This window comes from Tachypleus tridentatus, chromosome 9, assembly GCF_004210375.1.
Source record: "Tachypleus tridentatus isolate NWPU-2018 chromosome 9, ASM421037v1, whole genome shotgun sequence".
NCBI lineage: Eukaryota > Metazoa > Arthropoda > Merostomata > Xiphosura > Limulidae > Tachypleus > Tachypleus tridentatus.
Window position 1 is genome coordinate 62,563,144 of NC_134833.1, and position 72,089 is coordinate 62,635,232.

The 72,089-nt window shown below is 32.0% G+C and overlaps 1 protein-coding gene and 2 long non-coding RNA genes across 7 annotated transcripts; 1 reads left to right on the forward strand and 2 right to left on the reverse strand.

The window, feature by feature from the left end:
* Window positions 1–21,714: 21,714 nt before the first annotated feature.
* Window positions 21,715–47,356, reverse strand: LOC143225309 (uncharacterized). Of its 5 annotated transcripts, none has more exons than XR_013013786.1 (3): window positions 29,291–29,646; window positions 25,632–25,723; window positions 21,715–23,315 (listed from the first exon to the last, which is right to left on the reverse strand). It is a non-coding gene; the product is annotated as an uncharacterized LOC143225309 (long non-coding RNA). The 5 variants fall into 5 exon arrangements; XR_013013787.1 differs by lacking the exon at window positions 29,291–29,646 and adding an exon at window positions 28,363–28,586; XR_013013788.1 differs by lacking the exon at window positions 29,291–29,646 and adding an exon at window positions 28,024–28,324.
* LOC143225308 (uncharacterized) lies at window positions 31,018–35,693 on the forward strand. The gene is made up of 3 exons (XR_013013783.1): window positions 31,018–31,420; window positions 32,401–32,492; window positions 34,809–35,693. It is a non-coding gene; the product is annotated as an uncharacterized LOC143225308 (long non-coding RNA).
* A 7,423-nt stretch (window positions 47,357–54,779) lies between the features above and the next one.
* Window positions 54,780–58,099, reverse strand: LOC143227109 (uncharacterized). Its single transcript, XM_076458624.1, has 5 exons — window positions 57,958–58,099; window positions 57,417–57,496; window positions 56,227–56,331; window positions 55,567–55,660; window positions 54,780–54,933 (listed from the first exon to the last, which is right to left on the reverse strand). Exons 1-4 carry the CDS (start codon window positions 58,046–58,048, stop codon window positions 55,571–55,573), a joined length of 366 nt encoding a protein of 121 aa, XP_076314739.1. The 5' UTR covers window positions 58,049–58,099; the 3' UTR covers window positions 54,780–54,933; window positions 55,567–55,570.
* Between the last annotated feature and the right edge of the window lie 13,990 nt (window positions 58,100–72,089).

Below are 72,089 nucleotides of genomic sequence, written 5' to 3' on the forward strand. Positions count from 1 at the left end.
GAAGGATTCGGAACGAGAATTTCAAGTGGTCGGCCCAAGAAAATTACGCCGGCGTTGAGCAGGAGGATTCTACGGGTAGTCCGGCAAAACACAAGCCGATCGTCGAATCAGATTAAGAATCTTAAAAACGCAGAATGCACCTCAAGAACAATAAGGCGAAAGAAAGGCTTTAAAAAACCGTAAACGTCTTCAAAGGCCACGCCTCCTTGCACACCACGAAACAGCTCGGCTAAACCTTCCTGAGAAGCACCAAACAAAGGACGTAAAAAATTGGAAAAAGTTTTTGTTCTCTGATGAGAAAAACTTTAACCTGGATGGTTCAGATGGCTTCTAACGTTACTGGCACGATAAAGATATCCCACCGGAGATGCTTTCTACATGACACAGTGGAGGAAGTTCCATCATAATCTGGGGTGCTTTCTCATTTCATGGAACAATGGAGCTTCAGGTTAAACAGAGGCGTCAAACGGCAGCTGGGTACATTGGTACGTTGGAGAGAGCATCCTTATTGACCAAAGGCATTCGCTTGTAAAGAAATGACAGGATCTTTCAGCAGAACTAAGCTGCAATCCACAATCGGACACTGATTCATTAAGTTAAACGTTTGGTCTCGGAAGCATTGCGTTCATGTCTTTGGCTTTACTATTTACACTTGGCAGCGAGCACAAAGATGTGTACTCCAATGGCACAGCAATTTAGCTGCGGATGTACAAATCTATAAATTGGGTTTCAATACTATTAGTGGGAAGAACATAGAGAGCCAATTATGTAGCTTAATGTTTAACTTCAAAAAAGACAGCATAAAGGCATAATTGCGATTGTGAAACTTTATTATAAGTTTTCTTTGTAGTGTATTAATTTCAAAATAAATTAACTGTACACGTAAATTTAACAGTCTTATTTTACTCCCAATTTTTCTACAATCATCTTACTGTTTATCCCGCATATTCAGAATAAACATTATTTTGGCTCCTGATTCTCAAATGGATGGACTACACTGTTTAACTAATTAGTAAATACCTTGTGTACCGATATCTACCTATACGATGAAATATCATCACTGTAAAATGTCTTTAACTAAGTGATTACACAACCAAACTGTAGGTTATTACACACAAACCACAAGTAGTTTGGTAAGATATTTATAAACTGCAATGATTTTAAGTTGAATTATGCTATTATTACTAACATAATGCCTGTATGACTTATTGTTAACACTGGTTAAAAATAATAAAAAAGTTACCAAGAAATCGATTAAAACGTGAGATGTGAAACATTTATGAAATATAATAGAAATGTGTGTAGTATATAGTTTTCTATCAAATATACTATTGCTTTCTAAGTAAGCTATTGCATATATTCTTGATAAACAGTAAATGCTCTACACACGTGCTTCATCATCAAATGTTTTCTATAATGCTTTACATCTCCTGCAATATTTTAATGATTGTGTTCTCTTCTATAGCTTCTGTAATAAGCTTGGTGTGTTAGGTGAATAACCCACGTATCTATCTAGGCTAGAAGTTATTTAATCCATATATAAATCCATAACTTTTTAACAAATACGTACGCTTTATGAGCTAGTGTTCCTGTTGTTGTTTTAAAATAATAACTGGTAAGAAATTTTTCGATTTCATAGCTCGGTGGGCTTATTCTGCCAGATATGAAAGGGATACGTTCGAGTACTTCGTGCAAAGAAACAGTAGTATTTAAATTCGCTACAATTTTAACCTTAGAATGCTATCATCCTTCATTTTATCGATGTCATTCTGAATTTTTAGCCTTTTATGTAAATTATTTTTGAACATGCATTATTGTTGGAAATAAAATACAAAAAGATAATATACGAGAGGTGATTCAGTGGTCCAAAGGAAAATAATTTATGATGTTATTAAAATAAAACTAGTAGTAGAATGGAATGACATTTCTCCAATCCTTTACTTTTTTCGGCAACATTTTAACTTTTCTGTTACGATACATAATTTTAGGTTAATATTCAGACTAAGTTTTGTGTTCTGTTCCAGATCTTTTGTATAAACTTTGATATATAGAACACGTACCTACCAAAAGTAGAAGTGCTTTAATCCTCGTTTTAATCCAGAACTTTTCAACTAACACACGTTCCATGATACAATGTACCACTTGTTGCTTTAACATAATAACAGCTTACAGATATTTCTATTTCATAGTTCGATTTGTTTATTTTGCTAGGTATAGAATAGAGGTGATCGATTACCTTCGGTATAGAGACGCTACTCCTCAAATTAGATAAAATTCTAAAGACAAAAATGCAGTCACATTCTTTGTGCTTACACTATTCCCTTTACCAATGTTATTTTGAATTCGAAGACTTTACTCAAATTAATACTAAATACGCATTTTTCGTTTGAAATAAATACAAAACGACGAAATGGTAAATCGACGAAACCAAATAATTTATGAGGTTAAAAGAGATCTTCTTCTTCGAACTTTTCTTACGTAACAAAATGTCCAATACAGATGAGTTAAATCACCTGATAAAATAAATAAATATTGATTTTTGTAAACTGGCTTATTGAATGTAAGTATAAGAAACTAGGCATATATTCCAAGAAAAAATACACAGTTTATTGACAATTACTGTATTATAACTCAGTCACAAAAATGAAAGTTTAAAAAAAAGTTTAGATTATGATCTTTACAATGATCGGATCAACATACAACATTAACAGAGTTCACTGTGTATGACATGGATATTATATTTATTGGTTTTGCTTTTGTTTCTCTGAATTTTCAGATTGATAACGAACATGTTAATTTAAACTGTTTTTATTTCAGTATACTCATTTCTTAGATGATTTTATGTTTCTAGTTGGCGAGATCACTTTGAATGATGGAACATAACATTGTCATAAAGAAGTTAACAAACAAAATCACTCAAAACTTGTAATGGTTTCAAAACGAAACACAAAATTCGAGTATTTTTGAACATTAATAGTGATTATGCTTCCTATATTAAATATGTTAAGCTCATATTATCCCAATCCATGAACTCTGATACTGGAATTAATACAAAGTTACTTTGAGTATAAAAAAAATCAGACTTATTTGCCTCATTTATCCAGTAAGAATGCTTCATTTATTTATAGCTAAGGGCATTGCGTTCAAGTCATGTATGTTCATGGAAACTGTCACCTAATCTGTGTACAAATTACTCAGTATAGAGTTGTTTACATCTAGAACAGCGAATATAATAAATAATGTAATCTGATATACAGGTGAATTGGTCTTCTGTGTGAAAAGATAAAGCTGGAGTGAGTCGATAAATTGGTGATATAATCCCATGTTGGGCAAATAGTTCATCCACAGTGGCGCGTTCCAATAGTTTGTGTGTGTAAAGACGATACACTCTATAATTTGAATTGCAATAAACAGTTTTTCAAAGTTCTCTTATATTTAAAAGAAATTACAGTTGGAGTGGTAAAAAGGTTGTGAGACGTGGTGTATTTCTAGTTGGTGAGGTAAAGATGCGTTGGACAATTCTACAAAGTCTAGTTAAAGAATGATATGTAAAGGCTAAAGGAACTCAGTTACAATGTTTTTTTTTTCTTTAAAGTGGAGGCAGCTTGTGATAAAGTGAATGTAGTAAGTTTAACCTTTTCAGTAGTGTTGTCAGAATAGTTGTGATGTTTAAAATAACAAGTCATGTCATTTGCTTTACATCTGAAGACTGTGTTGTTGGAGCACAGACGTCTCAGAGGTAGGAACTGTTTTTTATGAATTGTCTTTTCTTATCATACGGATGGAAAAAATTAAAATGTAAATAAGAATGGCTGACAGTAGGATTTTAATGTACGCTGATAATAAATTTAGCTGTGGAAATGCCTACAGTGTTGTCTAAAAGGTTTGCTTTTCGACTAGAGATTTGAGTTTATACAGAACCACTTGCGATATTCATGTACTGATAATTATTATTCACATGTAAAATAGCCTAAAACTTCGAGATTTCACAAAACCTACCAGTAGAAAATACTACAGTTTACATTCTTGGGTGACTTGCTTTCTCCATGTAAAATATTATTTAGATCGAAACCCAATGACTTCCTTGACCTCACACATATAGCCATATACAGAGTAGGCATCAAAACATTACTATATAGACTAGCTATCGTCTTCTCATATTTCACTAGTTCTAAATTATTTGCCTGTCAATTGACCTCTAAATTACCTTGAATAATTCATCTTTTATATGTTATTCTAAAAGTAATATATATAACAAAAAATAATAAATTTAACTTTTAAAGTCAGTGTCAACGAATGTAGCAATTCATAATAAAACGTCCTGAATTCAAAGAGATGTAGGTAAAATAAAAAACAAGTGAAAACAGACATTATATAATTCCACATTTTTTGTAATAATTTTAGTTAATTCAAACAGTACTTTAAGCACACGAACACCTACATTCCACCTCTGACAGATAAACACTATAAACTTTGTGATGGTAATATATATGAGCTATTGTTATGTAAAAGAAACCAATGGTACATTTACTCATTCAACGTGTTTGATTTAAAGCACTGATAAAAGGCTTGATAACTGAAGTTCAATGGAATTAAATACTTCTACCTTAGGTTTAAACATTTAGCAAACTTTATACATAAGTTCTAGAACACAATACAAAACTGAGCTTTAATCATATTTGCAAGAACGGCTCGTTTGGGTTGAGAAAATATTTTACGTAGAAGAGCAAACGAGATTCCCACTGTCCCTATCTACTATCCAGCGAAACCACAGCCAAGAGAACGGGCTTGAAGAAATCAGCGGGGAAAGAAGCATGCAAGATAGCCTTAGAACTCTATATCCGAGACCCTAACCCAACTACAGACATTCCCAGCAACTAATTAGCAACCCTCCTAGAATTCACCACGCTAAAGACAAACTTCATGTTCAACAACCACAACTATATACAAACAAATGCCCTAAGCATGGGCAACCCAGTATCACCAGTTCTACCCAATATTTTTATGACACAAGTTGATACACAAGCAATTAACACAGCATTACATCCACCACTGTACTAGTACAGATATGTAGGTGACACGGTTGCGGGATTCAAATCTACAGAACACATACTTATTTTTTCAATCACATTAACTCTATACATCTCAATATAAACTTCACATGTGAACAGGAAGAAAGCAATCAAATATCATTTCTTAACCTCAAAATTACAAGAACCGACACACAATTCAAAACAGAAATCCACCGAAAAATCACCCATACTGTACTATACAATCCTCAGTACATGAAACAAATAAAAAACTCAACATACTAAGAAACCAAATAAACATAGCCATAAAACTATTCTCACCAGATAAAATTAACGATGAATTAGACAAAATAAACAACATCAACAAGTTTCCTCCACAAACCGTAGAAAACATTATACACACGTACCTAGACAGAAAGCAAAATCAGCGCCAAAATTAAATATATCTCACGAATCAAAATATCATGAAACCATATACTGCTGCATACCATATATTCCCGACATCAGCAGACAAATAACCAACATTTGGCAAAAACTAGTAACAAAATATGACATTCCAGTTAATACCAAATTTATTCAAAAACCACACACAAAACTGTGATCTATACTATGTAAAAACTAAACTGACAAACACCACACCAACATTATTTATAAAATACAATGCGATAACTGCCACGATATCTATATTGGAGAAACAAGTAGAAAAATGGAAACCAGATTTAAAGAACATAAAAAGTCATCTTCACACGTTTTCGAACACTGCACGTCAAATAAACACATCATAACCATAGAAAAAACTCAAAAACTAAATAAAGAAACAAACATAAATAAACGCAAAATTAAAGAAGCCTTACTTATACAACAACTTAAACCCCAAATAAACCAATATAAAGGACCCCTTTATACCTATATTAAATATAATAAAATAAAATTATATAATCAAACATTTAACACCGCCCTCTACATTCCGACACTCAGTTACACAACCCCTTCCAAACATGTGTTCAGTTTCCGGTCAGTTACTTCTTTCTTTCTTTGTGAACCTCACGATGACCGAAGAAGATCGAAACGTTGTTCGCTCTTCTACGTAAAATATTTTCTCAACCCAAACAAGACGTTTTTGCATATATATTTCTCTACAAGTGGGTCTTCTCGACAACACTGAACTTGAATCAACTTAAAATAATGTACAGTGCCAGAAAAAGCGAAACGCTGTTAGAAATATAAAGTATTATCTATCATGTTATTATAACTAACAAGAACATTTGTTTCTTTCAAACGATATCACCAACAGCATATCTAGAAAAAATCATACACTAGATGCAATCCTTCATGACAACTTTTTTGTTACATTTTAATAATGTTTCACTTCACAAACTTTCATAGATACTTCTGGTGACTCAGCTGTAAGTCTAGATTTTTATATATCTAAAAATCAAAGTTCTACTCTTGTGGTGTGCAGAACAACCTATTCAACATCGTATAAACTTTCATTGATTTTCTTATAGTCTGCTATTGTTTTGAAAGTATTAGCATGGAAACTGACACAAAAGTATGTTAAAATCAAACTCAAATAAAGGTTGTTAACGTTATACTTTAACATTTTTAACTATTGTACATTTCACCGTGTAAGTAAACCCCAACATATTGGTTATTTGTGATACGGGTAGCTGAGATTGAAAGAATATTCTTCCAAGAAAGATTACATATAAAAATGTGGTAATTATAAAATCTAATAACAAAAATAAAGTTTGTATTTGAAATACACCTACCGTTACCATGTGAGGTTAGCTGTAAATCTACAGATTTACAAATAGTTAGATACCTTGTGATAAAAATAGTGTAAATAGATAACAATATGGCTTTATACTAAAAAACAAATAAACAGAGAAATGAAATTGATTCTATATAATAAAGGTAAAAAAATCTGGAAATTAGGTATTAATCAGACTAAATCCAGAAAACGAAAGTTACAAAAGAATTTATTAAAACGAAAATTTATTTACTGATACTGTATATCCTAAAATAAAACAAACTGTTTTTTTTAATATTCTAGTATTATATTATGTATTAAGTTTCTAAGGTTCATAAAAATGTTTGCCCAGTTAGGTCATGTTCTCCTTTGATGCATATAATAATGAATTAGTGGCTTTTCGGTTCAATATTTTAGAACCACTGATTAGAAATTATTATGCTATCTTAACATGTAAAAAATAATTTTAAGAGTAAAATGTATAGGGTATATTTTAAAAAGTGGGAATTTCACAAACCCGTGAATTTTACAACTAAGGAATCTCAGTTTTTCTATTTCCGATAATAATATATATATGACGAAGTTAATGTGTTGCTACTGGATCTAGATTATCCTCTTATTCTCGTCCCACGCTAATTTGTTCCCGATTTACCATGAAAGTGTCTTGAATAATGCCCTCAAGAATAGAATGCCTTACAAGAATAATCTACAACAGTTTTTCGATTAGAAATGGCGACGTTACAGGCCACCTTCAGGTTCGCCTGAAATATTTTTTAACTTATTAAAAAACAAGTGAAACAAAATCATAAACTGAATAGCTGTTGGAAAAATAAAGTAAGCCGAAATTGATAAAACCTAACAAGAAGAACATACAACAATTATGCAAAAATTGAATAGAGTAAAATTAAATACATATTAATAAAATTCATTGATTACGTTTTGCTTAAATGATTTGGAAAATAACAATCAGTAAATCAATCGACACCTACAGGCGCTATAAATTCATGGTAGAACAGATTGTATCAGAAATACGTTTTTTTGACGTTCTTAAACATTCTCAGAGTAAACGTTTTTCTCACGAGTATTAAATAAGTCTGCTCCGTAAAGGGAGATTCGTGCAAGAGGTAACAAAATAAAAAAAAAATGTTTAAGACAAACAAATAAACAGACTGGAAATCTAATGTAAAGTGTAGAAACAATATTTGAAACACCAAGAGAGAAGAGACTGTGACTACTTGGGAAGACTACAGACAGGCGGCGGATCATTGAATTAATTAATGGTTATTATTCCTTGTAATGACTTTCTGTTAATTGACTAAAGTCTTGATCCAGTAAAGCTCTCCTTGTTCTGTATAAATAGACGGTCGGAATCAAGCAGGGAAAAAAGAGACAGTTGCATGTCATGGTTTGTCACGATATATCTTTACTTTTCCACTCAGACCATTGATCGTTATTTATTCGAGTGATCAGGGAGGAGCAGGTACACTCTCAAATTTTATTTCCCTTCTACCTTGCTGATTTGGTTCGTGGGTGTCGCGTATAAAGTTCACATTCATTCTACGATACATTTGATCCAGTAGCTGGGAAGATCAGATATTACAAAATTCAGCCACTGCAAGCACATTACAAAAGGCCACTCCATCAAAATACGACGTAGATTTTTCGTGTCCTATTGTATAAACTTTTTTCTCTATCGTTCGTTGTATTTCAGTGTTCTTAGTAATATATTTTAAACAATTTTGAAGACGTAATAGATTAATCTATTTTGACGTCTTTATGACAACATGGGAACGTCTATGTAATTGTGTAATAAAAGTATGTTTGTGAATCTAGGAGAACTGTGTGCTTTAGTGAGAACTAAATTTTGCACTGTCTGTAATGTTTGCATGTGTGATTTGTTTACGTTCAACCATATTGAACTTAAAGTACGTTTTATAGTTTAATTACGTTTTCTGTCTGCATCAACATATCTCTATCATACCTTCTGTCTTGCAAGAAATGTCTGTATTTCTTTCTGACGTTGTTTTTAATTATCTTTTTAACCAAAAGCAAGAATAATTTCTGCGCTTCATAAATTTTCCGATTTGGAGAAATCGATGAGTTTAGACAGAATATGTTGCTCCGAGAAGTAATTAAAATTTATTATATATTACATATTATGAGATTTTGGCTATTCGAAACTTATCTTTGACATATTCTAAAACAGATATTTGAAAGGTATATGAATTATATTTAAAGAACCGACATCCTGTGAAAATATAGGCTTAACATTACATTCTTTAGTATAAATAAACTTATACAGATGTGACAAATTTATAATATTATATGCATACTTTGTATAACTTTTGCACTTTTCTCAGGAAAGGTAAGTAAAGTGTAGCAATAAAAACATACTAGGTTAGATAAGAAAATGTAAATAAAAACCTCAAACAAAAAATGAATTTTAGCTACTCACTAACGGTGTTGAATCTTAAGTTCAAATACTATTTTTACATACATGTAATATATAATATTATTGTATAATAAACGTGACTTAAGGATTGATACTAATGCGAGAAATCGTTATATTTTCACGAATACATATTAAAGATAGAAAAAAGGGAATACACAAAAAATATAAACTTAAACGCCTGAGTACTTTCGCACAAGTCCTTAAGCGTGTGTATGTTTTCTTACAGCCAAGCCACATCGGGCTATCTGCTAAACCGACCAAGGGAAATCGAACCCCTGAGTTAAGCGTTGTAAATCCGTAGACATACAGCTGTACTAATGGGAGGAAGTCCTTAAGGAGTTTCGCATGATCAGTTTAATTCAGTGAGGTTTCTCCAAGTGATGTTATGTTACCAATTGATCAGTAAATACTTCATGGATAGTCTTATTACAGTAAAACCTGTACAAGCAGGAAATATCAAAATTTTGCAGCATTATCTTAAGATTTGTCTCATAAAAGATCCTCTATAGTCTATATGATGGAATTTGCATAACGCAGATTGAAAACTAATTTTTACCTACCTCATCTATCAATAATACAATTAGAACCGAATTAATGTTGAAAAAAATGTTTTTGATTCAATATTGATTTCTTATTTAATTAATAATTTCTTTGAATATTAATAAATTCTTAATTAATAATTTGTTTAAATATTAATAAAATCTCGGACAATTTCTTACATTAAGTATTGGTTATACATATTGTGTTCTTTTAAAATTCTGCTGTCATTATTCTGGAGATCGCTTTTCGAAAGAAAGGTTCACTGTACTTTTAGTCGCATTTGCTGATGGAAAACTAGAGAAACCATAAGTAACAGGAAAAACGAAAATCCGTTTCAAAATTTAAGGAAGATCAAATTTCCTTTGGAATGGAAAGCGAATAATAAAGCGTGGATGACAAGTGCTATATTCAAGGAATTTTTGAACAAACTAAACAAAAGAATGGAACAAGAAAATTGAAATATTTTACTTTTCCGAGATAATGCAACTTGTCACCCACAAGTTCAACTTTCAAACGTTCTTTCTACCTCCATGCACAACATCAGTTCTACAGTCACCAGATAATAGAATTATACAGTGTACAAAATTGAAATACAGAAAAATGATGCTTCAGCATATTAATGCAAACATGAACGACTGTTAGAGAGCATCTGAGAAGACCGCGAAAACTGACGTGTTAGATGTAATTGAATTTTTAAATCATTCAATTAAATGCGTAATAAAGTGCTTTCCAAACCGTGGATTTATTCTTGATAATGGCAGAGATTGTGGAGAAGTTTAGTATGACGATTCTTGTGAAATCCAACCTCTGATTGAGAAGATTGATACAGATGATTCTGTGAATGCGGAAAGTTTTGTGAACGTTGACAAGATTGTTTTAACAAACTGTAGAAATTGATTTAAAATCTATAATAGAATCACAAGATGATGACAGTGTGAGTGATTCAGAAATGAACAAAATGGAAAAGATAGTAAGGAAATAGAAATTCGCAAGTCTCGAGTTATATTAACGCCATCAAAATTGTATGCAAAAATGAAGAGGAAAAATAAACTTTATGAAAAGACCATAGAATTGGCGTTCTCTTTTATCCGCATGAGAAAGCTTATTAAAAAAAATGAAACCGTTGAAACTGGGCACTTTCTTAACATAACTTTGATTAAGATTTTGTGTACTTATGTATCTTTTGAATGTCTACTTTTGTTATCATTCTAATAACTATAGCACAAACAGTATAATAACTTTATTCACAAAAGTCTTATTTCCATTGAGTTAAGCAAGAATAACGTTCCGCTACAAAAATTATACATAATTAAGGAGATGCTTGTTGACTGTATAAGCCGGACAACTTGCTGTCAGCCTGAAATTTTATTCGGTCTTGTGCGATTCCACCTTAAACAGATTTCACTGTATATTTTATTCTAATTAATATACATGTAGACAGCTAATCCAACTTTAAATATGTATAACGTGCTATTACAGAGTTATGTTTCCAAAAGTAATAAAATTGTAGACGAAGAAGCTTTGAGTCACGTAATATTTTACAAAATAAGCTCCTGTGTTTAGTATGATACACTTCGCTATTGGACGTTTTCAAACACGAATTGTCGAGTCCGAATAGAGGCAATGATTGGCAAATATACTCTTCAAAAAAAGAAACTCAAAAAGCAAAATATGAGACACATTGTTAAAAAGTTTATTCCGGGTAGTTCTGTATGACATGTGTGAAACTTTGCACATTCACTGCTGAACATCCAAAGTCTGCAAAGGCAAAGTCCACGCTCACTAGGTGAAGTTTAACATCATTCAACGTCAATAACGAGTATGCTTCCCGTGAGCATCAATAACTGCTTGGCATCTCCTGCCCATGGAAGCAATGAGATGACGAATCACATCCTGTGGAATGGCTGTCCACTCAGACTGCAAAGCTGCTGCAAGTTGAGGTAGAGTCTGCAGTTGAGGTTGTCGCAGTCGCAGACGTCGGTCCAACTCGTCCCAAAGATGTTCGATGGGGTTTAAATCTGGTGATCTGGAGGGTCAGGGAAGAACGTTGATGTTGTGGTGTCTCAAGAAGACGGTGGTGAGTCGGGCTGTGTGAGGACGGGCGTTGTCATGTTGAAAAATGTCGTTGACGTTCACCATAATGGGTTGCACATGGGGCCTAAGAATCTCGTCGACGGTTGCTACGATCTGATCGGAAATCCTACGTAGCCCTAAAATGGTTGAGACAGTAGACATCGCAGTGGTGGTCATATCCCGAAGGTCACGTAACCGGATGTCGCGATCTTGTGCGGGCGTGGTCACACGAGGTCTGCCAGATCGTGGAGGGTCACGAGTTGATCCATGTTGTTGGTGACGATTCCATAGCCTTGTGATGGTGCTTGGGTGGACATTCACAGCTCTGGCAACATCTTATCGAGATTCGCCTGCTTCCATTCGACCAATGGCGTTGTTGCGTTGTTGCGTTGTGCTTCAGTCAGTCTTAGCGTAACTGTATTGCGTGTATGTGGTTCAACACCGAGCTATGGAAACCGAGAACCCGTCACTTTTATAGGGATTTTGCACCTGTTTCACTTGCAGAACATGCAGATCTCTCCAACAAGTTTATTGGACACGCATGCGTTTTGGCGAAAAATCCAATGTTTTCCTCCGTTTTCAAAGTGCACAAATTTTATTGTCATTTTGGTCTGACAATCAGTGCCTTAACATGTGTAACATCACATACTCTGAGCTTGTAACGTTGTTACATATATTTATCTTTAAAATAACAAAAATATTCCTTTTGCGTTTCTTTTTTTGAAGCGTATATATTAGAAAAGTTATGACCTATAACATTATATTAGTTCAAATTATTGGCTGAAAGATGTTGGATGAACAATATAAAATTGGTTTTCTTACCTGAAATTTTCATTAAAACAGCAACATTTTCAACATAAAAGTTATATTTGTAACTCTTGTACTTGCAAGTCTCACGTTGACGAAAAACAATTTTATAGACATAAGTTAGCAACTTATGTGTTGTAAGTCTTTTTCAAATTTTATTGATAGATATAAAATATTAAATAATAGCATTAAATAAACATTATCTTTTCACATTCTGCTTTGATAAGAAAACAAATAGAGCAACAGAAGAATAAAGTAATTTCCATTAAAACAAAGCTTCATCTCATACACAATTATGTTTCTGTACTCAAGGAAATGATTAAAATTGTTTCATTAGAATCAATAATATTCTTTACTTTTAATGAGTTAAGAGTAATCTTAAAACTTTAACAGACATGTGGGCTATACCTGAGCTTCCTGAATGATTTTAACTTGACTGTATACTTTTATACAGAACAATGATCTATTATATAGAAATATATTTTGTGATCTGTCACACAAGAAAAAATACAGCAACTTCTGCTTATATTTTTACGAAAGTTAATTTCTACCATAACAAAATGTATTTTTTATATAAATAAAACATGTTTTTCCTTAATTCAGAGATGGATAAAGATACGCCTCACAAAGTGAATGATATAAGAGTGTGCCTCGAGAAACTTTTCAGAAACAGGCAGATGGATAGATGTTTTTAATATTATGATTAATTATTTTTTGTTAATTCATTATAACTTTGGAAAAAATGTGTATTTTTATCACTAATACGATATCTTTAACTTCTCTTCACTGAAAGCCCTCTGAATGTGCAAATTATATTTAAAATTTCATTTATTTTTTTGTACATTTCACGCACTAGAAAGTGCTTAGAACCAAGTGTTTTAAAATGGCAGTATCCAAGAACGACAGGAAAATGTTTTAACAACTCTTCCTTTTATGTACTTTAAAATCGTGTAGATTATTCATACAATGTTTAAAACCTGAATTTGTCATCAACAATTAAAACTACACGAAATTTAAACATAACTTAAAGAGAAAGCATGAGGTGATTTCATTTTAATTACACTTCCTATTTCTCTATTTATGATTTCCATTCTCTGTCTTTAGTTCAAGAATGTTACATACCTTAAGATTATAAGCAGTAAGTGTAAACAGAGATATACAAATATGTCTAAATAAACGTATCAAGCTGATTATAAACAAAAAAGAAAAAATATGTTTGAAAGTAGTTACAATACAATTTAGGGCAAATATACCTTATCTGATACACCAACTTAAGTGCACAATTAAATGTTATGAAACAAAGATTATAACATTAAAGTCGAAATAACTGAAAGCATATTTCATATCAAGCTATTTAGGTATAGTTTAAAAGTGTGAACTTGCAGAATTTATTTACTTAAAGTATGAAGATTACTTGACTGAAATGTGTACTGGAAAAAGATATGCTAATGTACAGTTGATGATGTACTACGATGCGATTTTGTTTAATCTTAGCTTATAGAGTTAATATCTAAAATACATTCACTTATATATCTGAAAATACTGTGTAATGAACTATTACAAAAAAGTTCTTTTGAAACTACCAAGATATTACACATTTGACAGATCAAATAAATTAGAGTTCAGCACTCAAGAGAAATGATAATTTATGTAGGTCATAAATTATGAGTATTATGAGTTTTAATTATGTGACATAGAATACCTGATCCAACAGATTTCCTTACATATAGATCTTTTATCTAAATTTATTTTGAAACTAGAAACAGGTATAACATACATGAGGAAGAGTCTCAAACTCTGCAAGTGCCCTTCCCCACAACCATGAGTAAGCATATATATTTTCGCTGATGTATACGTTACTTTTTAGAAGTTATAAAGAAATGAATGCACGAAGTAACTTAACAGTCTCCCAAGACAGTTTTATATGTGACATCCTAAAACACAATTATAACTAAGTTTCAAAGCTTTAAGCAAATACATTTCATGTTGTTTAAGCTTCCAATCTTCTAATATCTTACCTAATATTAAGTGTTATTTATCCGTACATACAGGAAGCCAAAAATGTCTGTTGAAACATTTAACAGTACTTCATGATAATCCAGTATTTACATTGTCTGAAATAATTAAAGACTGAGTGTGAATATGTAACGTAATAAAGTTGAAACATATCAATATATGAGGAAAACAAAAACTACTAGTGAAGTTGAACATCTTATGTGCTGAAAAGCTAAAACTGAAATAAACCAAAATAATGAAACACGAATATTTCTCAAAATATAAATTCATTTCATCCAACATAGAAAACTAACTTATAAATAATATAAGGTAACTACTGTAAGCTTTTCATCTTCATGACTACAACGCATAGATATATGAGCTTATGTTATCCAAAGCTAATAAAGTGTTTGTCTCTATTTTAAATTATTTGTTAGAATTTTCTTTTCTCTATCACTTTCGGCATTAAATAATATGGATGATATACTGGATGAAATGTTTGTTCTTTGTTAATTTAAATTAATATTTAATTGTTTTAATGCCATTGATACTTACAGCATAGATGGATCTCTCAACGACTGATAAAGACCAGCATCTACATATTATCTATAATATAATAATACGAATCTGTCGTGTTTACCTCCTTTTGGAAATATGTTTAACTGTTATACGGTACTATCTCCAAAATAAAACTAATAAATCAACAAAGCGTAGAATTTGATGTCATTAAGTAATTATGTTTTTTTAGTTTTTACCGAACACAGTACAATGTGATTTACATCTTCTACTTAATATGTTGTTTTTCTTCAGTTACTCGCCAAGAAAATAAAATAAAATTATTTTTGCTAAATTATAAATGGTACATAAATTCTGATACTAGATGTTTAAATGAACCCATCTTCACTTTTAAATAGTATGAAGTGAGAATAACAATTTTGAAACCACGTTTTCAAAGTAGGTGATAATTCGTACTAATAGTTTTCATTAATATGCCTCACAAGAATGATCCATGACCATAACGTACTATCAAACACAAGGAGCTATCTGTTTTCTTCCTCCTTGCGGCTAATGAAACGTGACTTTTTTACGATATTAAAGTAGTTCAAACTCATAGTTAAAATTGTTACAAATAAACACACTATTGAACTCTTTGTTGAAAGGCTGATGTTCTTGAAAATGCACACATCAAAGTTGTGAAGATAAAAAAAAGCCAAAGGTAAGCTTAAATTGCTTTAGAATTTCCTTTCTTTTTGCTACTGTTATTTGAGTTGACTTGTATGTATATATATATATATACACGTATCAAACCTAAATAAATAGGAGAAAAGATCAGTTAATGTCAGAAACAAGTATTTTTAACTTGGTTACAAATCAGAATAATAAATATTAAACTTCCAATGTACGTAATGAATTGATTGTGTTTGTTTGCTGAATTTCGCGAAAACCTACAAGATAGTTACAATACTATACATCCCTCATTTTGAAGTAATGAAAGAAAAGACCATCTAGAGAACACCATAAACGTTGATCTACTCTTTAACAAAATAAAGCAGGGTTGATCTTAATACTGAGGCACTCACACGGCTGAAAGGCGAATGTTCTAACGACGGAATTATAAGTAAAACCCGAAAACTGAGAATGAAATCAATTGTACAGAAACGATCACACACTCTATTTCAAAATATTCCGTTATATATCGTTTCGTTTGTTTGGAATTTCGCACAAAGCTACTCGAGGGCTATCTGTGCTAGCCGTCCCTAATTTAGCAGTGTAAGACTAGAGGGAAGGCAGCTAGTCATCACCACCCACCGCCAACTCTTGGGCTACTCTTTTACCAACGAATAGTTGGATTGACCGTCACATTATAACGCCCCCACGGCTAGGAGGGCGAGCATGTTTGGCGCGACGCGGGCACGAACCCGTGACCCTCGGATTACGAGTCGCGCGCCTTCGCGCTTGGCCATGCCGGGCCACACCGTTATATATCGAATGTAATACAATTTTACTTATAAACGTGTGAATCTTTAATATAGTGATTAGTAGAAAACTTTTTTACATATTCACATTTTATGCAATGGAAGAAATGTTTCTACTCAGAAGATAATGCAAAATTGCTGAAACATAAATGTACTTACATATAATACTCACTTTAAAAATATTGTTATATGCAGTTAAACGTACTTATGTCAAAACTGTAACAAGGGCAAAATTATAAATTTATGTTCAGATTCAAATTAAGGAAAAATACAAACGTCTTTGTTTGTTTTAGGAATTTCACGCAATGTTACTCGAGGCCTATCTTGCGTTAGCCGTTCCTAATTTAGCAGTGCATTACTAGAGGGAAGGCAGCTATTCATCACCACCCGCTTCCAACCCCTAGGCTACATTTTTATCAACGAATAGTGGAAGTAATCGTAACATTATAACGCTCCCACGGCTGAAAGAACGAGCATGTTTGATGCGACCGGGATTCGAGGCCGCGAACCTCAGCTTACAAGTTGAACGCCTTAACCCACCTAGCCATGCCAAGCCAAATACAACTTTCATGAATAAAGAATACAGTATTCACAAGTCGAACTGAAATTATTCAAAATTAAAACAGAGAAATCTACTATAATGTATGTACATTAATACCAATATTGTAATAAGACCATAAAAATAAGTATTATCAATGTATATTGAAGCAATTACAGTATTCTACTTTGAAGAGTAGATTATCTGTTACAGCCGTGCGCCGAATTTTTACTAGTGGAGATGGGATTATGGAGAAAACAAATGTTCTAATATTAACATTTACAACATCACGTCCTACTACTACAGCCAAGACAGGATATCTGAATTGTAAGGTGCGGCCTTATATTCCTAACCCTGTTAGATGTTTTCATTGTCAACAATTTGGTCATTCGAAAACATCTTGCCGTGGTTCCTTAACATGGGTCCATTGTGGTGGTAAAGACCATGATGCTTTTGAATGCCAACTATAACCGCATTGTGTTAATTATAATGGTCCACATTCTTCCTATTTTATTTCTTGCCCTGAGTGGGTGGAAGAGAAAAAGTACAATGTCTCAAGACACTTCATAATATTACTCATCAAGAGACTCGGAAATTACAATTCCCAATTCCATCTCGGTCCTATGCTGCTGTAATCCAGTGCACTACTATAGTAGGAGTCCAGACAGACCTTTTCGTGCCTCCTGCAGAATTCCTAACAGCGATTCTTAATCTAGTACCCTCCAAAATCAACAAAGTTAACGAATCAGTATCTACTTCTATCTCTGTCCCTACCACATCTTCCAGTCATAGCCCAACTTCACCTTGTTCAAGCTCAGGTGTTTCCATGGTGTCTTCCTCTCTTGACACCCCAAAAATTAAACAATCCATTCGTTCACGTCCTCAATCACAAGAATGTGTGTCTACAAACTCCATTCTGCCTACTCGAACTAGAGCAGGATCACTAGAGAGCGACTGACCCACATCCAGTAAAGAAAAAAAGCACGGTTGCAAGCATTGCCATATTCTCTCCAAGACAAAGAAAAATGGTCACACTGGTCCAATGGAACTATCAAGGTTTTTAATCAAATATGAATTACATCAAAGATGTGATTGAATTTTATCATTCCAAATGTTTTTCTTTACAAAAAAACATTTTTAAAACCTACTAATACAGTCAAACTTCCACAATACTCCTTATACCGAAATGACAAGTTATGTGTAAAACAAGAACATGGGGGTAGCACTGCTGTTTGATCAAAATATGCCCACCCAGTCCTTGTCACTGAATACGCCCTTGGGTGCTGTAGCCATCCAACCTTCTTGGGTCGTACCATCACTGTTTGCTCTCTATTCCTTAGCCCTCGAGAAAATTATCATCCCTTAGACCTTGATGATTCATTGAGCAACTGCCAACCTCTAATTTAATTTACGGGGATCTTAATGGGCATAATCCCCTATGGAGTGGTTCTAGTATTGATGTGAGGGGTCGTGCTATGGAGCATATGCTCTTGAATCACAACCTAAACTCTCTTCAATACTGGTTCTTACACTTACTATTATGCACCCAGCCAGTCATTTACTGCTATACATCTTTCTATCTGCTTCATTTCGCTTTTTACTTGCTGTTCTTAGGAGGTTGACATCAATCCACGGGGTAATGATCATTTTCCTATTATATTAAGAGAGACTGGCCGTGGTCAGTGCTGCCTGAACCGTGTGCCTCAATGGAAATTGGACCAGGCTAACTGGCCCTCTTTCACTGCTCTCTCAGAACTTGATCTTGCCACTTTATGTAAATCATTGACAGATGATTGTGTAGCAGCAGTAACTAACTTATTGTCCAAGCAGCTACTCAGTGCATCCCCAACACCTCGAAATCTTATACAAGGCATCCCTGTCCTTGGTGAAATTCTGCTTATTCTATAACACGAAAAGCTCAGAAAAGTGCTTGGGATAAATTTCGTAGATATCCCATACTTAGAAACCGCATTGCATTTTAGCAAGCCCGTACACACGCTTGGCGAGTTAGACGTCAAAGCCAGAAGAAACCTTGGATTAAATATATCTCCAGCATTTCTTCAATCACCAGCTCAAAAATCATATGGAACAAGATCTAAAAATTGAGTGGACGGTATACTTCTGCCCCCCCCTCTATCTTAACATTCAATAGCTATGAAGCTTGGAGTATTAACAAGACTTTTGGTGAATATTTCTCCCATTTATCTAGCTTTTCAAACTGATCCCCTTCCTTCTTAGCTGTGAAAACACGAGTTAAACATCTGTCTCTTTCCTTCTCGACTAATCATCCATATGACTACAATCGCTCTCTTAAACTGATGGAACTCAAACTTGCACTTCATCAGTCTGGCGATGATGACTTACTGCTATACATCAGTAAGTATACTGATGGCCCACAAACCTCCTAAATGAGGAGGAACTGATTCAATCAGGTTTCTATTGGCCCTAACATTAATCCAAGTTAATTACCATCCTATTATTATCAATATCCAAAACAAACTGGCCCATCTCTCTCTGCCCAGTTTTTTGGATACCAGGTAGGAATGAGCTAGCTGACAGTTCATGCTGCATGATGGTCCTTATCATCAGCACCTGATGATATACATTATTAGATGATATGCCACCTTTCTCCTGCCTCTCTTACTATTCTCCTGGCTGTCTTTAACCAGATATGGTAGGCGCCAAGCTATTGTACTCCATATTCTCAAACCTGGGAAAGATCCAAAGATTCCTTCGAATCGCAGTCCCATTGCTTTGACGAGTTGTCTCAATAAGACCTTAGAGAAGATGATTAATACTCGTCTTGTTTGGTTCCTTCTTTCACCCACTCAATGTAAGTTTCGAAGACAACACTTCACGAAAGACCACTTAATTTGCTTTGAAACATCAGTTAGAGAAGTCTTTTTGAAGCGACAACATCTTGTTTCTTTTTCTTTAGTTAGAGAAAGCTTATGGTACAACATGGAGATATGGTATCTTGCAAGACCTTAACTCGTATGGATTGCGTGGCAATTTGAAATTTTATTAAGAATTTCTTAATTAACCACCGATTCTATGTCTATGTATGTTCAACACTTTCTCGTTTTCTCTCAAAGGACCTCGGAGTTCTTCATCGCTGTGTTCTCAGTGTCACATGTTTCATTATAAAAATTAATGTCAACAGTGAACAGTTACCCCCTAAAATTGCAAATTATCTTTTCGTTGATGACTTTCATATCTCATGTCAGTCATCACACGAGGTTTATTGAGGAGCAGCTACAAACTGCAATCAATTTTATACTTAAGTGGACCACAGCAAATGGTTTTCAACTTTCTCTCTCTAAAACTGTTTGTGTACATTTCTACCACTGACGGGGTATTCATCCAGATCCAGAACTTCATATTGATGATGCTATACTTCCTGTCATCCGTCATGAAAAGTTCTTAGGTCTTATATTTTACTGCAAATTAACCTTTATTTCCCATATCAAACAATTTCGTGTCAAATGTATAAGAGCACCGAACATCTTCAGTGTCCTCTCTTCCACCTCTTGGGGAGAAGATCGATACTCCATGCTTAAATTGTATCGTGTCCTTATCTGATCCAAACTTGACTATGGGTCTATGGTTTATGGTTCTGACAGAACCTCAGTACTGAAAATGCTGCATCCTATAGACCATCTGAGGCTTCGGCTTTGCACTGGTACCTTTCGTACTTCTCTAGTCCAAAGTTTGGATGCGGAGTACCATAAACCTCCTTCGTATATTTGCCATTTGCAACTGTCTCTTATGCATGCTTCCAAACTTTGTTCTTTACCACAGCATCCTACTTGGAGTTGGTGTTTTCCATCTTCAGTTGGCCATACTTTTCTACTATAGAAAATCTGCCATTGTTCCTTTTACTCTTCGTATTCGAGCACAATCAGAAAAATTGAATATATCTTTGAATAGCATAGCAGTGTCAACAGTACGGTCCTTGTCCACCATGGCTAATTACTATCCTTAACTGTGACCTATCTTTGAGTCATCTGAGGAAGACCGTTACTCCCGAGTGGAAATATCGCTCTTTATTTGCTGAACATCTTTCAAACAATCCATCCATTCCCATGTATACGGATGGTTCAAAATCAGTTTACTCTGTAGTTTCTGCCATGATTTGTTACAGTTCAGTTGTAGCACACAGAATCCCCTCTACAGTTTCTGTGTTCACTGCCAAATTGTACGCTACTTCTCTTGCTCTGAATCATATTGAAACTATGCAATATACGAGTTGTACGATATGTACTGATTCACTCAGATTTCTATTGGCCCTAACATCAATCCAAGTTAGTTACCATTCTATTCTTATCAATATCCAAAACAAACTGGCCCATCTCTCTCTGCCCAGTTTTTTGGATACCAGGTAGGAATGAGCTAGAAAACAGAGCAGCAAAGTCCAGCTGCTCTGGCTCTATCACCACCGTACCTGTTCCATACATGGACTCTGGTCCAGTTATTAAAACCTGACCATACCAGTTGGCAGTTGACTTGAAGTTAGCAGCGAAATAATAAGCTTTATCAAATCAAGCCTTCTTTAGCTCTATGGCCATCTTGTTTCTGTGAAGATTGAAAAGAGGAAGTTGTTTTGGCTAGGCTACGCATTGGTCACAGTTTCCTAACTCACCACTTCCTTTTATGTGGTACTGATGCGCAAATGTGTGGTCTGGGTGGCACTCAGTTCACAATCATACATATTGTATCATGCCGTCATTACAACCAAGAACGACAACGCCATTTTAAAAATTTTTAAGGTAGGTTTGCCATTGACATTAGCCAATCTCATAGGTGACTGGCTGCCTGACTCATGTTTTTTACATTTTTTAGAGCCATTGGAATTTTTAATTTAAGGTTTTTGTTGGACTGTACACTGTTTTAGCATGATTTCTTCAACACATTTTTATTTTATTTTGACCTGAACCCAGAACTGGAAAGGCCAGCTTCAGGTGACTGAAAGAAAGTTTGAACCTAATGCTTCAGTCTTCCTGGCAGCTCTTAGTTTTACATATTTTACATATTTTTACCTTCATTTCCATATACCATTATAGTATACTACATCTTGTTTGGCACAGATAGCCTAGTAGCTTTGTGCCAATAAACAAGAAATACCTACGTATGTGTACATACTGTATTATTTATTTTGGGAAAGGGTACCCTTACACCTACAAGATACAAATTCCTTAGCTCATGTCTCTTGCCACTGATAACTTAGCATTTACAATTGCAGTTTAAAAACAGGGTCAAGTTGAAAGAATTAATGTGCCTGAAACAATAAGAACAATACAAAATGGAAATGCTAATGTTATTATGAGTTTATCTACAAAAAAATACCAATGAATACTGACACAGTTTAATAAACTAAACAATATCACGTTTCTTGTATACTTGCAATGTTTTCTCCATTGAATTAAAATAATCTGTACAAAAGTTGAACCTAATCTGTTAAAGAAATTTTGGTGATAACTATTAAATTTAATATTCTGTCATTTATGTAAAACAAGAAGCAATAAAATCTAAATCTCACTATTACTTTCATGAGTTCTTTTTTTAGAAATAAATGAAATATTTACATGTCATACAATATGTTAAATTGTGCAATTGACAAGTACTTTTTCAATTAGATGTTTCTAAAACAAGAAGCAATAAAATCTAAATCTCACTATTACTTTCATGAGTTCTTTTTTTAGAAATAAATGAAATATTTACATGTCATACAATATGTTAAATTGTGCAATTGACAAGTACTTTTTCAATTAGATGTTTCTTTTTAGAGCAGACCTGCATCAGGCTAGCTGCTGTATCAACCACAGGAAAATCAAATCTTGTATTTTAGCATTCCATGTCTGTTAACTTACTGCTCTCCTACCAGAGAACTTGCATGTTCACAAGTTATTTTAGTTATACCAGTGATTGTACAGTATGGAAATATATTGTATTATTACTGTTACACAAGCTAAGATTATCAAATTTTGTATTCTGTTGCCATTTCTTCAAGAAAGGGTATCATGTCAACAGGTGTCTCAAATACAATTAAGATTGTGTCTTAGTTGTACAATCATATCAGCATTGCATGAAAATTCCATCTTTATGATGAACATCCTCTCACCTGGTGTTAACTAATGAGACTTGTCCGATCCTGAAAGATACACAAAATTATCAGAGTATACAGATTTAAACAATTTATAAAAAAAATGTTTCAAAAATAGTTTAAAATCTAAACTATCAGATGTTTGATACATGATATATTAAAAGTGTTTCCAAACAAAAATGTTCATAAATACAGTAACAATCTGAGAAGAAAAGTTCCAACTGCTACTTCTATTCTGGTTGTAAGCCTAACTGCTGTGAATGCAAATGGCTATTATTAACTGGTGTGAAGTATACTATTTTGTTTCTTACGATTTAAACAACATAATTTGCATAATGCTATTTAAATAAGTATTTTTTTTTCATTTACTTTTTACAGAGGCAATAAAAAGGGTAAATATTTTCCAACAACATATTTTTGTGATCTATATCAAACATACTGCTATTCAAGCTTGACTTAACATTTATCTCTAACATGTAAGATAGTGTAACATAAGTGTTCAGTAAAATAAAAATTGAAATGAAATATACTGCTAACCTTGAAAAATTAAATAACCAAACTGTTTCACACTTTAGTAATGTTGTTACACATAATTAATTTCAAGTTCATATTGGTACAATTCACTTAACAGATAGCTAACTAGTTCTTTGCTGATCACATGCTGATTAAAAGTAGTTTCTCCCCAATAAAGCTATATAATCTCTTCATAAAAATATGAACGTCCAGTATTAATCTACTGATGTTAAACTGCTTGTAATACTCTAAGTTTATAAATGTCTTTGGTCAATATCTGAGGTTCCCAATTAATAAGCATTAATCATAGTTATAATTTCTGATGTTTGCAGTAAATCAACTATACCAAACCAATAATACATACTGTTTCTTGGTGTTGCAGCAGTTAATTTTATAAGCATGAGGCAATTTTCTACAAATTCCAGCTTCCACAATAATAATAGTAATCACTAAAATTTAAATAGCTACAAACTACATTGTTGATTCTTACACTCAAAAATCTTTCACAATTTTAGTGAATAGGCAGAAATTTCACAAAATGCATTAAACACTATAAATTACATACAATGACTTTAAGATGTTTTCTGATATATAATTTTAACAAAGCATGTATCACAGAATACCAAAAAAATACCATTTGATGTAAGACAAATAAAAAAATCAATATGTACTAAAAGATGGTGCATTCTTAAAATGGTGCTGTCACTCACAGCAGAGAGATAAAACATATTAACCTGTAAATTATCATGTAAGGTTATATATCAGCAAAGAGTTTAGTAGTCTCAGTTTACACTGATAATACATTAAGAGATGATACATGTTCAACGGTAAATAAATTTAAACTCTTTAAGAATCATTTTCCAAAGCATTAACTTACAACTTAGGCCTAAGTTATAATAAATACATCCTCACCTTGTGGAATAAATACGTGCAGACTTAAAAGTGTTTAGAGTTCTTAATTGTAACTCAATTTATATGTCATGTAAAACATACAAATTATGCAATTTCATAGACAGCACAAAACAAAACTTTAGTAGTTGATTTATAAAAGTTAGGAAGGAGGGTTGTTAATCAATTATATGATTAGATATTTCAGTTGATACAACCTAAAATCTTATTTGCCCTAACACTACCAATAGACCACTGCTTGGATGGCTTTAGAGACTGATTAATTGTTATATAAATATCTCTCTCTTTCATGACACTGTTAAGGTTATTCCCATCCAAATGATACTTATAATTCATTTTGTGATGACCCATCTACATAACTATGCATTTATTATAATTAAAACCCAACTGCCATTTATCTGCAAAAACCAACAAATAATTTACACCATTTTGTGAAACAGCAGTGGCATCCTCACAGCTAGTAACACTCTGTACCTTAATATCATCTGTAAACGTAAGTACTTCATTATCTTCTGTTTCACTTATGTAAATCACAAAAGAACTAAGTACTAACACTGGTGTATCTTGCTGTAACATTAATTCTGTTTGACTGAACTCCATTTATAACAGCATTCTCCTTTCTTTCATCCATCCACTCTTCTATCCAATGAGTCAACTTGTATCTCTATACCCATAGGAGGTATTTTAAGGCTAGCTAACTAAATATAACTTATCGTTACCTGACGTCCTGTACTTTAAAACATTATCTTGTAATCATCATGTAGACAACATAAAAATTTATCAGGAATGAAAGTAATATTAAACGAAATTCTACATATTTTTATATACGCATATTCTTCCTATTAATGCCTTTATGATTATATTACTATTTTACCCTACAAAAGCTCTATCTAGTTACAGTACTATAAGGTAGATAGATTAGAATCTATCAAATCATATCACCATTCTGTCTTCTAAGTCTTCTGCTCTAGATAAGATGAAAGTTGAATTTCATGAGACTTCCTTCCTTACCACGTAGCACAGGGTAAGTGGTTCTAGTGATAACAAAAACTGTACTGAAAAGGAGTGGCTTATTATACTTCTATGTGGTAACTTTTTTAGTAAAATTAAGACAAAACTATATAAATTCCTTGTTTACAGGCAAGATTCTGTAGAGCTATACAGAAATGATGAGTAGAAAAACCTTTTTCATGTTTACTTACAGTGTGCACTATATAAATACTGTTTAACATTATGGTATCAATTTAAAATTTGACACAGAATAAGATGCTTCTATTTTACTTCAGGTATCAAATTAAATATGCAAAAGAACATCAGACACCAATTACATTACCAGATACACCAGGTTTAAGATTAATTAATTTACACACTACACATAAATATATGTTACATTTGAAGTCAATATACAATGAAATTTAGTGCACGTCATTCACTTTGAATATATAAGAAAATTTACTTAAAATTCACAGAGTAAACAACCAATGTGCACAGTTTCAAATTTTAACATCTTAATGTTTACTTGTAAGGTACTATAACATTACCTGCAGTCAAACATAAGTTATAGGTTATTTTGTCGTCTCACAAACTGGAACTGGGCAAAATTTTGACTTGTGATTTAAAATGGTAAATTCCATAAAGTGATTCGTTTTGTTTTCTTCAATGTTTCAAAATATTTGAAACAGCATGAAGCTTACAGGAAAAAACACATCATTCTTAACTTCTCAAAGTAAGTTTTACTTAGTTTTAAAAATTTAGCTCTTTGTTAAGAATAAATAATGTTCATACTACTGTCATTTGTCATCAATATGTACCTAGTCCTAAATCAAAATGTGAATATGTCTCCTTGGTAAAAAAGTAAACTGTGAGTAAAACACTACAGTACATACAATAAGAAGGAATTTCTTCCCTTGAAACTAAAATTTATGGTAATAATTGTTTTTTTTTTCTTTATTTGTTCAGTTGCACACAGTGATATTTAAAGTCTATCTCCTGAAAAAGAACAGTAAACTATTCAAATGCACTGATAGTTTGGGTCTCGTTTTAAAAATATTACACTAGCCATCTATAATTATGAAAGTTTAGACAAGTCAACACACCAATTCTTGGTATACCTTTTTATCAATGAGTAGTGAGATTTACCTTATCATACTAATGCCCCTACAGCTGATAGAGCAAGCACATTTAGCAACAAGATATAATCCTGCAACCCACTGACCAAGAGTTAAATATCCTAACTGCCAGGTCATGCTGGTCTCTTATCATTATGTAAACTACATTTTCACAGATGATAGGAAAAAAATCAGTTATCAGATTAAAAAAAATGTCATTATATAACAAGCAAATCTGCTGTTATTAGCGAATAACTATCCAATGGCAGTCGGGATACAGATATTAACTCAAAATATCACACTAATAGGATTTCTAAAAATTTCAATTACTATTTATATTTTATTATATTTATAGTAATTATTTAAGTAAATGTTTTACTTGGTCAATAAAATTACTATTATTTAATGCTAAATGTAATTTTGTATATTATACAACTCCTTTTTTTTAAACATCATAACAATTATGTCATGTTAGAACAGCTATATGAGGCCTGGTAGTGGAAGAAAATTATCAAGGGCACTGCATATGGTAGATATAATGTGGTTAACATATTATTACATGTTCCTCCATGATTTCACTCATTACTATCTTAAATATTTTCAGACACATAAAATTTGAAAAAAAAATGAACATGTGGTTAATACCTCATGTATGAAATACTAAAACATAGAGATGTATTTAGATGAAGTACTTATGATACATAATAATGATACTTTAATTACAGGCGTTTCAGAACTGTTTCAAATTCCATTATCAACATTAAAACTTTAAAAAATATTTTACAATATTCTGAAAACATAAGCTATTAACCTTGTTTCTGATACAATCAAATATTTACTCTATTGCTAAGTTTAAGTTTCTCTTAACCTGTCCATACAAAACTCAAATCCTTTCCTAGTCATAAGAGAAATAACACATTAACATAGGATGCTCTACACTATAATTTTAACCTCTCCAAACCCCTTTTCCTGTTTGATGAATTGAGGTTTTCCATTGAAATATCTTGCTAGTAATGACATAATTGTTATCTTGTCTAATAAAGTTGCATGTCTCATAATTTGAAACAGATATGATTATGTCTCCACAATGGAAATTATTTCGAATGACAGAAGAGTTTATCCCCTTTGATAACAAATGGCTTAATCTCACTGTTAAGCATGAGGTAAAGATCCAATGAACTTTACGATATTTAAAAAACTGTAAACTCACTTCTGATACCACTTACTCAAAACTTTATTTTACAGGTTTCTGATTTAGCCTTATGTAGGAATTAAACAAAATATTTCACAAAAATGGCTTGTCATTCAAATCTGTTCTATCCATTTTCCATTTCCATGCCTATAAACTTGCTTAATGTTTATCTAAATGGAGCTTACTAACTGAAAATAACTGAGTGTCATAGACTCCTTTCACCTTTCTTTAAGAGCTCTCCAGTTTCATAATGCAAACCAATTCATTATGTCCAGCTTTAATATTAAGTCCTTATTCACTAACAGTCCACCTTATGAAACAATCTAAATTCCCATTAAACAATTATTCCCAATCAAATACACCCTGCACTTACTTTTCTCACAAGTTCATAACTCTGTTTTTAATGATTAAATTTAACACCACATAGGTAAGTCAGCGATTGGACAACTGCTAAGTTACTAAAGTCTTCAGAACATTTTTCTCTGTTAGTAAAAACAACATAAATAAATATATGACCCTTTAAGTAGAAGATATCAGTTATAATGAAGATACATTGATAATACTTCTCAACTTTTTCAAAAATTGATCATGTCAAGTAGTTTCCAGGCCAACTAAATTTGCAATACACATGCATAAATTTATGCAAGAGACGGAAGAAAGTACAATTTAGCTTTTTCTAAATGTCGGAGTAAACAAATTGTACAATCTCTTCACATACCTCAACATAATGTTTCATATCTTATAAACTCACTTTCCATAGTTTCATACAAAACTCCTTCAAATCTAATCTTGTTCTAAATCTACACATCTATTGTGACTACTATCTTCTCTCCGACATTTCCAAAAGTGAAATATATATATATGTATATATATATATATATACCGCTTGAGCAAGTTGTGTTCAACCACTAATCATAATTCCATTCGTGGTTAGGATGAATTATAAATCATTCATACAAATGTTGAGAATGTGTGAATTATAAACATTTTTGTAACAGTTGTAGATGACAGTCTCAAATAGACACGTCGCTAAGCTCCGGCACACATGGTTCCGTGTCCTTAATACCTGGTTGGTGACAGAAGAAATCAGAATAGAAAACAATAATGGATATGTCACTCAAACACCAAAAATTCCTGCTTCTACGAGCCCCAAGCCATACTCTTTTAATCGCGTGGTAGCAAAATTTTATGAAGTTTGAAATTAATTATATTCTAAAGTCGTTTGGCAATATGTATCAACTGAAAATAATAATGACCTATTATATAAACTACCTATATACACATATCTGTTTAATACTTACAACACCAGTACTGGGATTTACCTCTGTGTATGTAAGGGAATAACGAGTGGTCTTTACAATGTTTCGTCCATTTAAAGTAGATGTTTTGTTTTCTATAGTTAAATTCGTCAAATTGTTTAAAGAATCATATTGTGTTTTAGAACGACATGAATAATCAAGTTGTCAAAATATTTAAATATATTAAAAAGTTGTGTTTTATATTTGCAAAAAAATGTTTATTTTACTTAGTTGACATGCATCCTCTAGAAGACATTTCAAACTTCCTACTTTATACCCATTTGTTTGAAGAACTAACATGTACAGTTCACTAAAAATATGTAACTTTGAAACTAAAAGGTATCTTATTTGATACACAGGTTAAAAAGCGAAGTTTTAACACTATAATATTCAACTTTACTTAACATTAAAGCAGGACGGCCATTCGGCTTCTCCGGGCCTTTTCCTGCTGTTTGATCTAACTAAGAAATTGACTGTCACTTGTATAATGTTCCTATAGCTGATCTGCACTTTTTGGGAACTATCCCCTTGGGCAACACCTTATTCAATTGCCCAAAGACGCAATAATGTTTGAGACATATTGGAGTTGAATCGTAACGTTAAAACCTACTATGACATATGTATGGTATACAGTGTGATATAAGTTATTTATGTACATCAAATAATGACAAACATACTAGTATTTTGAAGAATATAAAATACAGTTGAAGATAGGTGAATAAGCAAAAATATTGTCCATTATTCGGCTCACCAATGAATTGAAAATTTTGTAAAAGTTATTCTTTTCTCTTTAATGTTGTTAAGAGAATCAGTGTTTACTCTGAATATTTCTTTGTCTTATGCACAAGTTATAATTCTACATTATTATTACGGAATTTGGTAATGTTTTTCTCAAGTTATTCAGGTGGAAAATTAACATTTTAATGGTATAAATACAATAATACCAAAATATTTGTACTTGTAGGTGAATATTGTTGCCTCAAAAAAGTTATTTCACAGTATTCTAATTACAAAAAAAAAATAACAAAAACATTTGGTCTCGAGATTAATTATGATATAATTAAAAGTTTAGAAAGAACAAAAATTTAAATGGAAACAAGATAGTGAAATGTGCAACAAAGTGTGTGGCAGATATATCTAATCTAGTAATATTGTTAACAGATAACATTATAATCACTTGCATCTTTAAGTAATAATCATATTACACAATAAATAAAAAGACTGGGAATTTGAAAGTGAATAAACCAATAACAACAGTTGATGAATTGATGGTGGGCAAAAATCAAAATGGAAAGACTTTCTTTAATAATGGGTTTGTAACCTGTTTTTCCACGAATAGTTTTAAAGTTTTTTTTAAGAAAAATGAAATGGTTGTTATTCTAATTATGCAATTGATAAAAGTCTTGGATGGATTAGTTACTTATAAACAACTTTTTTCCTGAAATTCACGCTATACAATTTTTTTGGTATATGAGGCTAGAGCAGGAATCTGTAGCATAAAGTTTCGAATAAGTGGTATCAGAGATGAGTTTACAATTTTCTTTTAAGTGTCTTAAAGTTCACTGGTGCTTTTCTTTATGTTTGAGAGTATTTGTAAGTGATGTGTAACCAACCAACAGAGAGGGCTTTACAGCGATCACAAAAGTATTTATAAACAATGCATGGGTGAATAGGAATCAGTGAAAATTAATCCTAATAAACCTTGAAACTATAATGAAAGACTAGCATCCCTTGTGAAATTGAGTTGTTGTTTGTTTGTTTTTTCAGGGATCTTTCATTTCATCTTTCAACAAATTTTCCAGCAGTCTTGGATTTTCAAACATCAACTATCACATTAGGTGTTTATATCTTGGCCACCAGGTGATCTCGCTAAATGGTATCTATTTTGACGTACTGTGTACAGAAGTATCAATATACTGTCGTCTTGCTTCTTGTCATCATCATTTTCCTAACCACTGATGTTGCTGACCTGAGTTTTCTCTCAGAATCTGTATGTTGACTTCGGTACTAAATTTACTTAATTAGATTTTTCAGCCTGAAAATTGAGTTTAAAACTACTTCTCATGAAAGGAGAGATAAGGACTAGTGAATACTCTGAGATAGTGTATGTGTTTATATGTGTGTGGCTTCTTGGTAAGTACCATTTCATTTGTTAAAAATATTTGCTTTAAAGTGAGAAAAGTAAGGAAATAACTTTTTATTCATATTTAATCACTTTTGGAAATGTCGGAGAGAAGATAGTAGTCACAACAAATGTGTAGATTTAGAACAAGATTAGATTTGAAGGAGTTTTGTATGAAACTATGGAAAGTAAGTTTATAAGATATCAAACATTATGTTGAGGTATGTAAAGAGATTGTATAATTTGTTTAACAAATTCTTAACAAAGAGCTAAATTTTTAAAACTAAGTAAAACTTACTTTGAGAAGTTAAGAATGATGCGTTTTTTCCTGTAAGCTTCATGCTGTTTCAAACATTTTGAAACATTGAAGAAAACAAAAGGAATCACTTTATGGAATTTACTCTTTTTAAATCACAAGTTAAAATTTTGCCCAGTTCCAGTTTGTGAGACAACAAAATAACCTATAACTTATGTTTGACTGCAGGAAATGTTGAAGTACCTAACAAGTAAACATTAAGATGTTAAAATTTGAAACTGTGCACATTGGTTGTTTACTCTGTGAATTTTAAGTAAATGTTCTTATATATTCAAAGTGAATGATGTGCACTAAATTTCATTGTATATTGACTTCAAATGTAACATATATTTATGTGTAGTGTGTAAATTAATTAATCTTAACTCTGGTGTATCTGGTAATGTAATTGGTGTCTAGTGTTCTTTTGCATATTTAATTTGATACCTGAAGTAAAATAGATGCATCTTATTCTGAGTCAAATTTTAAATTGATACCTTAATGTTAAACAGTATTTATATAGTGCACACTGTAAGTAAACATGAAAAAGGTTTTTCAAATCATCATTTCTGTATAGCTCTACAGAATCTTGCCTGTAGACAAGGAATTTATATAGTTTTGTCTTAATTTTACTAAAAAAGTTACCACATAGAAGTATAATAAGCCACTCCTTTTCAGTACAGTTTTTGTTATCACTAGAACCACTTACCCTGTGCTACGTGGCAAGGAAGGAAGTCTCATGAAATTCAACTTTGACCTTATCTATAGCAGAAGACTTAGAAGATAGAATGGTGATAAGATTTGATAAATTCTAATGTATCTACCTTATAGTACTGTAACTAGATAGAGCTTTTGTAGGGTAAAATAGTAATATAATCATAAAGGCATTAATAGGAAGAATATGCATATCTAAAAATATGTAGAATTTCGTTTAATATTATTTTATTTTCTGATAAATTTTTATGTTGTCTACATGATAGTTACAAGAAAATGTTTTTAAGTACAGGAAATCAGGTAACGATAAGTTATATTTAGTTAGCTAGCCTTAAAATACCTCCTATGGGTATAGAGATACAAGTTGACTCATTGGATAGAAGAGTGGATGGATGAAAGAAAGGAGAATGCTGTTATAAATGGAGTTCAGTCAAACAGAATTAATGTTACAGCAAGATACACCAGTGTTAGTACTTAGTTCTTTTGTGATTTACATAAGTGAAACAGAAGATAATGAAGTACTTAAGTTTACAGATGATATTAAGGTACAGAGGGCTACTAGCTGTGAGGATGCCACTGCTGTTTCACAAAATGGTGTAAATTATTTGGTGGTTTTGGCAGATAAATGGCAGTTGGGTTTTAATTATAATAAATGCATGGTTATATAGATGGGTCATCACAAAATGAATTATAAGTATCATTTGGATGGGAATAACCTTAACAGTGTCATGAAAGAGAGAGATATTTATATAACAATTAATCAGTCTCTAAAGCCATCCAAGCAGTGGTATATTGGTAGTGTTAGGGCAAATAAGATTTTAGGTTGTATCAACTGAAATATCTAATCATATAATTGATTAACAACCCTCCTTCCTAACTTTTATAAATCAACTACTAAAGTTTTGTTTTGTGCTGTTTATGAAATTGCATAATTTGTATGTTTTACATGACATATAAATTAAGTTACAATTAAGAACTCTAAACACTTTTAAGTCTGCACGTATTTATTCCACAAGGTGAGGATGTATTTATTATAACTTAGGCCTAAGTTGTAAGTTAATGCTTTGGAAAATGATTCTTAAAGAGTTTAAATTTATTTACCGTTGAACATGTATCATCTCTTAATGTATTATCAGTGTAAACTGAGACTACTAAACTGTTTGCTGATGTATAACCTTACATGATAATTTACAGGTTAATATGTTTTATCTCTCTGCTGTGACTGACAGCACCATTTTAAGAATGCACCATCTTTTAGTACATATTGATTTTTTTATTTGTCTTACATCAAATGGTATTTTTCTGGTATTCTGTGATACATGCTTTGTTAAATTTTGTATATCAGAAAACATCTTAAAGTCATTGTATGTAATTTATAGTGTTTAATGCATTTTGTGAAATTTCTGCCTATTCACTAAAATTGTGAAAGATTTTTGAGTATAAGAATCAACAATGTAGTTTGTAGCTATTTAAGTGCTAGTGATCACTATTATCATTGTGGAAGCTGGAATTTGTAGAAAATTGCCTCATGCTTATAAAATTATCTGCTGCAACACCAAGAAACAGTATGTATTATTGGTTTGGTATAGTTGATTTACTGCAAACATCAGAAATTATAACTATGATTAATGCTTATTAATTGGGAACTTCAGATATTGACCAAAGACATTTATAAACTTAGAGTATTACAAGCAGTTTAACATCAGTAGATTAATACTGGACGTTCATATTTTTATGAAGAGATTATATAGCTTTATTGGGGAGAAACTACTTTTAATCAGCATGTGATCAGCAAAGAACTAGTTAGCTATCTGTTAAGTGAATTGTACCAATATGAACTTGAAATTAATTATGTGTAACAACATTACTAAAGTGTGAAACAGTTTGGTTATTTAATTTTTCAAGGTTAGCAGTATATTTCATTTCAATTTTTATTTTACTGAACACTTATGTTACACTATCTTACATGTTAGAGATAAATGTTAAGTCAAGCTTGAATAGCAGTATGTTTGATATAGATTACAAAAATATGTTGTTGGAAAATATTTACTCATTTTATTGCCTCTGTAAAAAGCAAATGAAAAAAAATACTTATTTAAATAGCATTATGCAAATTATGTTGTTTAAATCGTAAGAAACAAAATAGTATACTTCACACCAGTTAATAATAGCCATTTGCATTCATAGCAGTTAGGCTTACAACCAGAATAGAAGTAGCAGTTGGAACTTTTCTTCTCAGATTGTTACTGTATTTATGAACATTTTTGTTTGGAAACACTTTTAATATATCATGTATCAAACATCTGATAGTTTAGATTTTAAACTATTTTTGAAACATTTTTTTTATAAATTGTTTAAATCTGTATTTTCTGATAATTTTGTTTATCTTTCAGGATCGGACAAGTCTCATTAGTTAACACCAGGTGAGAGAATGTTCATCATAAAGATGGAATTTTCATGCAATGCTGATATGATTGTACAACTAAGACACAATCTAAATTGTATTTGAGACACCTGTTGACATGATACCCTTTCTTGAAGAAATGGCAACAGAATACAAAATTTGATAATCTTTGCTTGTGTAACAGTATTAATACAATATATTTCCATACTGTACAATCACTGGTATAACTAAAATAACTTGTGAACATGCAAGTTCCCTGGTAGGAGAGCAGTAAGTTAACAGACATGGAATGCTAAAATACAAGATTTGATTTTCCTGTGGTTGATACAGTAGCTAGCCTGATGCAGGTCTGCTCTAAAAAGAAACATTTAATTGAAAAAGTACTTGTCAATTGCACAATTTAACATATTGTATAACATGTAAATATTTCATTTATTTCTAAAAAAAGAACTCATGAAAGTAACAGTGAGATTTAGATTTTATTGCTTCTTGTTTTACATAAATGACAGAATATTAAATTTAATAGTTATCACCAAAATTTCTTGCACAGATTAGGCTCAAATTTTGTACAGATTATTTTAATTCAATGGAGAAAACAATGCAAGTATACAAGAAACGTGATATTGTTTATTTTATTAAACTGTGTCAGTATTCATTGGTATTTTTTGTAGATAAACTCATAATAACATTAGCATTTCCATTTTGTATTGTTCTTATTGTTTCAGACACATTAATTCTTTCAACTTGACCCTGTTTTTAAACTGCAATTGTAAGTGCTAAGTTATCAGTGGCAAGAGACATGAGCTAAGGAATTTGTATCTTGTAGGTGTAAGGGTACCCTTTCCCAAAATAAATAATACAGTATGTACACATACGTAGGTATTTCTTGTTTATTGGCACAAAGCTACTAGGCTATCTGTGCCAAACAAGATGTAGTATACTATAATGTATACTAGTATACATACTAGTAAAAATACATAAAATATGTAAAACTAAGAGCTGCGAGGAAGACTGAAGCATTAGGTTCAAACTTTCTTTCAGTCACCTGAAGCTGGCCTTTCCAGTTCTGGGTTCAGGTCAAAATAAAATAAAAATGTGTTGAAGAAATCATGCTAAAACAGTGTACAGTCCAACAAAAACCTTAAATTAAAAATTCCAATGGCTCTAAAAAATGTAAAAAACATGAGTCAGGCAGCCAGTCACCTATGACATTGGCTAATGTCAATGGCAAACCTACCTTAAAAATGTTTAAAATGGCGTTGTCATTCTTGGTTGTAATGACGGCATGATACAATATGTATGATTGTGAACTGAGTGCCACCCAGACCACACATTGGCGCATCAGTACCACATAAAAGGAAGTAGTGAGTTAGGAAACTGTGACCAATGCGTAGCCTAGCCAAAACAACTTCCTCTTTTCAATCTTCACAGAAACAAAATGGCCATAGAGCTAAAGAAGGCTTGATTTGATAAAGCTTATTATTTCGCTGCTAACTTCAAGTCAACTGCCAACTCGTATGGTCAGGTTTTAATAACTGGACCATAGTCCATGTATGGAACAGGTACGGTGGTGATAGAGCCAGAGCAGCTGGACTTCGCTGGTCTGTTTTCTAGCTCATTCCTACCTGGTATCCAAAAAACTGGGCAGAGAGAGATGGGCCAGTTTGTTTTGGATATTGATAAGAATTGGATGGTAACTAACTTGGATTGATGTTAGGGCCGATAGAAATCTGAGTGAATCAGTACATATCGTACAACTCGTATATTGCATAGTTTCAATATGATTCAGAGCAAGAGAAGTAGCGTACAATTTGGCAATGAACACAGAAACTGTAGAGGGGATTCTGTGTGCTACAACTGAACTGTAACAAATCATGGCAGAAACTACAGAGTAAACTGATTTTGAACCATCCGTATACATGGGAATGGATGGATTGTTTGAAAGATGTTCAGCAAATAAAGAGCGATATTTCCACTCGGGAGTAACGGTCTTCCTCAGATGACTCAAAGATAGGTCACAGTTAGGGATAGTAATTAGCCATGGTGGACAAGGACCGTACTGTTGACACTGCTATGCTATTCAAAGATATATTCAATTTTTCTGATTGTGCTCGAATACGAAGAGTAAAAGGAACAATGGCAGATTTTCTATAGTAGAAAAGTATGGCCAACTGAAGATGGAAAACACAACTCCAAGTAGGATGCTGTGGTAAAGAACAAAGTTTGGAAGCATGCATAAGAGACAGTTGCAAATGGCAAATTTACAGAGGGGGTTCATGGGACTCCACATACAAACTTTGTACTGGAGAAGTACGAAAGGTCCTAGTGTAAAGCCGAAGCCCCGGATGGTCTATAGGATGCAGCATTTTCAGTATTGAGGTTCTGTCAAAACCATAAACCATAGTCAAGTTCGGATCGGATAAGGGCACGATACATTTTAAGCATGGAGTATCGATATGCTCCCCAAGAGGTGGAAGAGAGGACACTGAGGATGTTAGGTGCTCTTATACATTTGACACGAAATTGGGAAATAAAGGTTAATTTGCAGTAAAATATAAGACCTAAGAACTTTGCATCACGGATGACAGGAAGTATAGCATCATCAATATGAAGTTCTCGATCTCGATGAATACCCCGTTAGTGGCAGAAATGTACACAAACAGTTTTAGAGAGAGAAAGTTGAAAACCATTTGCTGTGGTCTACTTAGTATAAAATTGATTGCAGTTTGTAGCTGCTCAATTAACCACGTGTAATGACTGACATGAGATGTGAAAGTCATCAACGAAAAGACCATTTGCAATTGTAGGGGGTAGCTGTTCACTGTTGACAATAATTGTTATAATGAAAAGTGTGACACTGAGAACACAGCCATGATGGACTTTAAGGTCCTGTGGGAGAAAACGAGAAAGTGTTGAGCCCACACAGACATGGAATCGGTGGTTAATTAAGAAATGCTTAATAAAATTGGCAAATTGTCACGCAATCCATACGAGTTAAGGTCTTGCAAGATACCATATCTCCATGTTGTATCATAAGCTTTCTCTAAATAAAGAAAAAGAAACAAGATGTTGACACTTCAAAAAGGCTTCTCTAACTGATGTTTCAAGGCAAATTAAGTCTTTCATGAAGTGTTGTCTTCAGAACATACACTGAGTGGGTGAGAGAAGGTTGTTTGATTCATTGTTGATTGATTAGTTTTATTTTGGAGATAGTACCGTATAACAGTTAAACATATCTCCAAAAGGAGGTAAACACGACAGATACGTATTATTATATTATAGATAATATGTAGATTCTGGTCTTTATCAGTTATTGAGAGATCCATGTTTCCTGTAAGTATCAATGGCATTAAAACAATTAAATATTAATTTAAATTCACAAAGAACAAACATTTCATCCAGTATATCATCCATATTATTTAATGCCGAAAGTGATAGAGAAAAGAAAATGTTAACAAATGATTGAAAATAGAGACAAACACTTTATTAGCTTTGGATAACATACGCTCATATATCTAAGCGTGGTAGTCATGAAGTTGGAAAGCTTACAGCAGTTGTCTTACATTATTTATAAGTTAGTTTTCTATGTTGGATGAAATGAATTTACATTTTAATAAATATTCGTGTTTGTTTATTTTGGTTTAATTCAGTTTAGCTTTTCAGCACATAGGATGTTCAACTTCAGTAGTAGTTTTTGTTTTGCTCATATTTTGATATGTTTCAACTTTATTACCTTACATATTCACATTCAGTCTTTAACTATTTCAGACAATGTACATACTGGGTTCTCTGCAAGTACTCTAAGTGTTTCAACAGATATTTTTGGCTTCCTGCATATACGAATAAATAACACTTAATATCAGGTAAGATATTACAAGATTGGAAGCTTAAACAACATGAAATGTATTTGTTTAAAGCTTTGAAACTGAGTTATAATTGTGTTTTAGGATGTCACATATAACACTGTCTTGGAAGACTGTTAAGTTACTTCGTGCATTCATTTCTTTATAACTTCTAAAAAGTAAGGTATACATCAGCGAAAATATATATGCTGACTCATGGTTGTGGGGAAGGGCACTTACAGAGATTGAGACTCTTCCTCTTGTATGTTCTATCTGTTTTTAGTTTCAAAATAAATTTAGATTAAAGATCTACATGTAAGGAAATCTGTTGGATCAGGTATTCTGTGTCAAATAATTAAAACTGGTAATACCAGGTCATAAATCTTGAGTGCTGAACTCTCATTTTTATAATCTGTCAAATGTGTAATATCTTGGTAGTTTGAAAAGGAAATTTTCTGTCATAGTTCATCATAAAACATTTTCAGATAAATAAGTAAGTGTATTTTAGATATTAACTGTATAAGCTTAGATTAAACAAAATCACATCGTAGTACATCATCACCTGTACATTAGTATATCTTTTTTCAGTAAACATTTCAGTCAAGTAATCTTCATACTTTTAATAAATACATTCTGCAAGTTCACACTTTTAAACTATACCTGAATAGCTTTATATGAAATATGCTTTCAGTTATTTCAACTTTAATGTTATAATTTTTCTTCCATAACATTTAATTGCAAACTTATGTTGGTGTATCAGGTCAGGTATATTTTCCCTAAATTGTATTATAACTATTTTCAAACATATTTTTTTTTGTTTATAATCAACTTGATACGTTTATTTAGACATATTTGTATATCTCTGTTTACATCTACTGCTTATAAACTGAAGGTATGTAACATTCTTGAACTGAAGACAGAGAATGAAAATCATAAATAGAAAAAAAGGAAGTGCAATTAAAATGAAATCACCTCATGCTTTATCATTAAGTTATATTTAAGTTATGTGTAGTTTTATTGTTGATGACAAATTCAGGTTTTAAACATTGTATGAATAATCTACACGATTTTAAAGTACATAAAAGGAAGAGTTGTTAAAACATTTTCCTGTCGTTCTTGAATACTGCCATTTTAAAACACTTGGTTCTAAGCACTTTCTAGTGCGTCAAATGGCCAAAAAAAATAAATGAAATTTTAAATATAATTTGCATATTAAGAGGGCATTCAGTGAAGAGAAGTTAGAGTATTAGTGTTAGAAATACACATTTTCCCAAATTTATAATGAATTAACAAAAAATAATTAATCATGATATTAAAAACATCTATCCATCTGCCTGTTTCTGAAAAGTTTCTCGAGGCACACTCTTATATCATTCACTTTCTGAGGTGTATCTTTATCCATCTCTGAATTAAGGAAAAACATGTTTTATTTATACAAAAAATACATTTTGTCATGCTAGAAACTAACTTTCGTAAAAGTGTAAGCAGAAGTTGCTGGATTTTTTCTTGTGTGAGAGATCATAAAATATATTTCTATATGATAAATCATTGTTGTGTATAAAAGTATACAGCCTCATTAAAATCATTCAGGAGCTCAGGTATAGCCCACATGTCTGTTCAAGTTTTAAGATTACTCTTAACTCATTAAAAGTAAAGAAAATTATCGATACTAATGAAACAATTTTAATCATTTCCTTGAATACAGAAGCGTAATTGTGTATGAGATGAAGCTTTGTTTTAATGGAAATTACTTTATTCTTCTGTTGCTCTATTTGTTTTCTTATCAATGCCGAATGTGAAAATATAATATTTATTTAATGCGATTATTTAATATCTATCAATAAAGTTTGAAAAAACGTACAACACATCAGTTGCCAACTTATGTCTATAAAACTGTTTTAATGAAGATTTCAGGTTAGAAAACCCATTTCATATCTTTAATCCAACATCTTTCAGCTAATAACTTGAACTGATATAATGTTAAAGGTCATAACCTTACTAATATATTTACCAATCTTAGCCTCTGTTCGGACTGGACAATTCGTATTTTAAGACGTCCAATAACGAAGTGATCATATTAAACACAGGAGCTTATTTTGTGAAATATTACGTGACTCAAAGCTTCTTCGTCTACAGTTTTATTCCTTATGGAAACATAACCGTGAAATAGCACGTTATACATATTTAAAGTTTGAATAGCTGTCTACATGTATATTAATTAGAATAAAATATACAGTGAAATCTGACTAATGTGGAATCGCACGAGACCGAATGAAATATCAGGCTTACAGCAAGTTGTCCGACTTAGACAGTGAACAAGCATCTCCTTAATTATGTATAATTGTTGAGCGGAACGTTATTCTTGCTTAATTCAATGGAAATAAGACGTTTGTGAATGAAGTTATTATAATGTTTATGCTACAGTTATTAGAATGATAACAAAAGTAAACATTCAAAAGATACATGAGTACACAAAATCTTAGGTATTTTAAGAAAGTGCCTAGTTTCAACGGTTTCATTTTTTTTAATAAGCTTTCTCATGTGGATAAAAGAGAACGCCAATTCTATGGTCTTTTCGTGAAGTTTATTTTTCCCCCTTCATTTTTGCATGCAATTTGATGGCGTTAATATAACTCAACACTTGCGAATTTCTATTTCCTTACTATCTTTTACATTTTGTTCATTTCTGAATCACTCACACTGTCACCATCTTGTGATTCTATTATAGATTTTAAATCAATTTCTACAGTTTTTGTTAAAACAATCTTGTCAACGTTCACAAAACTTTCCTCGTTCACAGAATCATCTCCATCAATCTTCTCAATCAGAGTTTGGATTTCACTGGAATCGTCATACTAAAGTTCTCCACAATCTCTGCCATTATCAAGAATAAATCCACGGTTTGGAAAGCACTTTATTACGCATTTAATTGAATGATTTTAAAATGCAATTACATCTAACACGTCAGTTTTCGCGGTCATCTCAGATGCTCTCTAACAGTCGATCATGTTTGCATTAATATGCTGAAGCATCATTTTTCTGTATTTCAATTTTGTACGCTGTATAATTCTATTATCTGGTGACTGTAGAACTGATGTTGTGCATGGAGGTAGAAAGAACGTTTGCAAGTTGAACTTTTGGGTGACAAGTTGCATTATCAAGGAAAAGTAAAATATTTCAATTTTCTTGTTCCTTTCTTTTGTTTAATTTGTTCAAAAATACCTAGAATATAGCACTTGTCATCCACGCTTTATTATTCGCTTTCCATTCCAAAGGAAATTTATTCTTTCTTAAATTGTGAAACGGATTTTCATTTTATCTGTTTCCCATGGTTTCTCTAGTTTTCCATCAGCAATGCGATTAAAAGTACAGTCAATCTGTCTTTCGAACAGCGACCTCCAGAATAATGAAGAATTTTAAAAGAACACAATATATTTAACTAATACTTAATGTAAAAAATTGTCCGATATTTTATTAATATTTAAACAAATTATTAATTAAGCATGAATTTATTAATATTTAAACAAATTATTAATTAAATAAGATATAAATATTGAATCAAAAACATTTTTTCAGCATTACTTAGGTTCTGATTCTGCTGTTGATAGATGAGGTAGGTAAAAGATAGTTTTCAGTCCGCGTTAGGCAAATTCCATCATATAGAGGGTCTTCAAAAAAGACAAATATTAAGATAATGCTGCAAAATTTTGATATTTCCTGCTTGTACAGGTTTTACTGCAATAAGAATATCCATGAAGTATTTACTGATCAATTGGTAACTTAAACATCACTTGGAAAAACCTCACTGAATTAAACTGATCATGCGAAACTCCTTAAGGACTGCCACCCATTAGTACAGCGGTATGTCTACGGATTTACAACGCTTAACTCAGGGGTTCGATTTCCCTTGGTCGGTTTAGCAGATAGCCCGATGTGGCTTCGCTATAAGAAAACATACACACACTTAAGGAGTTGTGCGAAAGTATTTAGACGTTTAAGTTTATATTTTTTTGTGTATTCCCTTTTTCTATCTTTAATGTGTATTCGTGAAAATATAACCATTTCACGCATTAGTATCAATTCTTAAGTCACGTTTATTATACAATAATATTAAATATTACATTTATGTAACAGTAGTATTTGAACTTAAGTTTCGACAGCGTTAGTGAGTAGCTAAAATTCATTTTTTGTTTGAGTTTTTTATTTATATTTTCTTATCTAACGTAGTATGTTTTTATTGTTACACTTTACTTACATTTCTTGAGAAAAGTGCAAGAGTAAATAAAAAGTATACATATAATCTTATAAATTTGTCACCTGCATCAGTATAAGTTTATTTCCACTAAATAATGTAATGTTAAGCCTTTTGTTTTCACAGGATGTCGGTTCTTCAAATATAATTCATATACCTTTGAAATATCTGTTTTTGGAATATATCAAAGATCAGTTTAGAATAGCCAAAATCTCATAATATGTAATATATAATAAATCTTCATTACTTCTCGGAGCAACATCTTCTGTCTAAATTGATCGATTGGCCAGGCATGGCCAAGCGCGTTAAGGCGTGCGACTCGTAATCTGAGGGTCGTGGGTTCACAGCCCCGTCGCGCTAAAAATGCTCGTCCTTTCAGCTGTGGGGGCGTTATATTATGTGACGGTCAATCCCACTATTCGTTGGTAAAAAAGTAGCCCAAGAGTTGGCTGTGGGTGGTGATGACTAGCTGCCTTTCCTCTAGTCTAACACTGCAAAATTAGAGACGGCTAGCAGAGATAGCCCTCGAGTAGCTTTGTGCGAAATTCGAAAACAAGCAAAACAAACAAAACTCATCGATTTCTCCAAATCGGAAGATGTATGAAGCGCAGAAATTATTCTTGCTTTTGGTTAAAAAGATAACCAATAACAACGTCAGAAAGAAATACAGACGTTTCTTGTAAGACGGAAGTAATGAGGAAGATGTGTGGATTTAGACAGATAACGTAATGAAACGATAAAACTTACTTTAAGTTCAACATGGTTGAACGTAACCAAATCACGCATGCAAAAATTACAGACTGCAAAATTTAGTTCTCACTAAAGCACCCAGTACTCCTAGATTTACAAACATACTTTTATTACACAATTACATAGACGTTTCCATGTCATATAGACGTCAAAATAGATGAATATATTACTTCTTCAAAACTGTTTAAAATATATCACTAAGAACACTGAAATACAGCGAACGATAGAGAAAAAAGTTTATACAATAGGACACGAAAAATCTACGTCGTATGTTTATGGAGTGGACTTTTGTAATGTGCTTGCAGCGGAGGCATTTTGTAATAACTGATTTTCCCAGCTACTGGGTCAAATGTATCGTAGAATGAATGTGGACTTTATACGCGACACCTACGAACCAAATAAGCAAGGGAGAAGGGAAATAAAATTTGAGAGTGTACCTGCTCCTCCCTGATCACTCGAATAAATAACGATCAATGGTCTGAGTGGAAAAGTAAAGACGTATCGTAACAAACCGTGACATGCAACTGTCTCTTTTTTTCCCTGCTTGATTCCGACCGTCCATTTATACAGAACACAGAGAGCTTTACTGGATCAAGACGTTAGACAATTAACAGAAAGTAATTACAAGGAATAATAGTCATTAATTAATTCAATGATCCGCTGGCTGTCTATTGTCTACCCAAGTAGTCACAGTCTCTTCTCTTGGTGTTTCAAATATTGTTTCTACACTTTACATTAGATTTCCAGTCTGTTTATTTGTTTGTCTAAAACATTTTTTTTTTTTAATTTTGTTACTCCTTGCACGAATCTCCCTTTACGGAGCAGACTTACTTAATACCCGTGAGAAAAATGCTTACTCTGAGAACGTTTAAGAACGTATTTCTGATACAATCTGTTCTACCATCAATTTATAGCGCCTGTGGGTGTCGATTGATTTACTGATTGTTATTTTCCAAATCATTTTTGCATAACGTAGTCAATGCATTTTATTAATATGTATTCAATATAACTCGATTCAATTTTTGTATAATTGTTGTATGTTCTTCTTGTTAGGTTTTAATAATTTCGGTTTACTTTATTTTTCCAACAACTACTCAGTTTATGATTATGTTTTAATTTTTCTTTTAAATAATTCTTCCCAAACATTATTAAAACTTTTCAGTTTTTCTAGTAATTATATATTTGAGAATGTTTTCATAAATAATTGTTAAACCTCTTTTTTTTTTTAATAAGTTGAAATATATTTCAGGCGAACCTGAAGGTGGCCTGTAACGTCGCCATTTCTAATCGAAAAACTGTTGTAGATTATTCTTGTAAGGCATTCTATTCTTGAGGGCATTATTCAAGACACTTTAATGGTAAATTGGGAACAAATTAGCGTGGGACGAGAATAAGAGGATAATGTAGATCCAGTAGCAACAAATTAAGTCATATGTATATTATTATCGGAAATGAAAAAACAGAGATTCTTTAGTTGAAATTTCACGAATTTGTGAAATTCCCACTTTTAAGAAAATGAATAATTCATTGTGTTATCTGACATCACTTCAATGTAAAGAAGTAAAATTAAAAAATACACTATACAATTTACTAATAAATTATTTTGACATGTTAAGATAGCATAATAATTTCTAATCAGTGCTTCGAAAATATTGAACCAAAAAGCCACTAATTCATTATTATATGGATCAAAGTAGAACATGACCTTACTAGGCAGCCATTTTTATTAACCTAAGGAACTTAATACATGATACTAGAATATAAAAAAAAAGTTTTTTTTTATTTTAGGATACTCAGCATCAGTAAATACATTTTCGTTTCAATAAATGCTTTTGTAATTTACGTTATCTAGATTTAGTCGGATTAATACCTAATTTCCATATTTTTTACCTTTATTATATAGAATGAGTTTCATTTCTCTGTTTATTTGTTTTTTAGTATAAAGCCATATTGTTATCTATTTACACTATTTTTATCACAAGGTATCTAACTATTTGTAAATCGGTAGATTTACAGCTAACCTCACATGGTAACGGTAGGTGTATTTAAAATACAAACTTTACTCATGTTATTAGATTTTATAATTACTCCATTTTTATCTGTAATCTTTCTTGGTAGAATATTCTTTCCATCTCAGCTACCCGTATCACAAATACCCCATATGTTGGGGTTTACTTACACGGTGAAATGTACAATAGTTAAAAATGTTAAAGTATAACGTTAACAACCTTCATTTGAGTTTGATTTTAACATACTTTTGTGTCAAATATCATGCTAATACTTTCAAAACAATAGCAGACTATAAGAAAATCGAAGAAAGTTTATACGATGTTTAATAGGTTGTTCTGCACACCACAAGAGTAGAACCTCGAATTTTAGCTTTATAAATATCTAGTCTTACAGCTGAGTCACCAGAAGTATCAATGAAAGTTTGTGAAGTGAAACATTATTAAAATGTAACAAAAAAGTTGTCATAAAGGTTTGCATCTTGTGTATTATTTTTTCTAGATAAGCTGTTGGTGATATCGTTTGAAAGAAACAAATGTTCTTGTTAGTTATAATAACATGATAGATAATACTTTATATTTCCAACAGCGTTTCCCTTTTTCTAGCACGGTACATTATTCTAAGTTGATTCAATCTCACTTTTGTATTGTGTTGTAGAACTTATGTATAAAGTTTGATAAATGATTAAACCTAAGATAGAAGTATTTAATCCCATTTAATTTTAGTTATCAAGCCTTTTATCAGTGCTTTAAAACCAAACACGTTTAATTAGTAAATGTACCATTGGTTTCTCTTACATGACAATAGCTCACATATATTACCATCACAAAGTTTATAGTGTTTATCTGTCAGAGGTGGATTGTAGGTGTTCGTGTGCTTAAAGTATTGTTTGAATTAACTACAATTATGGCAAAAAATGTTGAATTATATTATGTCTGTTTTCACTTATGTTTTTTACCTACATCTCTTTGAATTCAGGACGTTTTATTATGAGTTGCAACATTCGTTGACACTGACTTTAATAGTTAAATTTATTTTTTGTTATATATTACTTTTACAATAACATATAAAAGATGAATTATTCAAGGTGACTTAGAGGTTAATTGACAGGCAAATAATTTAGAACTAGTGAAATATGAGAAGACGATTGCTAGTCTATATAGTGATGTTTTGCTGCCTTCACTGTATGTGGTTATATCTGTGAGGTCAAGGAAGTCATTGGTCAAGATAATATTTTACATGGAGAAAGCAAGTCACCCAAGAATGTAAACTGTAGTATTTTCTACTGGTAGGTTATGTGATACCTCGAGGTTTTAGACTATTTTGCATGTGAATAATAATTATCAGTACATGAATATCGCAAGTGGTTCTGGATAAACTCAAATTTCTTGTCATAAAGCAAACCTTTTAGACAACACTGTAGGCATATCCACAGCTACATTTATTATCAGCGTGCATTAAAACCAAACTGTCAACCATTCCTATTTACATTTTAATTTTTTCCATCCCTATGATAAGAAAAGACAATTTATAAAAGACAGTTCCTACCTTTGAGACGTCTGTGCTCCAACAACAGTCTTCAGATGTAAAGCAAATGACATGACTTGTTATTTTAAACATCACAACTATTCTGACAACACTACTGAAAAGGTTAAACTTACTACATTCACTTTATCACAAGCTGCCTCCACTTTAAAGAAAAAAAAAAACATTGTAACTTAGTTCCTTTAGCCTTTACATTTCATTCTTTAACTAGACTTTGTAGAATTGTCCAACGCAACTTTACCTCACCAACTAGAAATACACCACGTCTCACAACCTTTTTACCACTCCAACTGTAATTTCTTTTAAATATAAGAGAACTTTGAAAAACTGTTTATTGCAATTCAAATTATAGACTGGATCGTCTTTACACACACAAACTATTGGAACGCGCCACTGTGGATGAACTATTTGCCCAACATGGGATTATATCACCAATTTATCGACTCACTCAAGCTTTATCTTTTCACACAGAAGACCAATTCACCTGTATATCAGATTACATTATTTATTATATTCGCTGTTCTAGATGTAAATAACTTTATACTGAGTAAACTGTTCACAGATTAGGTGACAGTTTCCATGAACATACTTGACTTGAACGCAATGCCCTCAGCTGTAAATAAATAAAGCATTCGTACTGGATAAGTGAGGCAAATAAATCTGATTTATTTATACTCGAAGTAAAATATTTCTCAAGCAAAGATACGAAAAGAAGTGAGAAGTGTGCATATTGATATACTACTGTACGGTCAAAGTGTTAAATGTAAAAATAAAACATCCTGTAAATCAGTTTTGACAAAAGATACCTTCCTACAAAAACTGTAGCTTTGTATGAATTCCAGTATCAGAGTTTAAGGATTGGGATAATGTGAGCTCAACATATTTAATATAGGAAGCATAATCACAACACTATTAATGTTCAAAAATACTCAAATTTTGGGTTTCGTTTTGAAACCATTACAAGTTTTGTGTGAATTTGTTTGTTAACTTCTTTATGACAATGTTATGTTCCATCATTCAAAGTGATCTTGCCAAGTATAAATATAAAATCATCTAAGAAATGAGTATACTGAAATAAAAACAGTTTAAATTAACATGTTCGTTATCAATCTAAACATTCAGAGAAACAAAAGCAAAACCAATATATATAATATTCATGTCATACACAGTGTACTCTGTTAATGTTTTATGTTGATCCGATCATTGTAAAGATCATAATCTAAACTGTTTTTTAAACATTCATTTTTGTGACTGAGTTATAATACAGTAATTGTCAATAAACTGTGTATTTTTTCTTGGAATATATGTCTAGTTTCTTATATTTACATTCAATAAGCCAGTTTACAAAAATCAATATTTCTTTATTTTATCAGGTGATTTAACTCATCTATATTGGACATTTTGTTACGTAAGAAAAGTTCGAAGAAGAAGACCTCTTTTTAACCTCATAAATTATTTGGTTTCGTCGATTTACCATTTCGTCGTTTTGTATTTATTTCAAACGAAAAATGCGTATTTAGTTTTAATTTGAGTAAAGTCTTCGAATTAAAAATTCATTGGTAAAGGAAATAGTGTTAGCACAAAAATGTGCCTGCATTTTTTGTGTTTGGAATTTCAGCTAATTTGAGCAATAGCGTATACATACACGAAGTACTCCACCACCTGTATACCTAGCAAAATAGACAAATCGAACTATGAAATAGAAATATCTGTAAGCTGTTATTATGTTAAAGCAACAAGTGGTACATTGTATCATGGAACGTGTGTTCGTTGAAAAGTTCTGGATTAAAACGAGGATTAAAGTACTTCTACCCTAGGTAGGTACGTGTTCTATATATCAAAATTTATACAGAATCTCTGGAACAGAACACAAAACCTAGTCTGAATATTAACCTAAAATTATGTATTGTAGTAGAAAAGTTAAAATGTTGCCGAAAAAGTAAAGTATTAGAGAAATGTTATTCCATTCTACCACTAGTTTTATTTTAATAACATCATAAATTATTTTCCTTTGGACTACTGAATCACCTCTCGTATATTATCTTTTTGTATTTTATTTCCAACAAGAATGCATGTTCAAAAATAATTTACATAAAAGGCTAAAAATTCAGAATGACATCGATAAAATGAAGGATGATAGCATTCTAAGGTTAAAATTGTAGCGAATTTAAATACTACTGTTTCTTTGCACGAAGTACTCGAACGTATCCCTTTAATATCTCGCAGAATAAGCCCACCGAGCTATGAAATCGAAAAATTTCTTACCAGTTATTATTTTAAAACAACAACTGGAACACTAGCTCATAAAGCGTACGATTTTGTTAAAAAGTTATGGATTTATAAATGGATTAAATAACTTCTAGCCTTGGTAGATACGTGGGTTATACACATAACACACCAAGCTTATTACAGAAGCTATAGAAGAGAACACAATCATTAAAATATTGCAGGAGATGTAAAGCATTATAGAAAATATTTGATGATGAAGCACGTGTGAAGAGCATTCACTGTTTAGAAAGAATATATGCAATAGCTTACTTAGAAAGCAATAGTGTATTTGATACAAAACTATGTACTACACACATTTCTGTTATATTTCAAAAATATTTCACATCTCACGTTTTCATCGATTTCTTGGTAACTTTTTATTATTTTTAACCAGTGTTAACATTAAGTCATACAGGCATTAGGTAAGTAATAATAACATAATTCAACTTAAAATCATTGCAGTTTATAAAGATCTTACCAAGCTATTTGTGGTTTGTATGTAATAACCTACAGTTTGGGTGTGTAATCACTTAGTTAAAGACATTTTACAGTGATGATATTTCATCGTATTGGTGGACGTCGGAACACGAGGTATTTACTAATTAGGTAAACAGTGTAGTCCATCCATTTGAGAATCAGGAGCCAAAATAATGTTTATTCTGTATATGCCGAGAAAACAATAAGATGATCGTAGAAAAATTGGGAGTGATATAAGACTGTTAAATTTACGTGTACAGTTAATTTATTTTGAAATTAGTACACTAGAAAGAAAACTTATAATAAAGTTTCACAATCGCAATTATGCCTTATGCTGTCGTTTTTGAAGTTAAACATTAAACTACATAATTGGTTATCTATGTTCTTCCAACTAATAGTATTGAAACCCAATTTTATAGATTTGTACATCCGTAGCTCTATCGCTGTGCCATTTGGAGTGCACATCTTCGTGCTCGCTGCCAAGTGTAAATAAAGCCAAAGACATGGACGCAATGCTTCAGAGATCAAACATTTAACTTAATGAATTAGTGTCCGATTGCGCGACAGACAGAAAGAAACCTAAGCCATTATTTTATCGTTCTTTTAAGGTTGGTTAAAATACGACATATCAGTATTCTAATTTGTTATTTTGAATTATATTTCATACATACAAATATGTATGTTACACAAGTAAGCACTTTTTAATAGCCTTCATAACATACATTTTATCTGATAATCAACATTGTTTCCCTAAGAGACTGGCCAACCATATAACCAAGATCCCTTTCTTTTGATAACATTATTAAGGTTATTTATATCCAATTTATACTTATAATAGAAGTTACGATTTATCATATGCTATTTCTTACACATATTATAATTAAAACCAATCTGCCATGTATTTGCTCAACTCAATAAATGATATAAATCCTTTTGTAAACCAACAACACGATCTTCAAAGCTAACAACACCCAAGACCTCAATATCATTAGCAAATTTATGGAATTTATTGACTATTCCTTCATATATGTCATTAATATAAATAAAAAAGAACAACGGTACTAGAACTGAACCCTGTGGTGCCCAACTTATGATATTAATCCAGCTTGACTGAGCTCCATTCATAAAAACCATCTGCTTTTTTTCATCCATCCACTTTCCTATCCAATGAGCTAACTTGTCCTTCCCATCTTTAGGAATGCTTTTTTTTACTTGCATTTTATGTACCGCGTTATAAAATACTTTCTGGAAACCTAGATACACCAAGATGACACTGTTATTGTCAACTGTGTAAATAATAGCCTTTTCCATTATTTGTGATTTATCTTGGTTTCGTTCCTAGGTATTGTAAATACATTCTCAAACATAAACATCAGAATATAAGGAAGAGTGGCAGCTTTATGTTATATGAAATAATTTTGTTCATAAACAATTAGATGTAGAATTTAGACCTGGGTTTTAACTATAATATAGGTCTAAAAAGCTTCTATTATCACCTGTTTATCTCACTTATCTTCCTCTTAAAAGACTCAAATGCACTATTAAGCCTTCCCTTCGAAAAGAGTGAGGTTTCATAAGTTACACTTCACAACAAAGTTTTTCGCTTCTTGAACACTGTTGGGTGTTTCTGATAGATTTTTGGCTGCTGATAACGAAAATAACACCCAAATTTGCCCATAACGTACCGTTTCATCGAAATCTTCAGTTCTGTTATAATGGAAAAACGATATCAAGGCAACTGGAATCCGTCAATGCATGCTGAATACTGTTGGACACTACAACGTGATTCACCGGATATTGAATACAAACGGAAATCAGGAACAAAACACTTTTATTTGTGTTGAAGGTAATAGCGTATTAGAAACATAAACGCACATAAATACGTTATTGCCGGTAAACAGTTAACTGTATTTTTCAGAGTTCCTACGTGATGAAGCAAAATCAAAATTGCATTTGTGCATACCACCAGGTACGTGTCACAATCAACAAAAACTATTCAGGAAGCAAAACTTTTCAAACAAATTGTTGTTCAGTGTTATTTGTGTGTGGTTTTATATATTTAACAACCTGATAACTTATGTTAGGGCTTTAGTAAGGGGTAGAATGAATGAAGAGAATCTTCTTTGTTTATTCGTCAAAATGCTTAGCCTCGTTCTCGCAACCACCTTGACACACCATATATAGAAAATAATATGTCATTGTTTATCGCTGAATCGAGCCGTTTAGCTGGATATTTCGTTTCGTCTACCGTAAACTTATACTTTCCACTGATGCTTTTGCTTCCACTCTGCCAAATGACATGTATACCGTAACTGCATTCATCAGATTAATGTAAAACACATCAGCTCATTCGGCCCAAAACAAATGATAGCCACTCATCTAAACTACAAACCTGCGGGATGACCTCAGGACTGCTCAGATTCGAACACCCTGAAGAGTTAAATTTTCTTCAAGAAACAACCACAGAGTTGCGTTCTGTTTTTCCGAAACAGCCAATAGCTCGCACGACTTCACACATGGAAAGTATACATACAAGTAAAATATTTTTTTTAAATATTCTAAACGAGGTGTAGGGGTGACAGGAGCGTAAAAGAGCATAAAAGATTAAGAGTTGCTGATATTATGCTGTGTATAAATCTCTCCCTCGCCCCAGACTTTCCTCATATTATATTTTAACAAAGGGAAGGAGTACAAAATCTGCATTTTTTCTCGTTTAAATATCGTTCATTTTTCTCGACTGTTTAATTATTAATTTTCTATACATACACTGCTGTCCAAAATCTTAAGGTCAATAAACATAAAGAAAAAATATACATTTTACGTTGTTAGACTCAACCACTTATTTGATTAGAGCTTTAAAAGATTAAAATAAGAAAAGGGAAAATAAAAATAAAATAATTTGTAACATTTAATAAGAAAAATTTGAACACTATGAAATTACCTTAAATACTAGCTGATCAACAGAAGTTCTAAGCATGGTAGGAAATGCTCAGTAGTGAGTTCTACTGCCGTCATTGCTAATAACTTCAAACATTCGCTTTGGTATGGTCGATACAGGCGTTTGCAGAAGGCTGGCTGGAATATTATTCTAAGTGGTGAAGATTGCTTTACGAAGATCATGCACTGTTTGGAATTGACGTCCATTTTTATAGACTTCCCTTGTCATCGACCTCCAAACATTTTCAATTGGGTTCAGTTCGAATGAATACGCTGGATGGTCCAAAAGATCACGTTATTCGCCATTAAAAAGTCCTTTGTTTTGAGGGCATTGTGGATTGCAGCGTTGTTCTGCTGAAAGATCCTATCATTTCGACACAAGCAGATGCCTTCGTTCAATAAGTATGCTCTCTCCAACATGCCAATGTACCCAGCTGTCGTTTGACGCCTATGTATAACCTGAAGCTCCATTGTTCCATGAAAGGAGAAAGCACCCCAGATCATGATGGAACCTCCTCCACTGTGTCATGTAGAAAACGTCTCCGGTGAAATATCTTTATCGTGCCAGTAACGTTAGAAGCCATCTGAACCATCCAGGTTAAAGTTTTTCTCACCAGAGAACAAAAATTTTTCCAATTTTCTACGTCCTATGTTTGATGCTTCTCAGCAAAGTTTAACCAAGCTGTTTCGTGGTGTGGAAGGAGGCGTGGCCTTTGAAGACGTTTACGGTTTTTAAAGGCTTTCTTTCGTAGATGGGGCCTTATTGTTCTTGAGCTGCATTCTGCGTCCTTAAGGGTCTTAATCTGATACGAAGTTCGGCTGGTGTTTTGACGGACAACCCGAAAAAACCTCCTGCTCAACGCCTGCGTAATTTTTTGGGCCGACCACTTGAAATTCTCGTTCCGTATCCATCAGGATCTTTTAAGAAATTTGCAACAGCAGTTTAACTACGCTCACTCTCACCAACGATGACACGTTCATGAGTGTAAGAATCAACAATATATGTTTTTCATAGTTGCCAACCGAACTTTCCAGAATCTCGCTTAAAGTTTCTAAATCGATGCGCCAGAGAGAAAGTGTATTGTTGGTTTGCTACAGTTATTATAATATAAACCTCTGTAGCTGTAACTGTGATTAAAGCTTATTAATAGGAAAACTACAGATCTTTTACAAGGAACATTTATAGGTTTTGAACATTACAAACCGTTAACTTCAGTACATTAACATCAGACGTTAGTAATTCTACGGGAACATTTGATATTTTCGTCGGTGAAAAAACTAATATGTGAAAAAGACAGATAGTTTCCTGTAAAGTGAAGAATACCTGTGTATCAACAAATAATAAATTCGCTCATCGTGAAACGTCGAAAAATATTCAGTTCCAGACCAGATGGAAGACTCAGTAAGTGTTTGTAAGTTTGTGATATTCTTGTATATAAATCATTACTTCTAATAAGTGTCATTATCAATTATATTGTTGTTTGTATATTAAACTGTATTTGTGTTAAGTTAGAAAGTTGTATGTATCAATGTTTTTGGGAAATTTGACACTTATCGACATTCAAATAGCTTCTAGATTAAGGTTGAGTTATTTCAATATCGCAGAAACTCGGGTTTCTTTTATTAGCTTTATACATTTAAATAAAGAGATAATTTTCAAATACTCTTATTTTCACTTTTTCTTATTTGAAATTGGTGGATGTTTTGTTCGTTGAAATGTTCTGTGTGAGAATAATACAGGAGACTTTATAATTAAAAAAGAAAGAATACATTTTCCTTCTTTAAAGAAGGAGCTGATAAAACCACAATAGGTTTTTAATCAATGATCTCTTTGATTCACCACAACTTAACCTTATTTAATAAACCACTATAAGTATAACAGTTTCGTTGCTTTACGAAAATTTTATTTTCCAGATAAAGGTATTCGAGAGTTAAATAAATACCAAAAAGAAGGAAACCACTACAGATTCAGATTATTATACGATAGGTAAGATGTAGAAGATGGTCCTCATTAGCCGTTAAGTGATCCGTTGAATCTGTAAGTATCAGTTTTATTAAAATAATTAGATATTAGAATCAAATCACTTAGAAGAGAACTAATAACGTTTCATGTAATACGCCACTCAAATTGTTTAATACCAAAAGTTGTAGAAAATGACAAAAATACTGACCAGTGTTATAAACTAGGAATAATACAATGTTATCTTTCATTTCATAAATCTTAGCTACTTATCTTTTAATATATATTTCATTATTTTACTTGATTTCAGTTTCTAAACATGTAGCAGTTAATATTTCTTCAATCATGTTGTATTTCACTCCCCAGTAAAATGTGTTGTTATACATGTAGTTATAGATATATAGGACATCAACAGGACCCAGTTGCCTATGGTATCCAGTAAACGTATAACGTTCATTGTCTTTAAACGTAGTAATTAATAACAATATTTACATTAATTTAAACTTAACTGTGATGGAAATTTTTACTTAATCATAAACTCTGACACAATAATTGTTAACACAATGATTAACCGTTATGCAACACGTGATGTTATTTGAGACTACAACCATCTAAACTGTTATTACAAATAATCATGCTAAAAGACTTTTCAACAAATAAGATGTTCACCTTCGGATATAGTTGTTTACTTTATTGCTTATTAACTTACGTATTCACACACAACTGTTAATCAATGCAGTGAGTGTAGATTCTGGATTCACTTTAGCTTCTTCAAATTTCTCGATGATACATTGTTGGATTTCCTGCATGTTCAAGTAAATAAGTTTTTAGATTATATAAAATATTACAAGATTGGAAATTTTTACAAATATAAAATGTGTTTTTTTAACGTTTCAGAACTGAATTGTAGCTATGTTGTAGGATATCACATATAAAACTGTCTTGAGTGATTATAATTTTATTTATTCATACCTTTCTTTATAAGTCCCAAATCGTAACGTATGTTTTACCAAAACACACTTACAGTATTTGAAGACTTTTCCTTTTGAATTGTGTATCTGTTTAGAGCTGTAAAATTAATTTAGACAAAACTCCTGACCCATAAGCAAAGCCATTAGATCGTGTTTTCGTTGCCAAAATTAAAATACAAAACAAAAACACATAATTAGAAGTCAAAATTTCCGCGTTTACGAGAACTGAAACCTCATTATTTGAACTGTCAACTATGTATTATCACATTGATTATAAAAGGAACTTTTTCTCATAGTTGTTCGTTATAGAACATTTTAAGACGAATGAGTAAATAAATAATTCAGAAATTAACTGTATAAGTGTAGATAAAAATATACATATAATAGTTCATCATCACCTTTTCAACAGCATATCTTTCTGGCTTGCACATTTCATTCATAAAATCTTCATAATTCTGATAACGAAATTTTGCAAATTCGCACTCTTGAACTGCATTTGGAAGCTAGAGATAAAAACACTTTCAGCTGCATCAACTTTATTTTCATAGCATGTAATTGTATATTTAAATTTATATGTCAAAATTATATAATTGTCCTAAATTGTGCTATAACTATTTTCATACATTTAATTTTTGTTTATTAGCAAAGAACTTGATATGTTTATTTGTACGTTAACAACAGCTTATGAACTGAAAGTAAGTGATATTCTTGAAACAAAGACAAAGTGTGAAAAACATAACAAAAACAACTAAAATAAAATATGTAGTGTTGCATTGTTCTAGATATAGTAATTATGTCTATATAAAACAATATGATGCAATATTCACCAGTACTTTGTTGTAGTTTACAGAACAAAATATTTTCTCTTTTTGACATAACTCCCTTCTCGTAGTTTAAAGTTTGTGAAATATCAGTTACAAATTGGATGTGTTCTGTTTCCGTACATTATAACTTTATCTTTCAAAGTCGCATCAATAATTTTCATTATTTTAAAATACAGAAAAGCTCTTAAGATATTCTTCTATCGTACTTGAATGTTGTTTTAATACACTTGTTGTTCTTTTTGATTTGATCGTTTCGTTTAGTCACACAATACGCTATAATATTATAGCTTTTTAAGTCCATAATTTCATACCTGCTCTATCAAGAGACACGGATTTTTAGGATTTTTTTAATGCCTCAAATAAACCTTAATATAAACTAAATATTTACAATTTGCATATCTTTATTTATACATTTATTGTTTCTAAACTGTAACATTTCTGATACAAAAATATAAAACGGAAATTATAACTAACTAAAGTAAAATTAATTTAAAATTACGTTCTAGAACTGTAATTTATTTCTAAAGTTAGCACATTCACATTAGCAACACATTGTTAACCAACTCAAAATGAATTATCGAAACACTTTTGATAACGAGAAACCCACTTGGAATAAAAATGTATCTAAGAACGGCTGGTATGGGTATTAACACTTTTCCTGATAAGCAGAGAACAACGTTTCGACCTTAATAGGTCATTTTCAAGTTGACAAAGAAAGAGTTTGCAACCGAAACACTATTAGTCATAATATGATTGATACCAACCCAGTCTGACTTGTCTTTAAAAACTGAGTCCATGCATTCTTTCAGCTCGTTCGCTTTCACAGGCTTTTGTGCTTTCGCCTCTACATAAAAGTAAAAAAACAAAAAAAACAAAATTGATTTCCCTAAAAAGGATATGTTTTTCATGTTATGATCCAGCTTTTCTGGAAACATTCTATTAAATAAAAGTAACAAGTTACCCTATTTCATTTTATAACAGATTGTAAATCATAAATGTATATAACAGTGTATATCTCCATCGTCAAATTACTCCACAAATTAATATAGAACCCAGATGAAAGTTGTCTGTTGAAGTTTTCAAAAGTAACTCTTCACACTAATGATAAAATTACAGTTTTTTACTGTTTTTAAATACAGAAATGTAATTGCGTGTATGAAAAAATTTGTATCATAATATTTTAATTTAGTTTATGTTGTGTTGTGTTCCTACTACTGAAGTAAAGATTTCAAAATATAATACTTATTCTAGTAATACGATTATTTAATATTATATACACCAATAAAACCTAAAAAATGAACTTACTACACATCTTTTGCCATACTGAATTAATAAGGACACCCTTTATCAACGACACGCTTAAGAGTACAACCAGAGCTGCAAATATAACTTTCATGTTGAGGATGTTGCTGTTTTAATTAATATTTCAGCTAACAAGACCATTTTTATATGATTGATCTATCTGCTTTTAGCCAATAGTTTGACCTGAATTTTAATTGTTCAAACATTAACAGAGCTTAGCTAGAATATCTACCAATCCTTGCGCTACTTATTTCGGATTGGAGAAACTGCATTTGGTTTCATCCAATAAGGGAATGATTGCAGCTATCGTTTACAGACTCCTCATTCCATACAGTAGGACAACGTGACTCAAACCTGTTCGTGTACAGTTTCATTTCCTCAAACAATTTACAGTTCCATTGTTTATAGATACATCAACTAAAGTAAAATATAGTGCAGGTTAATAGTACGTATATTCTAAGGCGCTTATGAAAATCTGTATGTGTTTTACTTTAAAACGTTTGTGTATTATCTTGCTTTCTTTAGTATATAACACCAATAAACTAATATGTTTGATGTTAGTTTCTATACATAAATTCTTTATTTCATTCTGTAAGTTTTAATCTTACAAGTCAACACCAATATGTCTCAAAAAGAATTACGTCTTTGGGCAGTTGTTTGAGGTGTCGCCCAAGAAAGTAGCTTTCAAAAGGCGCAGATAGTAGGGTCCACACTTTTAGCTGTGGGACCATTATAGAAGTGACAGTCAATTCCTTGGTTAGATCAAACTGTCGGATAAAGCCTGAAGTTTCCGTATGGCTGCCCTGCCTCTGGCAAGTAATTTGAAATTAATGTTCAGTAAAGTTGAATATTATGATTTTAAAACTTCGCTGTTTAGCCTGTATATAGTATAAGATACCATTATGTTTCAACTTTACATATTCTCAATAAACTGTAGATGTTAGTTGTTTAAAAAATGGGTATAATTAGGAAGTTTGAAATGTCTTCTAGAATGTATAGACACTCGTTACGCACTTATATACACAGAAGTAAATCACGGTAATGGTGTTGTAAGTATTAAAAAAATATGTACATAACTTGACACTTATTACCAAATTACTTGAGAATTTGGTTAGTTGAAAATCTTGTAATATCTTTGTACCACAAAAGTGGTACACTACGTGTTTAAAAAAGTATGACCCAGGTCTAACATGCGTGAGAACTTTCAGCGTTTCAAAATATGATATCGATCATGGTTTTCTATTCTAATTTTTCAAAACACCAAATAGGTATTCGGGGCATACGCCCCCATGTACCAGAGCGTAGCGACACCTCTGCTTGACACTAACAGCCATCTGCAACTGTTGCATAAATATTTATAATTCGTACTTTCCCATCTCTTTATGAAGTATTTATAATTCACTGTAATCATGAATAGAGTTATCACTTGTGATTGAACATAACTTCCTGAAGCAGTATATATATATAGTAAAACTTTAGTGATGAAATTTAGTAGTTAACCTTTGTTCTAATAATAATTTTAACATTACACTGCAACTACTTACCACTAGATTAACTATTTGGCACTTTCTTTTGAGTTGTCAGAAACTGACACTTGTCACTCTAATTCCAGCATATTACCTCATGAACAGAAATTAAAAACAAGAAATCAGATGACAGGTATGCCTATAAATGTTTGGTATATTATATTTCAAAAAAACGATTTTTACTCTTTGGCTTGTTAACATTTTTCGGTTTATAATATTACCCTTTTAGAGGCTAGTACTGTTATTAAAGATATGTTCAAACTAATCAGTTATTCTCTCCACAAAAAATATTTTTAGGATTTTCACATTGAAGTTCAATGTGTGTCCGAAAATATTTAATAGTGAGAGGTAAAATGTTTTTTTTTAGATTTATTTCCGAAACTTCAGTGGTGTGACATAACTATGAAAATTTGAATACGTTGAAATATATTAAATTAAATGTTGTATAATGTATTTTATTTTTTTATAATTAAAAATACTGTACTTATATAAAATCATATCTACTATCAGATACGTCAAGGCTTTTAATATGTTTAAAATTCTTTGGATTATCCCGTTTGACATACAGACTCTCTTTATATATATTTCAATGCTTGAGATAGCTCTGATATCACGGGCTGTATGTACGAGGTCTGTTAAAAAAATACGCGGACTGACGTCATAAAACAAAATGTACTTTATTTAGAAGTTACAGGTCTGGAACACCTTCAAAGTTCTCTCCTCTCCAACGCACACACTTATCCCAACGGTGTTTCCACTTGTTGTAACAGTCCTGGTACGCTTTTTTTGTAATGTCCTCCAGTTCCTTCGTCGCATTTGCCTTAATCTCGGGAATCGTCTCAAATCTTCTTTTTTCAAGGGTCTTTTGAGTTTCGGGAACAAGAAAAAATCGCAAGGAGCAAGGTCAGGTGAGTAGAGGGAGTGGGGAAGAACAGTGATCGAGTGTTTGGCCAAAAACTCACGAGTTCTGAGGGCTGAATTTCGCAGCAACGAGGTGCATCTTCAATTTTTCGGTCAAAACCTCGTAACAAGATCCAACTGATATCCCACACTCTTCAGCAAGCTCCCTGACAGTCAGAGACGTCGATTTGCTCGCACCAGGGTGTTGATTTTGTCGACGTGTGGGTCGTCAGTTGAGGTGGAAGGACGTCCAGGACGCTCATCATCTTAAATGAACTGTCGACCATTCTTAAAACGTTCATGCCACTTGAAACATGGCGTACGCTTCATAGCAACATCACCGTAAGCCGTGAGCATATCAAAAGTTTTAGTCGCAGATTTTCCAAGTTTAACACAAAATTTCACAGCAAGTCGTTGCTCCTTCAGGTCAATTATTCTGAAATCCGCCAAATGAAAAATTCGCACTTCACTTAAAACCGCGTAGCTAATACACAAATGAAGATATCTGCAATCGGGAAATGGCGTCGTAATCAGCTGATCTGTGCAAACCTAGCGACATCAAGCGAATTCCCCTGGAACAAACTGCAGCTGCGCAATTGAAACACTCCGCGTATTTTTTTGAACAGCCCTCTTAGACTCCGTGCTCTGTGAAAAACACAACGTAGATTCTTGTTCGAATTTTATCTTTAGATATACAATATAAGAAAAGCAAACTGTAAATATAAATGGAAAAATGTTGATATTTCAGTATTGAATTATAGTGTTTATAGTTTTAAAAAGACAAATATCGAGCTAATTTTCCGAGAAAGCTATAAAATTAATCTCGACCAGGCTTTTACAAATCCCGGGTTTCAATAGCCATGACCATTTTAGGTCGTGACTCCTTATATTTTCTCTCATATAGATCTGTGCTAAATAGAGCCCGAATCTAAAACTGTTCTGGACTTTTGGAAGTCCGAAACAATTTCAGCATTTTTTGAGTCTTAAATGGAACTTTGTCTTTATGATTTTAATTTTGAATTCAACACTTCTTCATAATATTTGGTTGTTGTTTAGAATTAACCACAAAGCTACACAATGGGCTATCTGTGCTCTGCCCATCACGGGTATCGAAACCCGGTTTTAGTGTTGTATGTTCGGAGACATACTGCTGAGTCACTGTGGACCATATAATATAATAATACTTCAGAAAGAATCAGTGGAATTGGTTATCTACATAAAAAAAAAATTGAAAATGAAGTACTGCGATTGCACAAGACGTTACTAATTTCTTTTTTCTCTTAATTGAAGCAATCAGTGCGCGTGTTTAGATATATAAAGGACCAAACAGTAACATACTTAGATAGGGACTGGAGGGTGCTCAGTCCCAAGGCCCATAGTCTTAATAGGGACCCATTGATGATTTTATTTTATGTAAAATTACATGAGATGTAGGGCTCTTAAATGTATTAGCCCCCTGAGCCTACACAACCATAAGTCCGCCATTGTAACAAGAGGAAGTTATTTTAGGCAGTACAATCAAGCGGATATTGATATCGTGTGATCGTTAACTTGCACTCATTGTTGTGAAAATCAGTAAACAAGCACTGACTTCTTTGCGTTAGTTCTAGAAAAGCAATAAATTGCGGATTTTCAAGGAACTAGTGTATTTCACTGTTTAATCAAAATAAAATATTCAATATATTTAAGGTTTTTTTGTTTTAAATTATAATTATTTTTTTGTAATTTAATCACACCATCATTAAAAATGACAAAATTTGCTACGATCATAATCGCAAAGTATCTATCGGCCTGTTTCTCTTTTAGTTGAATTTAATCCATGACAGAGGCGGAAAGAGCTCTAAATTCCTGGACTTTTTCTGCTACAGACACAGAACTGCATCCGTACCCCATCAATACCTGTGAAAAATAAACCAACTATTTGTGGAAATCTGTACTTGGGAATTATTACGGAAAACATCTTGTTAAAATAGACTTAAGGTACCAATTAAATCTAGGGAAAAGGGCAATGCGTACCTTAATTTCTTGTTGAAACAGACTAAAGATACCAGTTAACTGTAAGGAAGAGGACAATGTGTAACTGGGTGACACCTAACACAAGATAAACATGCATATATAATTAAATGACACCCGCTGCGCAGTACAGAATAACAGATGACAACTGAAGTTAAGTGAGATCTTCAAATGTGCATTTTGTATACACTATGTTTTAAACAAACAATCAAATAAAGTTAACCAAATATTTTATATTTCTGTCTTTATAGTTATAACTTGTTTCCAATTTCCTTTTCTCTACACGTATACCAACGACTTTTATTAAAAAGGATAAAATAAAGATAGATGCAGACTTTGTATATCCATTTTACATAAGCCATGTCTGAACGAGCAGTGTAGCTATGAATAAAGTGAGAGCTGAAGAAACGCCTACTCAGGAAGAGTATCACAAAAGGAAAGCGATATTTCCTCTCATTCTTAGGTAGCCCTTAATAATGTTGTTTAGGCTCATGACGTACGTAAAGTAATATGTAGAATTATACATGGGCTTTTATTTACGCTAAATCTTTTATTTGCTTGCTTTCGGCCTCATCAGACAACAATGTACTGAGCGATAAACGTATTTTAGGTGTGGAATTGGTTAGGGCGCTCGATTCTTGATCTGAAGGTCGCGGGTTCGAAACCCCATCACACCAACGTGCTCGTCCTTTCACGAGTGAGGGTTTATAATGTGACTGTCAATCCCACTATTAGGTCGTAAAAAAGCAGCCCAAGTGTTGGAGGTGTTTGTAATGAATTCGTTTTTGTCTTACACTGCTAAATTACTGACAGCTAGCGCAGGTAGTCCTCGTTTAGGTTTTTGTGAAAAAACAAACAAACTGTGGAACTCCGTTTTAAAATAGATATGTAGACAACAGTCGTAACAACATCTGATATGTGTTGTTGAATATATGAAATTGTGATGAACGTAAATAAATATAATAATACTGTCTGTTTTATGTCCATTTAACCACTTCGCAGGGTTTGGATAGATCTTCACTAAAACTGATGTGAAGGTTTATTAGGTTCATGCAGAGTTACATAAATTTTAAACTTTTACGCTTTGTATTGTGCGATTATTATAGACGTTTTTATGCATCTAAAGGAAGTATAGAAGTATTCTAGTATATAATATAAATCGATTGCTTCGAATTTATAAACATAAGAAAAGTACAGTTATAGGTATTACGTACAGAAAATATCAAGGAATTTTTAATATTTCAAATAATATATTGTAAAACCAAAGATTTAGCTTTACGCCGAAACAGCATAGATACTGTGTTTGTATAAGTTTCTAGATTTGGTCTGCAAGTTTTAAATTACAAAGTAAGTTGGGTAGTTTGGCTAGCTGAGAGAATAATTGATTATAATAATTTGATAGAGGGCTGAACAAGAGTTTAGGTTTCATTGCATACAACATATGAAAAAATAACTGATGTTACAAAACTGTTCCTGTTTATATGTTTTTTAAAGAAGCTGCGCATAAGCTTCTTAGAATTCATATTATTGAGAGAAACATTGAGATGTTTATTCGTATTCAAAGGATGATTAAAAACAGTATGCCCTTCTATTTATAATTAGTACCTTTATGCATTTGACATGTAATGTTATATGAAAGTGAAATTTTGATCTTTTCTGTTTAAATATAGCTAAACATCAGCCCTCTGTTTAGGTAATAATAATAATAATATAATCCTCAGTTGGTGGTAAAAGACCCCAGGATCTTATTAATTTTCTCATTGCCTACAACAGATTATATTCCCACACGGATCAAATATAACCATTGGGACAAAAGAAAACATATACATGCTTGTCTTTAATCGTGAAGGTATCGCAAACCATGACAACAAGTTATTGTCTTATTTCGACTCGATCACTATAAGTTTTAACGTGGACTTTACCATTTTATTGTCTGATTTGGTGGTTTTTAATTTCAACTGCTACACTATTGTCCTAAAATAAACATTGCTTGTTTTTATCCATTTCTGTACAAAGTTGGAGTATTCCTTTTTCCCTACCACCTCCACACGACATAAATCATGTTGAATATCTATTTCAAGAAGAGATTTCGCGATACTTTTCGCTAAATACTCGCTGTTTTATTAACAGAAACTGATGAATTTCTTGATTTCGTTGATGGGTTATAAGGCAATTTCGTGTATGTTAAAGAGAAATGGAGAAGAAGATATTACCGTATTTCTTCATTGTAGGTTGAGTTCAACCGAACTTTACATTGCGTTGTATTTGACACTTTGAGTAAGGCTAAGAGAAGAACACGTTTTATCTTTCGACTTTACTGTTGTTCGGTAACAACACTAAATTAACACACTTACTCTTTCTGCTCTAAAATTTTTTCATGTTGTATCCTCAAGTGATTGATTTTTGGAATTAGTTTATCTAATAAATACAATAATTATGGTCTGTGTTTTGCAATAAAGACTATTTTTGTTGTATGTTAAATTCCATTCAGTCTTTCCTTCACGAACTGAATTAGTTTCAGATTTACTTTGTAGTAAATATCTGGATGTAAACTCTTCTTCTCGTAAAGTTCAATATTATATATTCTTGTCAGAAATATATTTACATTAAAATACCACAGATTCAATAGCAATAAAAAACTACTGGCGCCATAAGCACCGGATATTTTGTAGAGTTTTTATTTTCTGCTTCTGTATCTGTTTTCCTGAGCTTTAACATCATTTGTAAATTTTTAAAAAAGTTTCTTTTTTAAAGGAATGAGAGTTTCTTCTGTTTGTCTTTACCAGTTTGGCTAGGTATATAGCAACTACAACAGTGAATCTATGTTGCCTTTAAAAATGTATTAAAAAAGTATATTAGATAACGGGAGATTTGCTTAAGAAATTGATTAATGTATTGAGTTAATGTGACATGAACTAATGAGACTGTATATAAAATTTTAACACAAAATGAACAATTTTTGTAAGAGTACTAATTAAACATCCAATGTATATAATTATTGTTAAATACGTGCTGCAATTGCTTTTACTCTTAATCTCAAGACTTATTACTGAAAACCAAGTCCGGATTACACCATCTAAATGTTGTTTCAGACCATACTGACTAAATATAACATTCACTAGCACACAAGAAGCATAGTATTTACTAAAGTTAACCACTAATATAACTGGTGATGTTTAATATGATAAAAGTTGGACTGTGATCTCTAGAAGTCACTTGAATAATCACAAAACACCACTATGTATATATTTTTATCACAATGTGTTGTGTAAGCAATATTGTCTCAAAGCAGTAACAGGTATTATCTGTTTCAGAGAATAATGAAATTAATTTAACGACATTCTCGACTACGTGTTATGCAAAACTCACACATATATAGAACAAACAATAAATTATGAATACATACTATACAAGAAAACAGCTTTGCAGAGTATATTGAAATATCACACATAACTCACTAAATATCCTTACCTGATGTATTATGTAACACAATCGTTTCTGTAGCCTAAAATCAGTTAAAATATGTGAAACGAAAATATTATTCGAAACTAAGAGATCATCAAAATAAAATATAGAATTATTTACATGTTTATCGCTTCTTCTTATGTTTGGTAAAACTTGCTTAAGAATTATTTGTTCTCCACTATGAAGATTTGCGCTACTGACTTTCTCAGAATCCATTTATTGCTGCTTACTCCACTTTACTTACTTTACATTTCTATAGAGACACAACAATCTTCTCTATCGATAAATCTTAGCTACTGATTCTACTTTGTTTTAAAGGTGAAATTTATTAATTAATATCCAAATCACATGGCATGGCATATAATATTTAAATGTACACTTTGCGTCCTTGCGCTATTCTCTGGTCCAAATAATATGTAATGTTAGTGACAAAGTTTTTCAATTTGGAGATTGATTTTTCACTTCTTAGCACAAAATGAATTTTCATGGAAAGGATAAGAGTAGCAATATTTACTTACACTACGTTTGAGATAAACACAGTATGACTTACTTTTTAGAGTAGTAGTGCAACATATTTTTATAGGATCAAGTCGAAGTATTCATGATGAGTGAATTTAACAAATAGTAGGTTAAATATCACATCAAATGCAAACTTGGAAACCTGGTGCTTTAACAGATGAAATATGTTCTACCATGCAGAATGAAATATTTACTTATCAAAGTTTTCTAAATTAAGATAGTGTCTTCTTGATATTCTAAATAAATAACATTTGTAACTACCTTTTCACTCTACAACAAACATATTATTTTAAAATCACTAAAGAACTATTCTCGTAGTATAAAAGGTGGAGGAGGTGTTTACCCTTATCCAAACTAGAAAGTAACCTTATTCTATAAATTTGAGCCAAGCATGGCCAGTTGGTTAATGAATAGATCTTTTAATCAGGGGATCTCTGGTTCGCGTCCCGTTTCAGCATAATTGCGCTTCACACTTAGAAATAGTGGGTCTGATGTAAGTAGATGCTGTTGAGTAGATACCAATAATATGTTTTATTTCATGAAAGTTTTAAATGTTTATTCAACAGGATAACTAAATGTCCAGAGTTTCCATAATGAATGATCTGAGACATAAATTTGGTCACTTTTATATTGTAACACTTTATTATAATACAAGCCCTTACTGATGGATCCCAGTTAAAGGTTTCAGTACAAATATTTATACTTATGTTTACACGTGTATATTATAATACAAATATAATATTGGTATGAAACGTTAAACAGACTTACTGTTTTATTAATCAAAGTGGATATATATATATATAAACACTGGCGGCAATATTGGTGAGTATTTCTAAAAACATGTATCTGATAAATATATATATATTAACAATAAAACTTCACTCGTATGACCTGTCATTTTGAGTAAAATGTATTCATGCCAAGAATGAAATGTGCACTTGTTTTGTTTTTCTTGTCATGTGAAGACAAGAGTTTACAATCTGTTTGAAATGTTAAAAAATAAGTCAGAAACTTTTGACATGCACATGGACCCTTTTAATTATAACTTATTTAAGTCAGAAGTAGACAGAAACACAGGAAGTAGAAAGAAACGGAATTCTTAATTTTGTGAAATAAACAACACTTTAAATATCGTATATTATATGGAGTGTAAAGGTCGTTTTTTCTTAACTTTATCAAAATGTCTAAACCCCTCCAGTATGCATTACAAATTTTGAAAGACAACAAAAGTATTCATTATATATGTCTTCTGCGAATGACATAGGAACTACGGGAAGTGGAAGACGTTTTAGCGTTGTCTATCCATTACCCTGTTGGAAACATGTTCTCTTGCTATGCCAGCGGTCAGTTATGTGTGGATTTAACTTACTCGTCTCTTTATATCATTTTATTTATTCTCTGTGTCACACTCTTTCGTGAGTTATTGTGCGAGAAATGTCTATATATTGTAAATGCACATGGCAGAAAATCGGAACCTGGTTTTTACGCGTTTTTTTTTTTTTTTTTTGCGAGTCACATGGAGATGAAGGCATGAGTTCAAAGCTGTTGCCAGTAATTAATATTTACAGGAAAGGCCCTTTAGGGCAGTCTATACTGAAAGCTGCAAAACTCAGCATTTACCGTTCCTATTGCCCTACGCTAAAGAACTCTTGACAATAACAAGAATTAATCTCAAATTATTATTACTTTCATCTTAATTTACCTGCTAAGAAGTGATGTATTCATCATATCTCCATGAATGTATTGTTTTCTGGATCAGAATGAAACTCTTTCTGTTAAAGAAGATGAAAGTTTATCTAAACGTCTATTCTGATAACTTTGTTTCTATGACAATACATCGTTCAAGCGATCGGTAGGTAAACTGAGTTGGTTCTTCGGTTTACGTTGGTTCCACGTTATTTAGAGCACTGGTGTGATACCAAGTATGAACTATTATGAGATCAACAGTTTAAACTACTTCCACAGTTCTTACTTATAGAACCATAGAATGGAATTACGTAATGTCATAGATTTTTAAATATTTCGTAAACATTGTGTGTACATTTGCACAAATTTCCACAATAGGTTAATTGTGCTCGAACTCGAATCTCATTGTTCTAACTCCATGAAATAACCAACGACTAATTAGAGTCTATATCCTGAGAACCATGCGATCACAGCCACAGGTAGTGCATCATTAAAAACTGTAGGTTCTAATATTAAATTAATGCTACCCCCCTTCCTTTCAAACTGAGTAGAATAACTGGAAATACCTGTTTGTTCAAATATATGATCGTACGTTTGAAGAGGTGAGAAGAAATAAAGAATTGGAACAGCGTGAAAAAACAAAGTATTTACAAAAGTGAAAAGAATTACAAAACATTAGAAGGAATATTAGATGATAACATTGGTATCTTCTGTAACTGACTGAATTATTAACTGATTGTGTATTTACACTAGTAGGAAGAAATATAAATATTTTTTTGTGTTTTTTATTCTATCGAATATTTCTCATGTCTTAAATTGTTGACTTCAAATTCTGATGAGAGCGTTGTATATATAAACGGTCAAACTAAATTAGTGGCCTGAAAAGATCCACGGACATCATTGTATCTTTTCTCAAAGTTGACTTAAGTCTCCTTCAAATTAAAATTAATATTTTATGTTGAACATATACAAATATTTACACAGTTATCTACAGTAAATATGAATAAAATCAGATAGAATTAATTCGTGAATAATTATCGTGTGTGTAGTGAAACCACATGTGTATTCTTTTTTGAGCTGATTTTAGTTTTTTTCCCACTAGAAAAGGATTTTTTTTCTAAATAAAAGTATTTGTGTTACATAATATATTCTTTAAATTACAAAATTATTCTTACATGAATAATGTTTTGAACAAAAATTTCAAATTTATCCTTGTATTTAAACACAAGAAACATATCTTGAATATTATATTGGCTTCTTCTGACGTATAAAGGAAGCAATTACCAACAAAGTTACGTGAGTTAACTTTGATTCTTCCAGCCACCAGTACCTTAGTTGAGCGTGTTTGTCTTATTTAAAAAGAATGCGCTACACCAGAAATACGTAACGACAGGAGAAACTTGCAAGGTTAGCTTTAATCGCGATTCAGAAAAAGCTTCCTAAGGAAATAAAGACTGAGGGAATTAACATATAAATAAAATAAGAAGCCGAATATGTTATGTTTTTATCTTTCATTGGAAGTAATTAATCTTAAGTGTGATTAATGACTACAATAAATCTATTTTATCTTTATTGGCCAAACTGTACATGTATTTTTATTCCATAACTCACCTTTTTTATACTTTTTCTTCCCCATCAGGATAAGTCCTAGCACGCCCCAAGACAGTATCACCCGTATTATGAATACAAAACAATATTACAATGTAGTTCTAATAGAAAATGTTCCACTACGAATTTTCGTTTCAATAAATGCTTTTGTAATTTACGTTATCTAGATTTAGTCGGATTAATACCTAATTTCCATATTTTTTACCTTTATTATATAGAATGAGTTTCATTTCTCTGTTTATTTGTTTTTTAGTATAAAGCCATATTGTTATCTATTTACACTATTTTTATCACAAGGTATCTAACTATTTGTAAATCGGTAGATTTACAGCTAACCTCACATGGTAACGGTAGGTGTATTTAAAATACAAACTTTACTCTTGTTATTAGATTTTATAATTACTCCATTTTTATCTGTAATCTTTCTTGGTAGAATATTCTTTCCATCTCAGCTACCCGTATCACAAATACCCCATATGTTGGGGTTTACTTACACGGTGAAATGTACAATAGTTAAAAATGTTAAAGTATAACGTTAACAACCTTCATTTGAGTTTGATTTTAACATATTTTTGTGTCAGATATCATGCTAATACTTTCAAAACAATAGCAGACTATAAGAAAATCGAAGAAAGTTTATACGATGTTGAATAGGTTGTTCTGCACACCACAAGAGTAGAACCTCGAATTTTAGCTTTATAAATATCTAGACTTACAGCTGAGTCACCAGAAGTATCAATGAAAGTTTGTGAAGTGAAACATTATTAAAATGTAACAAAAAAGTTGTCATAAAGGTTTGCATCTTGTGTATGATTTTTTCTAGATAAGCTGTTGGTGAAATCGTTTGTAATAAACAAGTGTTCTTGTTAGTTATAATAACATGATAGATAATACTTTATATTTCCAACAGCGTTTCCCTTTTTCTAGCACGGTACATTATTCTAATTTGATTCAAGCTCAATTTTGTATTGTGTTGTAGAACTTATGTATAAAGTTTGGTAAATGATTAAACCTAAGATAGAAGTATTTAATCCCATTTAATTTTAGTTATCAAGCCTTTTATCAGTGCTTTAAAACCAAACACGTTTAATGAGTAAATGTACCATTGGTTTCTCTTACATGACAATAGCTCACATATATTACCATCACAAAGTTTATAGTGTTTATCTGTCAGAGGTGGATTGTAGGTGTTCGTGTGCTTAAAGTATTGTTTGAATTAACTACAATTATGGCAAAAAATGTTGAATTATATTATGTCTGTTTTCACTTATGTTTTTTACCTACATCTCTTTGAATTCAGGACGTTTTATTATGAGTTGCAACATTCGTTGACACTGACTTTAATAGTTAAATTTTTTTTGTTATATATTACTTTTACAATAACACTGGTTTACAAAAAAATATTTTTTGTCTGAGGCAAGAATGTGAATAGGTGTTTTTTACTAATTTAGGTGCGCTGAATTCAAATTTATAGTTTTTTGGCTTTTAAATAGTCTCATTTTAGTATATACAGAGTATATACGTGCTTATTTCAACAGTTGCAGCAGCTTATTACAGATAAAATAGGATAGATAAAGAACATTGACGGAATAAATATACTTGGATGACACAATGTACACAATTCATAGTACCGCAGACAGTTAGAAGTGTGTTTTCTCAGATGATCTGGTGTATTTTGCCTCCGGGATGTCACGCAAGAGCATCCAGCAGAAGTCTCCCATCATGCTGGGGTTCCACTTGCCTTGGTAGTTGTTCTCTATCTTCGTAATGTCTTGGTGGAATCTTTCTCCGTGCTCATCACTCACTGCTCCAAGGTTTGGAGGGAAGAAGTTGAGGTGGGAATGGAGAAAATGAATTTTGAGTGACATTCGGCATCCCATATCCTCATAAGTCTTTAGCAACTTCTCAATACAGGCTTAGTAATTGGGTACGTGTGTGTTACCAAGGAAACCACTACAGACTGACTTAAATGCTTCCCATGCTCTCAGTTCCTTTAAGGTAAGAAGCTCCTCAAAATCAGTATCCTTCAGCACTTCTTGGATTTGATGTCCGACAAAGATGCCCTCTTTGAGCTTAGCCAATACGTTTCATGATACGGTGTACAATTTGTTGCTTTAACATAATGACAAGTTACAGATATTTCAGTTTTATAGCTCAGTGGGTTTGTTCTGCTAGATGTAGAATGCAGGTATTCATGTACTTCATGTATAGCGATGCTACTGTTTAAATTAACTACAGTTCCAACAAAAAGGATAAGCAGACATACAATTTCATTAACCAACACTGTCATAAACAGTATTCAGTTTGAAAAATACTATATTTATTATTGGTTATTTATTATCCTTAGAAATAAAATACAATAACGTGAACTATACAGAAAGATGGAGAAGTCAAGTGACAATAATTTAGAAATAGTTG

What these genes read in the sequence shown, in the direction of transcription:
- LOC143227109 (XM_076458624.1), bottom strand. Translation starts at nt 58,048, where the DNA reads ATGAAAGTTATATTTGCAGCTCTGGTTGTACTCTTAAGCGTGTCGTTG. An exon ending in AGTATGGCAAAAGATGTGTA is followed by an intron (nt 57,497 to 57,957) that starts GTAAGTTCATTT and finishes ACTTTTATGTAG; the next exon opens with AGGCGAAAGCACAAAAGCCT. An exon ending in AAAGATATGCTGTTGAAAAG is followed by an intron (nt 55,661 to 56,226) that starts GTGATGATGAAC and finishes TTGAACATGCAG; the next exon opens with GAAATCCAACAATGTATCAT.